Genomic DNA, 69,575 nt, shown 5'->3' on the forward strand with positions numbered 1-69,575 from the left:
CCCCAGCCCAGCTCTCTCAGCGTGGCTCCAGAGCAGAGCTGCTCCAGCCCTTGCAGCATCTCCATGGCCTCCTCTGGACTCATTCCAACGGCTCCATGTCCCTCTTGTGCTGTTGCCCCAGAGCTGGATGCAGAACTGCAGGGAGGGTTGCACGGGATCAGGGGGGAGAATCTTCTCCCTTGACCTGCTGGCCATGCTGCTTATGTTAGGTCCGCAGAGCTGGTAACTCCATCCTCTGCACATATTGCTGTTACAAGTCCTGTAATAATAAAGCAACTTCTCATTAGAGAGCCCAGGGACAGGCCCAACAGTAATTTCTGTGCCACTCCTCACAGAATCATAGAATCATAGAACAGTTAGGGTTGGAAAGGACCTTAAGATCACCTAGTTGAGCTGTTTCAAGCATTGATTAGAGCATGGAGTGCTCCTAAAACTCACCAGCATGGGGGCTACGCAGGCAATGTCTAACAGCCTTTGGACCTTGTCTACATATGAAGGCTAGTGAAGATGAACTAATAACATGCTAAAACACTGGATCTGCTCAGGCATGTAGGATGTGCTCAGTGTCAGGGAGCCGGGTATGTTCTGGAGGGTAGCAAACTGCTTCACCTCGCATCAGGCTCGGTCCTTTGCTGATTAGTAAACAGCATATCTGGTTTTGAGGGTGGCCTTGGACCACATGACATCCTCTCCAGGCAGTTTTGCTCGTATTATTGGTTTTGCTCCTGTAATTAGTATGAACAAGCATTCCAACTTACAAATATAGTCACTGGAGGAGGAGCTACGTTCCCCCACCCTCACATTCTTCCCCTTGGAGCAGAACCATATGTGCTGGTTTTGCCAATTGAACTGCATTTACACGATGGCACATAATATTCCTCCTGGACAGCGTGTCTGCAAATAGCAGGTAGATATTTATACTGAGGAAAAGTCAGTCCCAGCTTCGGCCAGTCCCAGACACAAACCTGGGTTTCATTTGCTTATCTTGTGGTGACACACTGGAAAGGCAACGTGGTGTGTACAAAGTTGAGGCTTGCAGGAACAAACATGAACACAGATTTCAATGGGCAAACAAAAGATGCTGTTGAGTTTCCTGTCCCCTCTCTGCTGGTCTGAACATCACCTGTTTTCAGAAAAAGAATATAAATAGAGACATGGAAACCAACGTTTTTATCCAGATGAAATAGCAAAGAGCAGTTTTCACCAGAAATTTGCTAGGTCTCCATTTTTGCTACATTTCTCCTATATTTGCAGAACGTATATATACAGACATATATCTATATCTATGTATCTGTATCTATGTATCTATGTTTACATTTACATTTACACACATAAATACATATTTATATTCATACTTATTATGCATATATACTATACGTATGTATTTTTCATTTTAAATATGTTTTCATAGAATGTGTTTTCCAAAGTGTATCTCAAAGAAGCATTTGCCAATGACCTACTTTCAAATGCCAACACTTCTGCACAGTAAGCAAGTAATACGCAGTGCGGGGAGGGAATGACTATACCGTAAGATGGTTTGCAAGCAAGTTAACTTCATTTGAGCAAATCTGGTGATCAAGGGGAGGTTTTGTTACTTTTGACTGCAATAGCTCTCTCCTATTATTATTTCCTGGGCTGCATCAAAAGAAGTGTGACCAGCAGGTCGAAGGAGGTGATCCTGCCCCTCTACTCTGCTTCTGTGAGACCTCACCTGGAGTATTGTGTGCAGTCCTCAACATAAAAAGGATATGGAACTGTTGGAACAAGTCCAGAGGAGGCCATGAGGATGATCAGGGGCTGGAGCACCTCCCGTATGAAGACAGGCTGAGGAAGTTGGGGCTGTTCAGCCTGGAGAAGGCTGCGTGGAGACCTCATAGCAGCCTTCCAGTATCTGAAGGGGGCCTATAGGGATGCTGGGGAGGCACTCTTCATTAGGGACTGTAGTGATAGGACAAGGGGTAACGGGTTAAAACTTAAACAGGGGAAGTTTAGATTGGATATAAGGAGGAAGTTCTTTCCTGTGAGGGTGGTGAGGCACTGGAATAGGTTGCCCAGGGAAGTTGTGAATGCTCCACCCCGGCAGTGTTCAAGACCAGGCTGGACAGAGCCTTCGGTAATACGGTTTAGTGTGAGGTGTCCCTGCCCATGGCAGGGGACTTGGAACTTGATGATCTTAAGGTCCTTTCCAACCTTAACTATTCTATGATTCTATGATTCTGTTAGTGAAGTGAAAAGGCTCTGCTGAGACCTATGAACAGTGGTGTGATCAATTAAAAGGTTCAAGTGCTGACAGGGTAAGGGGAATGGCTTTCACCTGCCAGAGGGGAGACTGAGCTGAGCTCTTAGGCAGAAGTTCTTCCCTGGGAGGGTGCTGAGGCGCTGGCACAGGGTGCCCAGAGAAGCTGTGGCTGCCCCATCCCTGGCAGTGTTCAAGGCCAGGTTGGACACCGGGGCTTGGAGCAACCTGCTCTAGTGGAAGGTGTCCCTGCCCGTGGGCAGGGGTTGGAACTGGATGAGCTTTAAGGTCCCTTCCAACCCAAACCAGTCTGGGATTCTGTGAAGCCGGGAGCCCACAGACACTTGTTGGGGCAGATAATACCCATCAAGTAGGAACACACCCGCATTAACCGGGCACCCCAGATCACCGCGGGCCCCAGCCCCTGGGGCACCGCCATTCTTCAGGAGGACAAGGCCGCGTCCCGCTGACAGGCCTACGCGAGTGCTGCGGCCTGGCACAGCCCGCTTCGCTGCAGCGAGCGATCCCTCCGGTACGGGGCTGCCGGCAGCCCCCGCTCTCCGCTTCCCCGGGGCAGGGACCGCTCCCCAGGGACTCCCGGCTCCGCACCGTCCCCCACCGTCCCGCTCCAGGCCGCAGGCCCACCCGGGGGCGGTGGGTAACAGCGCTGCCACGGCAACGCCTGGCCCAATAGCGACTGGGGGGCGGGACGATGGGTCCGCGCCGCGCAGTCCCATTGGCGGGCTGAGCGGAAAGGCGGGCTCACACAGGAGACCAATCAACGCTCAGGGCAGCCAGAGAAGGCGGTAGGAAGAGGCAGAGCCTGATGTCGCAAGCGGGCGGGGTGAGGGAGCTGCGGTCAATCAACAAGCCAGGACAGTGGGGGGGAGAGCGGAGCTTTAGCGCAGAAACCAATCAGAAGCTGCAGTAGTGCCGGAAGAGCCAATCGCCGTCTGAGCAGGAGTGTCGCCAGCCAATCGGAGGGCAGCCAGCGAACAAAAGGGGCATTCCAAGGCGCCGGCCCTCTCCCCGTAGCACAATTTCACATGACGCAACGGCTGGAGGAAGGAGGCTCGCGAGCCGCCGCCGCCGCCGCCATTTTGTGAGCGCTGAGACTGAGCCGGCGGCGGCCGACGGCAGCGGCAGCACACGCGGCATCGCCACAGCCCGCGGGAGCCGCAGCACGGAGGATGCGGTAGAGGAGCCCAGCGGCAGCGGCGGGGGGGGCGGCATCGCTCGGCGGCGGTCGGCGGCAAGGGGGGAAGCGCGGGGAGGGCGGCTTGTCGCTCGGTTGGGTATCGGGTCCTGGTGCGGGCCCCCGGTCGGAGTAAAGCAATGTCGGCCCCGGAGAGCAACGCTGGTAGCAGCGAGGCCCGGGAGGACGCGTGCCGCGATTACCAGTCGTCGCTGGAAGACCTGACGTTCAACAGCAAGCCGCACATCAACATGCTGACCATCCTGGCCGAGGAGAACGTGCCCTTCGCCAAGGACATCGTCTCCCTGATCGAGGCGCAAATCGCCAAGGTTTTTATATTCCACCGACTACTACTCCTACCTATACTGCTGGGGGGATCGGCCGGGGCAGCGGGCTAGGGCGGCCTCGGGGGCTAGGAGGAAAGGGCGTGTGGGGGAGATGAGAGTGAGGAGGGGTGCGGGAGGAGCCGGCAGTGGCGGGCGGATGGGAGAGGCAGGAGGAGAGAGGAGGGAACAGGGTGAGGCAGCGAGGCGAGAGGGCCTGAGGGGCGGGAAGCGGGGCGAGGCAGAGGGGAGGCCGAGGGCCGGATGGGGCGAGGAGGCCAGCGGCGGGGCGGGTATAGACGGGGAGAAGGCGAGGCAGGGGGATCAGGGGGACGTGAGGCAGTGGAGGGGGCGAGCAGAGAGGGCAGGGTTTGGGCTGAGGTGGAGGGATGGGGAGAGGAGCAAGAGGCCGGAGTGGCTGTGGGGAACCAGGCAGCGTGCCTCAGCTGGGGCCAGGGAGCACGGGGTGGAGGGGGGGGCTTCTCCTTTAATCGCTAAGTTTAAGGCTGCTGCTTCTTCTACCCTTCACCCCGTAGGGAGCAGGGAACTCGGGGGAGGGGACCAGCCCCACGCCACCCTGTTGGCAGTAGAAGGGAGGGTTTGGGACTCGCCCCACCGTCAACTGCAAGCTCGCGTTTGAAGCCCCGTGTAAATAGCAGGCACAACATGGCGGCCTGGCAGTGACTGGGCAGCGGCACCTCGCCCTTGGAGCTGGGTTTGCCCCCTACATGGAGCCAGCGTGCAGTTAGGCTGGTGTCTAAACCCTTGAATTTAGTGGTTTCGATACATCGCGATCGGTAGAGAGGGGCCGATGGGGACAGCTTGTGGAAGATCTTCCAATTTTTTACTTTTATTGGGGGGGGGGGGGGGTAGTTTAAAGAGGTTTAAGTTCATAGCACGCAAATTGTCCACTTCTAAAGGGCTAAATATAATGACTTATAAGCATCAGTTAAGGCGATTTTCCCAGTGAGATACTAATTTTGGTGGGGTGGGCACCCTTATAGAAAAGTTTGAGAGGTGATGATCCGCTCCGGATAGAGAAGTGTGTGGTGGTAAGGGGGGGGGGGGGGGGGGGGGAGGTTGTTTTGCTCTGCCTGATTATAGAGAAAATTCTGTGGGTTTGGGGGTAATCTGTTTGGATTTCAGGTGCTCTGTGCCCCAGTTAACGGCAGTGTTTGTGTGCGTGTTTATCTTGGTTAGAGAAGTGTATCGGTTCAGGATGGGGAAGAAGAAATTCTCCCCGACAGTAGAAACTGCAGCAGCCTGTAGGATCCTAACATGGCGTCTGAAAGGCACATGATATAAAAAGAAGGGAAAGAGGAGGCTCCCTCTGCGCCCAACCCAGGCAGTTGCTGACATCAGTCAGCCACAGCACATGGAGGGGGGTTTACAGCACCTTTTTAACAGCAGCTTTTTTGTAAGAAAAGGGTTCTTCTTTCAATTCCTCCTCCCCTACTCGTGCCAGTCACCCCTCCCCCGTGGTTTCCCTTGCACCCTCTGATCTCACGTGTTCAAAGGCTTTTTTCCCTTTGGCTTGAAATCGTGGTTTATAATGGTGAGAATTGTACTATCTAATGATGGGGAGGGAAGGATCTCTTTAAGAAGTTGCTCTTTTTATCAACGCAGGGTGGCTTTTTAGTGTTGCACAGACCTCTTCCAGTCTACTTTTAAATGCTGCCAGTGGCTGAGTTTTGCCATTCCTTGGGGAGGTGACCTAATAATCGAATAGATCTCACCATTATATCTCCTAAAGGGCAGTGGATGTGTATAAAATGATTTGTGATAAATAATCAATGCTGTCAATATTTTTTCCTTCTTCATTTCTGGGTGATTCAGAGCCTGCCCTGAAGTGTGATTTCTATTTTTTTTCCTCTTTTTTTTTCCAAGATGTCTGAACTCCTGTATCAATGGTTAGTTTTGCCTAGTTACTGTTTGTGACTGTGGTTTTATCGAAGGCGAGTTTTTAGTTGTTTCTGGGAAAGTGATCTCCTTTGCTAAGCCACTTTTAAAAAGTGTTGCCTTGGAGACAGTTTGTTTAGTGTAAAACTCCAGTGGTCTGCTTTGCAATGGAATAAATGGTTCTGAAATGTGTGACTGGTATGATACTATTTGTAAATAAAAAGTGTGAAATATGTATTTGTCTTTTTATTTACCACTGTATAGTGCAGAATTTGTTTTCCAAGACCCATTTTGTATACATGGTTCTTTTTTAAAAGCCAGTTTTTGCACAAGTTTGTGACTTGGGGTCCGATTTGGAGCTTGATATCTTTTAGGAAACTAATAAAAAAGAGCCACACATTTCCAACAATAGCTTTCCGACATTATTTGAAGGAAGAGTGGGAATTCTGTAATGAAGTCTTTAAAGCGGATGAGCTCAGTTAGTGGTGTTCTGTGTTCTGGTGGTGGTGTGGCGCCTTTCGGTTAGCGGGCATCTTTCTTGCTAGGGGGTGTTGTATAGACCACTTGAAAACAAAATCCTTTCCAGTCTGGGGTTCCCTTGAGTGGTTACTGGAGTATGGGCTAGATACCTAATAAACATTTCCAGGAGGGAAGACTTAAATAGTCTGACCATATTTAAGTCGTGGGTCTTAAAATGTGACACCTGAATAGCTTATCTTTGAAGCAGGGTGCGCTGCTAAGATTCTAATCCGTGCCATAGTTTGAAGTAGGCTTCCTTGCGAGGCGACAGTGCTTCCGTGTATGATTACTTCTAACAGTCTGATGCGTAATGAAAGTGACAGTTAAATGTTACATTGCTTTTGCTACTAAATGATTCCCCAGTGTCTCAAACCTTGGCTGCATATAGTGAGTTACTTCCATTCATTGGTGAGGTGGAATGAGTCTAACATACTGTGTTAGTAGCTCTTGGGCATAGGCACTTCTGGGACAGCTCTTTCTTTCTCTAACAGCTGACTTTAAAAGTCAGAAATAGTGCACTCTCATTTTTTTTCTAAAGGCAGACATTCAGAACTTAGTGTTTTTAATGTGTCACTGTGCAGACTGCTTGAAAGAAGAAACCTGTGTTCCACAAGCATTTTAATACTAAGTAGCTGTAGAGCCAGGGAGCTTTGATTTCTGGCACTAGAGAGATGCCTTTATTCTAACGCTTGCATATTAGCTTGTTTACAAATTGAATACATTGTAGTGTAAGATAGGCTTTTAGTGTGCTGCATTTAACTTAATTTGGTTAACTTTACTGCATTTTCCTGTCTTTTTATGGACAAAATACAGCACCTGCCTGTTTTTACTTTTTTCAGTATGCTCAAAGGCACTCCCCCCCCCGTCCCCAACTAACAAGGAATTCTGCCCTCTTCAATGTTAAGTTTCAGGTCATGGTAAATAAATACACATTTAAGGGTGAGGAAACATTTGTGGTTTACCCATCTAAAAGTATTGTTGACCTGGTGCCCTTCTGTGAACCACCTAAAAGGGGAATTAAATCTAAAATTGTAAAGCAAGAACACTTCCACACACCTGTCTGGACAAGGGGCTGCGATGTACGGTGTCCTTAATGAACCCAGTAGCCTGTCCTGTTTAAAATGAGCAGTGAGTGGAGTTACTCTGGTTTTATCCTGATCTCACCGCGTGGTGAATGGGACTTAAAAGTATTGCAAGTGGATGCTCTTCTAAGGGGGTCAAGGTCAACACAGCTTGTGGTGTTGTCTTTCGTGTCCTTTTCCACAAGTCTGTGTATTTGCTGACGTGTTCTGGAACTTTGTTGTGCCTTCTGCTTTGTGAAAGCCAGTGGTGGGCATTAAAATCGCCTCGATGGGGCTGGTAGTGCTTTGTGTACATTGGAAGTCGCTGTAGTGGTCCAGCATCACCACACCTTTGCACAAACTTACTACAAGTTTTGAAACTGGATATAAACCAGACAACCAAACCCAAATAACAAAACCCAAGCCTCCTGTTGTAGCAGCTGTGTCCTTGAAGACTCCCTTCTGTGCAACTCCCTGGTTGCGGTTCCTGAGCTTGTCTGTGCCTTTGCCCGGTTGACCAGATACTTGAGTTCTCTCTGGATTTTGAACCTTGTGACTGTGCGTTTTTGCATGCAGTCTGGAAATTGAACTGTCACTGCCTGCAAGTGCCTGCAGAGAATGGGACTCCCTCCATCTGTGTGGATTATGCTGAGATAACTGTGACCTGTTCTACGTGTGGTTTATTAAATGACTGATACTCAACAGCTACAGAAGTTCCCTGACTGGGGCTATTTGCCAGAAGTCTGATTTGAGTTCTGTGAAACCCAGAAAAAACTGAGCATTCGGGAGGTTTGAATTAGAAACTTTTTTTAGACGTTCCTTGAAGTGCTACTGACTGACTCCTAACTTAAAAACCTGCTTTCTCAAGTGGCTTTTCAGAGGTTCCATCAGTACATAGCAGCAATACTGTCTTGTGGGCTTCTTTTTTTCTTCTTTTTTTTTTTTTTTTTTTCTTTTTGCCTTTTCCCAAGCTTTGGTACACAGACAGAATAACCTGAGGTGTTCCTTTTTTTGTGTGATAGACCCACCGTGCTATACTTTGAACTGAGTTATCGATTTTCCAGATTAAGTTTTTGTATAAACAGAAAAATTCCCAAGGCAATTCCCTTGGTGTTTATAGTGGCAACCAAAAAGAGAGGTCTGTATTTCTGGGATTGGTAATCCCTCTATTTAAAAAGCTTAGCATATGTTTTTATTGTACTAAACTTCTCAGTTTCTTCTTATTACTCCAGGCTCCTGCATCAGAGAAGCTTCCTGTTATGTACCTTATGGATTCCATTGTCAAGAATGTCGGAAGAGAGTATCTTACTGCATTTACTAAAAACCTAGTTGCAACATTTATTTGTGTATTTGAAAAGGTATATACACTTTCAGAAAAGTTCTGTATTCTAAGAAAATACATGTTCCTGGTAAAATAAATACTTGCTTTCAGTTTTGGGTTTTCTTGGGTGCTGAACTATACAGATTGGTTGGTTTATGTCAATCTCAGTACTGTGTCTGTACTGTGAAATACCAAGCATGTGAGTTACATGTTAGTAGAGTCTTTCTTAATTTGGTTTATAACCATCTGTAATTTTCCTATATCCAGGCAAGATTTTACTAATAGGATTTTGTTTACCTGGATGGACTTTCTCTCATGTATAGACCAATTAATTATGAACTGTTGGTTTAGTTTTAAGATGGTAAATAGTCTTTATGCAAAGAATAGACTGAGAATCAGTTTCTGGTGGATTTCCTCAGAGCCTCTCTCTGCTGTAGTTAGGTTTGTCTGATTTACTTGATTTGTGATACGCAGAATGAGTGCTTAAAGTGCAAAGAATGAATAGCACTGATAACCAGTTCTTTCCTGGTGGTCTGTGATTTGAAGGAAAAAAAAGTGCTAGGGGAGAAGGATGTTAGAATGTATTGCTCTTTTACATGACAAATATGGTTTAATTTCATTTAACCTTGAGAGCTGTTGCCATATCTTTTATTTTTTGCTCTTGATCTTTAAACCCAGGAAGTAATTCTGTGTATTTCCCAGTAAGAAAGGCAAATCAAAGTCCAGATTTTGGAAGGCTGGACTTGAATGTGTTTAAGTTGGATCAGAAATGAAGAGTTAGCTTCTATGGTTTCCTGTGATTTAAGAGAGTTGCATCTCGTATGAATGAGATGTTTGTGTATTTACCTGTCATTACATATCAGGATCTGAAATCCCGCTATGCTTTGTATATGGTTTTCAGATGTAATACACATAAAGAAATAAGGAATAGATGGTAATAATGATCACAGAACACTTAAGCTCTCATATGAAGATAGGTAGATACTCTATTTTTTCAGTATTGCGAATGTATTTTTTTTACTGAGTTGCATTTAATGTTGCAGCTGAAGCTCTGGATAATAACTGATTTTCAGAGTTTTATAGGTTAACTGTTTGCTAAACTAACTAAAACTGTTTACTTTATGTGTATTAATGAATTGTGTAAAGTAATCACTTCTAATAGCTTAACTACTCGTGTTGAAAGATGCAAGTAGAATTCCAGCACTGACATTATTACAAGTTCTGTTTTATCAGTCAGTGGACACTCGATGAAGGCAGAAACTTCTGCTCAGTCATTTTTTCACCTTCTGCAGTGAACTCCAAGCCCTCTCATTGAAAATTTTACAGGGAACCCCCCCAGTAACTAAGTAGGAATTTCTTTTGTTGAAGTTCCTGCTCCTCCCTGAAAGAACCTCTGACCTTCCCAGACTGTTCTGTGTCTTGCTGTAACATATTAAAGACTAAACTGCAGCAAAACCCACCCACAAAGTCAGTACTTAATGGCTGAATTGGGACATTAACATTAGGACAGCTGCATATATTTGTTCTTAAATATTTTTCATTTATTGTTCATTGAACTTCTCAAGTTACGTGATGAATGGTATTTTGCTTTACTACAAATTTCCAACTTTTACCTGTCATGATGATCCAAACAAATTGTGAAGAGATAAAATGGACAGTGGTCCTACAGGTCCTCTTGATCTGTGGCTCACAGATGGGTCTAAGTTTGCAGCTGAACTGAAATACAGTTAACTTAAAATAGTCCTTTTGTGGCATTTGTTGGGAAAAAAGTCCTTCAGTGGCTGAACAGCTGAGCAAAACACCTTTCCTGTGCACAGTTTGTGGTTTCCTGATCTGTTTGTCATTGTTGTACTCCAGTTAGCACAAAGACTAGACCAATGTGTTGTCTCAGAGGCTGTTGCCTTTCAATATTTTTGTTACTGTATTTTTTCCACAGAAATTGGGCAAGTAAAATGAGAATTTTGGTAATGGAAAAGTTGAAAGAAAATTCTCAGAGAATGGTAATACACAATAAAACCTTCCAGTGGCCTTGAAACAACAATCCCACATTTGAGCTGCTGTTACTGATTCTGTTGGTATAGATATATGATCTGCACTGCTTTAATTCTGTGTTTAAACCAGCAAACTGTTGCTAGTACTAGGAAATGAATGAACTAAGTTCTACAGAAAAGTTTAAGAAATTGTTTTATATTAACTTAACAAGCCATAGAATTGTTTTATTGTTTTAGGTGGATGAGAATACTAGGAAAAGTTTATTTAAGTTACGCTCCACATGGGATGATATTTTTCCCTTGAAGAAACTGTATGCACTTGATGTCAGAGTCAACTCATTAGATCCAGCCTGGCCAATTAAGCCTCTGCCCCCAAATGTGAATACTTCTAGCATCCATGTGAATCCTAAGTTTTTAAATAAATCGGTAAGTGTTTCTGCCTCCTCTATGAACAGATGGTAAAACGTGTCATTTTCGTTGTTTGTATGCTGCTTTTTGACAGTTGATTGTGAATGAAGTAACCTTTGTTGCAAGGTAAGATGCATTCCTGAATTGAGAGTATTTGATGGGTTTGGTTTGTGTATTTCAAAACTATTCTTGATTTTGGAACATGGTGAATTTATAATGATAGGTTTGTCGCAGGAGGAAGTTACAGTGGAACAAAAAGTTTTATATAGTTCTAATTACATTTTGCATTAAAAATGCAATTTCTAACTGCTGTACAAACCTAAGTGCCAGTACTAGATCATGGTAGCACTTAAAGGAGATGGAGTTGTTTGATTCCACCAGGATTTTAAATGTAACTTTCATTTATTGTGTTTCTAGCCAGAGGAATCTGCTACGCCTACCTCTGCTATAACTTCTGGTGCCTCTACTCCTCCTGCTGTTCCCGAAATACAAAAGAATTTGACACAGGAGCAACTAATAAGGCAGCAATTGCTTGCAAAGCAAAAGCAGTTGTTAGAACTTCAACAAAAAAAATTAGAGCTGGAGCTGGAACAGACGAAAGCACAGTTGGTGAGTAGGAGAGTTGGTGAAACTTGTGTAGTTGGGTCTCACTTTATCCTGGACAGAGCTTAGGTGTGCCAGTAACTACAGTCTTGTTTTTTCCTTGGGTGAGTAGCTGTTTTAGGACTAGAGCAGTGCAAGTTGATCTGGGGTTCCTGAACAGTTACTTATTTCCTAAAATCCTTAAGAATTCCACTCAGAGGTTAAAAAAAGGTGAAGTTCTCGGTGTTTTGTGTTTTAACTTCTCTCCAAAATGATGCCTGCCTCTTCTTCCACCTCTTCTTGTGGCTCATATCAAGCAAGGCTTTTTCAAATATATTTCCTCTTGCAGAATGGGGAAGCCTGACTGTTGGAAACAAAGTCACCTTCCTCATTAGGTCAAGATGGTTTGATGCCACCATCTGAAGATGGTGGTTAAGCTCTATTGGTTTACATTCGTAACTAAAAGTCTTGCTGTGGTGGCAGTTGATGATACCAAAATAAAGCATCTTTGAGGCACAGAAACCTGAACATTATTATATCAGCTGCTTGGCAGCTTAGTTGCCTTGAGTGTGTGGAATATATAGAAAGCTAACACTGTAATGAGAACATGTGCCTAAAGTACAGATTTTACAGTATTGACTTTGTAGTACTGGTTTATATTATATTTGAATTTCATCTTTTGTAATGGCACTGTGTTAGTTTAACACTTGCAATTAACAGTGGGTCATTTTCAGTTAAATGGGTGACTCATAACTTCCAAGACATTTCCATTTATAGTTTTGGTTTTGAGGTAAGAACATGAACATCTCGAGGTAGTTTTGTCATGCAGATTAATGCAGGATGTTTTCCTGTTTCAGGCTGTATCTCTTAGTGTTCAGCAAGGATCATCATCAGTAGCTTCAGTTCCAGCACCTTCTAAGCAACACATGTCTTCCACACCTCCCATGACAGTTAAAGCACCTCATCAGACTGCTGTGCAATCTGAAAAAAGCAAGCCATCCCCAAGTCCTCCACTTCATGATGTCAAAATAGCAAACAGGGATCCTCGGCTTAATAGGATGAGTCAACATTCTTCTCATGGTAAAGACCAGTCTCATAGGAAAGAGTTTCCACCAAACACAACCAATCAGTCTGATACCAAGACAAGTAAAACACAGTCTGAAAAACAGAGCTCAACAAAGCAGGAGAAATCGAAAACAAGTGAAAAAACACAGAAGAAGGAACTTGAGCAGTCAGAAGCAAAATCTAAATCACCATCCCCTTTGAAAAATAAGCAACCCAGTACTAAAGATACTAAAAGCCAGGAATGTGAAAGCACGAAAGTATCTGATATTAGTAAGCGGGATCCAAGACTGAAAAGACATCTTCAAGATAAAGATGGCAAAGAGGAGGAGGTGAAGGAAAAGAGGAGAAATATAGAGAAGAAAGAAAAAGAGGAACATAAGACAAGTGAACACAGAGCAGCAGGCAGCAGAAATAAAGTCATCAATGGTGCTGTTCAGAAACAAGACACAAGTACAGAGGAGACAGAGAAACAGGGTGGGAAACAAGGGCGATCGAGTAATAGGAAACGGTCACGATCGCGCTCTCCTAAGGCACGGTCACCATCTACACATTCTCCAAAAAGACGGGAGAGGAGGTCACCAAAAAGAAGACTTAGGAGCTTGTCTCCTACTTCATCAACTCCAAAAATTGGAAAGATCCGTCAGATAGGTGTTAAGCAGTCTCATGTTGAAGAAAGCACACAAGCAGCAAGAGATGAAAGAAATTCGACTAAGAGGAATGCTAAACAAGAGGTGCGAGATCCGAGGAGAGTGAAAAAGGCCCAAGAAGACAGGCCCCAAGAAACAGCAGGCCAGCATTCTACTAAAGCTTCTCCTGATCCAAAGGAGAACGCAGAGAACTGGCAAGGGTCCAAATCAGGCAAGAGGTGGAAATCTGGTTGGGAAGAAAATAAAAAGTAAGTTACTATCTTTAAAACAACTTCTGCTGGAAGTCAGTGGAGATTCCACTGCTGACTTCAGTGTAGGCACCTTTAGGAGGCAATGTTCAGATGGTTAAAATTGATCATTGTAATGTATTTCTACTAGTGAAATATGGAAATGGTGTATACTTGGATTCTAAGGTGATAGTGTTGTTTTGCCATCATCAGTTCTAATAGGAATGTAACAGTCATGTCCTGAATAAAGAAGTAATCTATATTTTAAATCTATTCTTGCTTTCAGCACACAGCAGAATGAAGAGCACCAAGCACTTGGTAAATCTCCTCACCAAAGACACCGGGAAAATTGGCCTGCTGGCAAAGGAATTCTATCACCCCGAGCACCAAAGCAGCAGCACCGGTTAAGTGTGGATGCCAATTTACAGATTCCCAAGGAACTGACATCTGCAAGCAAGAGAGAATTACTTAAGAAGGTAATAACCATAAGTCTGTCTTCATAGAAGTGTCCTGGAGATATAGTTTGCTTTGCTTTTTGGAAGTCTAAACCTTTAACTTTATATTCTAGGCCAATGAACGGTTGACATCGGGTGAAATAACACAGGATGAGTTCCTCATGGTGGCTCATCAGATTCGACAGCTGTTCCAGTATCAGGAAGGAAAGCACAGATGTAATGTCTGGGATAGCCCTACAGAGGAAAAATGTGGTTTGAAAAAGAAACCTCTTCTGTCAGATGCAGAGTTAACGTACTATGAACATAAGGCTAAGCTAAAAAGAACTCAAGTTCAGCATTCCTTGTCAAGGCTTGATCTGTTGGATCCTGATGATATTCTGGATTATCATTTACCTGATGCATTGCTTTCTGGAATAGAGTGTGAGCAAGCAAAAGCCAAGCGTGGAGTACAGTTTGATAGGAAAGAGCCATTTGGGGAGAGAGCAAGGAGACACTCACCTGTAAGTGGCACTAACAGACCTTTTGCTGATAACCTCTCACCACTTGAGGGTCGACGAAGACTTGAGGAACAAAATGCTGCTAAGGGAGCAAGAGGTTCTAAGAACTTTGATCCTTACGATAGTTGGGGAGAATCAGAGGAATTCAGAGATGCTCTGAGACAGCAGGGGAAAAGCACATCCACAGAGTTCCAGAAAATAGATGGTGATGCAGTCTGCAGATTCGATAATCGTGAGGAAAGACAACTTCTTGGGCAAGCTGGTGCGTGCTTTGCCTTTATTTTCCATCACTTAAATGCTCGCATATTGCTGCTTACTTACCTGGTTTGCTCTGGGTTTTTTAGGTGTTCGAGAGGAGCCAAGATCACCATTCAGTGAACGTTTCAAAAGAGCTAGGTATGAAGATCCAGAGAAATCACCATTTCCAGAAAGTCCAGGATCGAGATTTGGAGGCATTGAAGCAAAGCAGAGGATAAGCGCACTGATGGAAGAGAGACCTCTGTTTGATGGCTCACCTAGACAGGCTGCTGCAAGGGTTGGAGTAGATGGACAAGGAAGCCCTTTTGGTGATGCTCCTGCTGCTGGGGCAAGTTCCAGAATTGATGGGCCACCTGGACAGGCTGCTCTGAGATTTGAGGGGCCTTTGGTGGGAGCGGGTGCATCTCAGTTTGATGGACCGCTAGCAGGAGCAGGGGGAGCTGGAGCCCTAAGATTTGATGGGCCACCAGGGCAGCTGGCAGGGGCCCTGAGGTTTGAAGGACCTCCAGGACAGGGTGCTGGAGGAGGTCCATTGAGATTTGAGGGCCCTCTTGGGCAGATAGGTGGGCCATTGCGTTTTGAGGGGCCTGCAGGTGGTCCTAGATTTGAAGGACCAGGAGTTGGCCTCAGGTTTGAGGGTCCCCGTGGTCAGCCTTCAGGTGGTCTCAGGTTTGAGGGACCTCATGGTCAACCTATGGGGCCTCGAGGTCAACCAGGGGGTGGTCTCAGGTTTGAGGGACCCCATGGTCAGCCCTTGGGGCCTCATGGTCAACCAGGGGGTGGCCTCAGGTTTGAGGGGCCACATTTACAGCCATTGGGGCCCCATGGTCAAGCTGGAGGTGGCCTCAGATTTGAGGGGCCCATGGGGCCCCATGGACCGTCAGGTGGTGGGCTCAGATTTGATGGGCCACATGGACCATCAGGTGGTGGGCTCAGATTGGAAGGACCAGGTGTAGGTCCTAGGTTGATTGATGGACCAATACACCAGGGAGCTGGACTTAGATTTGATGGTCCTTTGGGTCGGGCTGGCCCGAGGTTTGATGGTTGTCACGCAGCTGGATTTGATGGTCAGCCTGGACAGTTGTCCCTGTTACAAAGATTTGATGGAATCCATGGAACACCTGGTCCAAGATTTGAAAGGGCTCCTGGGCAACAGGCACAACCACGTTTTGATACAGCCATACCTCAAAGATTTGATGGACCTCACCAGCCAGCCTCTAGGTTTGATTTGCCACTTGGCCTTCAAGGTGCACGCTTTGAAAATGTAGCTAACCATCCTGCCTCAAGACTAGAACTGTCACCATATGGACAAGGTGGTCCATTTGTTGACCATCCTGGCCATGGCTACAATGGACCATCTCATGGGATGCAGTTCCAGAGACCTGATCTGTTTGATGGTTCACCTGGACCAAATTTTAATGGGCCAGCTGGGCCTGGAGCACAAAACTTCCCACTGCGAGCAGCTGGGCATTACTTCGAAGAAAAAGGGCTTCAAGGTCCTCAGTATGGAAACTTCAATAACATGCCAATGGGAAGTAGTCAGGTAAGAGCTGATGGTTTGCTTGTGGACTATTCCTGTGTAGAGAATTAGCAGGTTTTTCTTCCTCTAAAAATTGGAAGGTTCTCCTAAAGACCTGGCAGAATGAGAGCTAGTTTAAAGCTAAAAGAGTCATCCTGCTTCAGTAGGTTCTAGATAATTTAAGGAGGACATACAGTGCTATTTTTGAATAATCTATTTTTAAGAATTAAAGCAAATACTGGATCTTTACAACCACTTCATAGCTCAGAATATGACAGTGAAATTAGTATTTTTAAATGGAAAAATGAGGTAATTAGAAGCCTGTGATATATTATTATACTTGCAAAAAAGTGAATTCTGTATAAAGCATTAAAAAAATAACACTGGGATTATAGAATGGGTTGGGTTGGAAAGGACCTTAAATCTCATGCAGTTCCAAGCCCCTTCCACAGGCAGGGACACCTCCCACTAGAGCGGCTTGCACCAACCCCTGTACAACCTGGCTTTGAACACTGCCAGGGATGGGGCAGCCACAGCTTCTCTGGGCACCCTGTGCCAGCGTCTCAGCACCCTCACAGGGAAGAACTTCTGCCTAATGTCTCATTTCAGTCTCCCTTCTGTCAGTTTAAAGCCATTCTCCCTCATCCAGTCCCTGTCCAGCTTTCTTCTTCCAACACCCTTTAGGCATTGGAAGCTGTTACAATGTAAGTGAATATACACCATTTTCTAAGAGGTATAGGACTGGAATGCACAAAATTCTGTGGTCTCTTTGCAGTTGTTGGTACTGATGACAAGCAGGTTTAAAGAGATACCTATAACTGGGGTGAATTAAGAAAGAACAGACATTGTTCTGTTCAGCCTGGAGAAGAGAAGCTGCTTGGAGACCTCAGAGCAGCTTGCAGTACCTGAAGGGGGCCTACAAGGATGCTGGAGAGGGCCTGTTCATCAGGGACTGTAGACATAGGACAAGGGGTGATGGGTTTAAACCGAAACAGAAGTTCGGGTTATATATAAGGAAGAAGTTCTTTACTATGAGGGTGGTGAGGCGCTGACACAGGGCGCCCAGAGAAGCTGTGGCTGCCCCATCCCTGGCAGTGTTCAAGGCCAGGTTGGACAGGGCTTGGAGCAACCTGCTCTAGTGGAAGGTGTCCCTGCCCGTGGCAGGGGGTTGGAACTGGGATGAGCTTTAAGGTCCTTTCCAACCCAGATAATTCTATGATCCTGTGATTGTTGAACTATAGTCTTCTAAAATTCACTTGGCACCAGCATGCTTTAAAAGCTCAGTTGTCTTTGCTGAGGCTCCTGTTTGAAATGCTCTCTCCAAAAGGGGAAAATAACAAGTGAAAACAGTGTTGTTTCAGGAGAGGAGAGATTTTAAAGTATTTTTCTTTTGGGGATAATAATGGTTAAGTTACTGTGTGAAAGTAGGTGACCTGTCCTGCTAACCTCTAATGCGACTAGATTTTAAAGAACTTGTAAATCCAGAAAGCACCCAGTTGAGGGGAAAACACCTCATTTTTATTACAAGCATGTTATAAAACCTGTTTTTCTATCTGATCCCCACTGTAGCTGGTTTGCTGGAAGAATCCTGCTTTTGTATGTGTGTCATGTAGTGGATGCTGTTTCGGTTCTTAGAACTGATCCTGGCATTTGTTAATAGATCCTTACTGGTTTCTTTAATTTCTTTGTGATGAGTTCTCTTTTGGTGAACAGGAGCAATTTTAAAGGAAGAACTGTTTGGAAAATGGGATTGAAGGCTCATGGCTCTACAGGAAATGGTGTTTGGGGGATTTTGGTTTGGTTTGGGCTTTGTCTGGAGTTTCTTGTTTGGTTTGGGTGGGGTTTTCGGTTTGTTCTAATGTAAATGTTAGGCAAAGTGAGTAAGTGTTCCTGATACTTCTCTAGTGGGAAGTGAAAATGAGGCAAAGTTTATGTTGTTTGTGGACCTTTTCATAGCAAACTGACTTCTGGGAGGAATTTAATGTGTATGAAAATACTGAGAAATATTGAGATGTTAATGATAAAATTATAAAAAGGAAACTTAAATTTGTACACAAACTACTTCAGTGTTGCCTTTCACAGGTTTCTCTCATGTCTGCTCAAGGAGGGCCTTATGGCCAAGGTCAACAGTATTTGCCAAATCCTGGAGGTTTTGTTCAGAACCCTGCAGGTGGGTAACAAAACCACTGATCTTCCTTTTCTTTCTCTTGGATTATTGTGTTGATGGCCACAAAAGTGACCCTTTGGTAATGTCCCACTGTACAAGATCTGTGTGGATGGAGGGAAGCCTCCTCAGTGAGGTGTCTGTGGTTGTTGTTTCTGTAGCACCTTCATCTTTTCAGGGGTTTCCCCTCAAACAGTGAAGGCTTTCACTTGTTCTCATTCAGTGTGTGGGTTTGGTATGTAGCTGTGCTTAAAGAAAAAGAGAAAATGAATACATTTTGGTCTGCTTTTTTGGAAAGCCCCAATCTGTATGGGTGTATGAGTGGTTAGTAATGAAAAGCTTTTAAAAAGTCAGAAATAGTTCAAGTAGGGGATGAAGTAGATTGGTGTTGGTGAAATATTTAAGCATTAAATAAAGAAAATGCTGCATTTCAGTAACCACTGTCCAGTAGGAATCTGTGTATGGGCAGCCAGCTTAGGTAGCACTTCTGCTGTGGAGGAAGAAATTAGCCAAGTATTAGGCATAAAGCAAAGAGAGTTGCTAAATAATTTGAAATTAAAAAGAAAGAAACAAGGGGCTGAAGGAAAAGTGTGTTTTGAAACATGCAGCTGAAAGTGAATTTCTGATGGAACTTCTTGTCTCCTTGAACGTTGATGTTTTTCCCCAGGAGCCGTTCCACATTCGTACCCTGATAACCACCTTGGGCAGGTTGATGTCAATGAGCTGTTTGCTAAACTGCTGAAAACAGGGATCCTCAAACTGTCAAAAACTGACTCCACTTCAGCACGTATGTAGATCCATTATGTTCTAACTAATCAGCTTATCCACAACTGAAGTGTAAAGTGAAATACTAGAGCTGTTGTGAGCTCCTGCATGTTTTTTTAAACTGAACTTTGGTTTTGGGAAGGAATTTGGAGTGTGTGATAAGAGTAAATTCCTAGTATCTATTTTTCTGAATTGAAATTCTGAGTAGCTTATAGTTTCTCGTATGCTTTATTTATGTTAATGATGTTAGAAGATGATTGACTTGGCTGTTGCACATGTGTATTTTAGCATAGTCACATTATATTTTTTAATAGTGGAGTAAAAATAGCTGTCAGGAGCACGTCACTTCTTTCTGATGATGTACTGAAATTTTGGTAAACTATCTTTATGCTTTCTAGAAGTGAATGAAGGATCAGCCCAGCCTGCTGCTGAAGAGGAGGATGATGACCAGAATGAAGATCAAAATGTCCCAGACCTCACAAACTTCACTGTTGAAGAACTAAGACAGTGAGTATAGTAGAATGAGTTTACAGTGCAGTAACAATGAATGACATAGGCGTATCTAAGATAGTTAATCCAAGACAGCTGGGAGCTTTTGAAAGATTCTGTGTCACTTTGTGACTGAGAGGACCTGCAGGTTTTAATGTTGGCCTGAGAGAATTTGAGAGAGGAAAAAGAGGGAGAAGTTATTTACATGTATGCTTTGGCTGTGCAGTAAATTCATGTTTTTCCTCTTGTGGACATCTGAGCAACTAATGTTAAGAATTCTTTTCCACCTCTTTCTGTAGGCGCTACGATAGCGTTATAAATCGTCTGTACACTGGAATTCAGTGTTACTCGTGTGGAATGAGATTCACCACTTCACAGACAGATGTTTATGCGGATCATTTGGATTGGCATTATCGTCAGAACCGGACAGAAAAAGATGTTAGCAGAAAAATCACACACAGAAGATGGTACTACAGTTTAACAGTAAGTAGTGCAATGTGTGGCTTAATAAATTAGAAGCTGGATTCTGTGTTTTACTTATGTATGGGCTGTAGTATTGCAGTTGAAATCTGCATCATCACGCAAGTTGGCCTGTGGTAAACAACATCTCAGATATTTCAAGTAGTTCTCAAATGCCTGTTGAAATACAACAGGGAATTGTGTGATGAACAGTAACCAGTGTGAGACCAGTGGTGCTGTTTTCATTGCACTGAGAACGTAGCATTGAAGTGTTGAAGTGTGGCATTGTGAGAAAGCACCCACTGTGCTCGTGCTGCATGTGGGGAGCACTGCAGCTCTGATGAGAATTCATTGAATTATGGTAGTTGGGGATGTCTTTTGGTTGTTGCTCTTTTTTTATTCCCTTATTGTTTAGCCATTTCTGGCTATTTGTCAGAGTCTGACTGCGAATGAAACCTTCTTCCTTAGGACTGGATTGAATTTGAGGAAATAGCTGACCTCGAGGAGCGTGCAAAGAGCCAGTTCTTTGAAAAAGCTCATGAAGAGGTTGTGCTGAAGACACAAGAAGCTGCGAAAGAGAAGGAATTTCAGAGTGTTCCTGCAGGACCTGCTGGAGCAGTTGAGGTAAGTTTCAGCTTGCGTTTTATTAGCTCAGATAACAACATTCTTTCATACAGTGTATGTAGACTGAAGTCTTGTTCTTGGATCTCTGTGCAGCCACCCCACAGGTGGTGTATTTGTGTGTGTAATGGTTGTTTCCCAGGCGCAGATAGCAGTGTAAATCACCTGTACTTCAATAAAATCTATGCCCCTCAGCATTCCATTGAAATGGGCAGACTGTGTTAATTTGCTGAATGTTTCCGTAGAGAAACTAGAGCAAGTGAATTGGAAATGGTCCTTTGCCATTCAAATTGGGCTTACTGGGTTTTGATACTTTTACACAGAATTTCTGTTTTGGTGGAAAATAAGCATTAGGACAAACATCTCAACGTCACATGTAGAGCTGTATTTTGGTAGGTGAATTGGTGTAGTAATCAAGTACAAATGTTGATACAACTAGCTATCAGGCAATGAAGGCCTTTGTTCTGATTTTAAAAAGCACCTTTTGTGCTTTGTTCTCCAGTTTGATTATTTTGCCCAGAAGTATGACAAATGTTAATACTTCATCTAAATAGTCTGCTTTTTTTTAGCCTGAGGCTCCAGGTTAAGGAGAAGAGTGAAGATAATGCCATAAATAGTATTAAATCCTTGTGCTAGGTTGTCTTTATATGTCAGTAAACCAGCATTATATTGTTATGAAATGTTGTGCTTAGACTTCCTGGCTTCAAAGGGCAAAACTCCCCTTTCTCAAGTGAGATAGTAGTTGTCAGGTCCAGATGCTGATGTGCAAACTATACTCAAATAACTTCTAATTCATGTTTTCTAAAGTGTGGAAGACAGATCATGTTGTAGTCTGAATGTATTTAAAAGACCCTTATTTGCCTGTCACTAGGTTTCTGAAGTTCATGTGTTCAGTAAGGTGTTGGAATAATCTCATTTATTTCTGTTACTGCGTAATAACTTTTCAGAGCTGTGAAATTTGCCAAGAGCAGTTTGAACAGTACTGGGATGAGGAAGAGGAAGAGTGGCACCTGAAGAATGCTATTAGAGTAGATGAGAAGGTAATCTGATTGTACTTACATGTGATATTTATAGTAAAAACCCACAGAATTACAGCAAAGAAAGAGAAAGCCATGGGTTTTAGTACTTAATGTTCCATCCCTGTTAGTGCTCAAGGCCAGGTTGGACGGAGCCTTGGGTGACATGGTCTAGTGTGAGGCGTCCTTGCCCATGGCAAGGCCTTGGAACTAGATGATCTTAAGGTCCTTTCCAACCCAAACCATTCTCTGGTCTTGTGATTCTAAGGGCTGTGTTTCTCCTGGCGGTTCGTATGGTAGTTTTCCAGGCTTCCAAGTACATAAATATCTCAGCCCTTGGAAGTGCATGAAGTCCTGGTGGCATTAGTGTACCCTCATTGGCCTTCCCTTACACTGCTGTGCTGAAAGGGAAAATGAACGTCTTTCTATATAGGTGTAGATAACTGGTTCATTTATTTCTGTATGCAGCTGTATAAGATAATTCCCAGCACTTAACCAGGCTCCTGTATTATAATTTGCCCTAAATAAATACAGAATCATTTCCCAGTCATATTTGATGCCATACTTTGCCTGCTCATACCGTTGTGTGATGATGTGTAATTGTCATTGTTCTGTGTGTAACCAACCATCCTGCTGTCATTTAATGTAATTAAATAGATAACCATTTTCTTTCAGATTTACCATCCATCTTGCTACGAAGATTACCAAAACGTAAGTGAATCCTTCTTCATGGTTTCTGAAGAATTTGGCTTTCACTGTGTTTGCTGGAGCTCTGCCTTTGCAGGGAGCAGATGCGTTCAGAGCTACCCATTTCTCTTGTCCAAGGCTCACACGGCAAGTTTGTAATACAGAATTAGCCAGGATGCATTTCGTGTTGCAGTGTGCCATGACAGCTTGTGTTATACACGACTGAAGTGAAACGATGGTTTGAAACCACATCCTGGATTTGTTGAGTAACACATGTAGTCTGAGGAATTTGCAAAAATGGAATAGATGGGTGTTCCGGTGTGTTGTGTTTTGGGAGGTAGAGTTCCCTTGGGGAGGCAAGTAGTTTGTGGTAGTGTGTTAAGCATTTCACCACTGCTTGGATGACACTGTTTCAAAGGAATTGTGAAAAGTAATGCCATTCAAAAGGTAAATTTGTTTTCTTAGGATCTTGATAAAATAGAAGTTTGTGTTTTGAGTGCCTGACCATCAACGTGTTTGCGTTTTGAAAGAGTGAAAGGGATAAGGAGCTAAAAATTCTTCCTGTAATGTGTGTTAATGCTGCTTTGACTTTGGCTTTGCAGACATCATCCTTTGATTGCACACCATCTCCCAGCAAGACTCCTGTAGAAAACCCATTAAATATAATGTTGGACATTGTTAAGCAAGAAACAGAAGAGTCCTGTGAGTCACCTAAAGTGAAAGAAGAACCTGATGACACCCCTCCTGCCTGTGCAGAAGAGAGCAGCACACCTGTATCTACAGACATAAAGACAGAACCTGATGAGTCTGTTTAAACTAACTTGAGTTATGAACATTCTTTTTTTTTTACAGAAGAGCTGCTGTGTTCTCTCTGGAAGGCAAATACTTTTTATATGAAATAAAAATGTTCAACTGAGGCAGGGCCTCAAACTACTGCTTGGTTAATAAATACATTTTTGTATTTGAATTTAACTTGCCTGCACAGTTTCAGGTGTCATTGTGTGAAAGTTCTATAGATGCGTGAAAAATTAAATGGAATGAAATGGTCTATGTAAAAAATGTACAATTTTCACTTGTGGAAATGTAAATTATAAATAAAAGCTATTTTTGCTATATATGGGAGTGTAACGTTTATGCACACCATCAAACGGAGACAGTGTTTCTGTACTTTTTTCAGTTGAACTTACACAAGAATTTTTGGCTCAGTAAGATTCAGAAAGCAAATCATCTTCCTTCAGTTATGCCACAGGCGATAGGAATTTCTCACAGAGGTGGGGACACAGTGCAGGAACGTCTCACAGGCAACCCGAGGTTTCTTTTCTTTCTAAACTTATTTGAACAAACTTACATATTCAGATAGAAATTAAAAAAAAAATTAAAAAACCCTAAAAAAAAATAACCAAAACCACAGTTTTGGGTAGAAGGGGAGAATATAACAAAGCAACCAGAGTGCTTGATCGTGAACACAAGTGCCAACAACCACTTAAACCAGGATGCCTGGTAATAAAGACACTTTTAATGATTCTTTTTTCTTCCATTAGTCAACCACCTAAGAATTTAATACTGCTGAACACTTTTCTTTACGTTACGGGGTGGGGGTGGGGGGGGAATGAATGTAAGAATGCTCATTTGAAACATGGTTAACACTTTTCTTTTTGTTGCTTATGACTGGACTTAGATGGTAAACCAGATATCCTGAGATGTTAATATTTCTTAAATGTAATAAATATAATTAAGCATAGATTTGAGTGTAAGCCTCTTCCTTTCAAAACTGGGTTCGTGTGGGAGTGGAAATAATCATACAGCTGTGTGCATTTAGTGTTGTATTCCCGCTACCACGTGTGTATTTGTGTAGTGCTGGGAGCAAGACACAAGCAGTAAGTCACAGCAGTACCACAGTTTGAGGGTATTACTCTTGCAAGCGAGGGTGGTTGGGAGATCAGAACTCGCTCGTGGTTCTTGGCTGCGAAGGTGGGTTTGCTGTTGGCTGCGACTTCTTCCCATCTTCACAACTTCTTCCCATCTTCGAGCACTTTAAGATGTGAGTAATTCCTTGACTCATATTAAGGCTGTAGCTGTATTTGTGAGTGCCCTGTTAGATGCCAACCTTAAAATAGCTTTGGAGAAAAGCTAGAGGAGCAAGAATACTTCCATGAGATGGATCAGGTAAGTCAGTCCTGGTGGGCTGTGGGCTGTGCTATGGTGAGTTACTCCTCTTGTTACTTGCTCCAACACTTCATGTCCTGGAAGACTGAACTTGTAAGTCCCCCAGACTCAGAAGAGACTGAGCAGAGATGTGATGTCTTCCAATGTTTGAAGGCTGTTAGAAAAAGGGAACAAATTACTCGGTCTGCTAGGGATAGAAGAGGGACATCTAAGTTGGAGCAAGAGGATTTATGGCAACTTCACAATAAGGGTAATTAAGCTCTAAATGGATTTTACTTGGTCCATGTAATTAACACCGTGTACTGTAAATCCGATTGGGAAGGGTTCATCCTGCCTGGAAGCAGGCCTCTGGAAACACAGGGAAAAAAACCATCCCCTTGTACCCTGTTAATGTGTCAGTGCAGAGAGAGAAGGTTAAACACGTACAGGTCGTGACAGAGCATGATTATCCTGCATGGAGAGGTTAAATACCTCTCGGTGGTTCGGAGGTAAGAACAGATCCGTACCTTGCACTTCTCCCTGGGGAGTGCCATGACAACACTGGGGCTGCCAAAAAGATGTCGGCACCACCCGGCAGTGCAAGTCCTTCCCCTCATGCGCTGCCGCCGCCCGCACAGACGGACCCCCGCTGCCTCCCTCCCTCCCTGAATGCGAGCGGGCTCTCGTCTCCCCTCAGGCACCATGGCCGCGCCGCCCGCCATTTTCCTCCCGCGGGGAGCGCCCCCTGTGCCCATAGTCGTGCCCATAGCAACCCCTCAGCGGCGTCGGGAGCTGCGAGGAGGAGGGTACGGAGAGTGCGGCCGCTTCTGCTGTGAGGGGCCGCCATGTCCCGCGCCCGGTGAGACTCTTCCCCGCTTCCCTTCCATGAGGGCTGCGGGCAGCCATGAGGGGACCGCCTGCCCTGCTCTCCCTCGGCCGAAACCCACCCCATTGACCTGGGGCTCCGCCGGGACCACCCCAGAACACCGGGATTGCTCCATATTCGCCGGGCAGGCGAGGAAGGGCAGCGTAACGGCGGTGTGGCGGCAGCGTGGCAGCGGTCTTTGCCTGCAGCCAGCCCGCCTTGTCCCCTGGGGCTGCACAGGGTGGGTTTGTGTGCTCAGAAACACTGGAAAACATGAAGTTGCTTCCTTCCCCTGTTCTGCGCCATATTCTCCTTCACTTAATTTCTTTCGTTGAGTTTTGGGTAGCTGGGCATCTCAGAATGCTTCCTTAATTCTACAGAGTTTTCTCCTTTGAGTATCTGGTAACAGTTTTGACGGGAAGTTGCACTAAAATTACGGAACCGGTAATTTCGCTTTCAAAATGACCATGTTTCTCACAGAATTAATGTTAGCAGCTGTTTGCTGAACCTCAGTCCCAGGGGAGCTCCCCTTGGGCTGTGCCAAGAGCCACGCAGCAGCGCTTGGCATCCATCTCCACACGCTGTAGGTCTCCAGAGGGAGAAGGGAGACAAGCTTCACTCTGCTGGCAGGGCTCCTCCTTGGCTTTTGTTGTGGGTTTGGAAACACAGAGGATAACCTTGAACTTGTGCTGGAACATTGTGTTAAACATCAGGACTTTGGCAAGCGGTGGAACTGGCCATATCCTCCCCTGATGTGAGTCTGTGTCTGCACTGAAGCCTGTAGCCCTCCCTTGACATGAAGAGAAATTGCTCCCTTGTGGGGAACCTATGGTGGCGTTGCCTCTTTTAAAAACAACTCAAACCACAAAATATACTTTCATGTTATTCATAAACGTGAACTAGGTGACCTCCCGAGGTCGCTTCCAACCTGAATTATCCGGTGTTTCTATGCTGGTGCTGTTTGTCCAGACAGTGTTTTGCACGATGGAGTCCTGGCTCCTAACGGAAGCAGAGCCTGCCGAGCAGGCGGAGGTGGAAGTGCAGCGATACCCAGCCACCAGGTCGAGCAATGTGTTACTGTCAGCCTGGGGTGATGAAACAGGTTCAGCCGCCGCTTTCTCTCTGTGGCAACCCCAAATCTGCCTGAGCACTGCTGTCACTGAGCACTGCTGTCACTGAGCACTGCTGTCACACTACTGATTAAATGAAAATAGGCACTGGTAAATGGCAAATGCTGGGTTTAATTGTATTCTGTTCTACATATATCACGAACAGGCCAGGTTGGATGTGGCTTGGAGCAGCCTGCTCTAGTGGAAGGTGTCCCTGCCGGTGGCAGGGGACTGGAACTGGATGAGCTTTAAGGTCTCTTCCAACCCACACCATTCTATGACTCCATGTCCATGCAGTATCTCATTTATATTCTTTAATATTTTTATGTCAAATTGCATAAAAATTTTTACTGCCACCACTTCTTCTCCACAGGCAGAGAAACTGAAGCACAGATACTTCTTAAGACATACATTTTCATGCTTGCTTGAGAACAGCAGCCCACCTCTTCAAGACTTCTTCTAACAGCGAGAAATCCAATCAGTGCATTTTCATCCTGTAACGATGGCTACTGTAGAAGGTGAACACTAACTTTTAGGTTCTTCTCTCTCATGCTTGGCTATCTGAAGTTAGCCTCCTCAGCCGTCAGATCTACTTACATCCCATATTCCTCTTTACAAGTTTTGGCAAGATATCAAGTTATTGCAAGGGGTCTTGGATATGTAACTCCCATTGTTTCCAGTCACATAGTTAATTAGTGGAAAAGCCTGAAGGAGAGCACAGGTTGTTTAATCTCATGGCTTGGTGATGGATTGTTTGGAGTTCCTTTGACCCTGTTGCTTCTACATTTAGAATTTGAATCTGTGCCACTGAGGTCAGTGAAAATGTTACTGACTTTGGTAGGAGCTGCTGACAAGCAGTGATAGAGCAGTGCTGTAGTTTAGCAAGGGAGCAGCACAGGGTGACTAACACATTGTATAAAAGAGCTGCTTTTATACAGCAGCTTCAGTTTTGACCTCAGATTGTCCTGAACCTGACCCATGTAGCAGTTATGTGGTCTGAAGCCTCCCTTGTGGCATTCCATGCTGTGCCAAGTCCTTAGGCAGGCAGCAGCAGGAACGTGGCCATGCGGAACACATGGGAAATAAAAGCTGAAAGCTTATTTGCCCAAGTGAGAAGCCTGCCTGGTGTTGTACTTGAAAATGTGATTAATGGCAGAGTCTGTGATGCCCGCAGTTTGGGAAGAGAGCAAGTGTTGGGGTGGACCTGCTCCAGCGTTTGTGTCCATAGATGGAGTAGCTCCGCTTCCTGCTCTTGCTGTGCTTCTTGTCATGTTTTCTCTGGTTCTTACTCTTTTGGGCCCTTTTTGGGGCTGAAGGAGGCATGTCTGTCTCAGGGGTTTGAACATTGCTCTGTTTCTGACAAAAAGGAATGACTTTGTATTCCTGCTGACATGAATCTCAATCTCATGTTACTCTGAACACTGAAGCTGACACCCTGATGTTTCTTTGAGTCATCACTTATTTGCTACCTCTTAAATGCTGCTGAACTGACAAATGCCCTTTTATTATTCCTCAGTAGATGCCAAGAAGACAAACTACAGTAGTGTGCATGAGGCAGTGAAAGCTGGGGATGTGGAACAGCTTGCGTCAATGATAAGAAGTGGAGCTGGTATTAATGAGGTGGATTTAGTCCACGAATTCACACCGCTGCACTGTGCTGCGCACTCTGGAAGCCTGGAGGTAAAACATGACCTTAGTGTCCAGACACTGGAAGTTACTGTTTTCCTTCTTTGGGGGAGGCTGGACACAGAGCTGCTAGCTTTGATCAAGCTGAATCAATAACCTCTGCCTGTTTTTCTCATGAAAGAAGAGAAATACAACATTTTAGGTTTTCATTTACCCTTTCTGAAGCCCCAGGCAGTTTATGTAGTCAGCATTGCCAGATTTTACAAAGTCAGTGATTTTCTTACTGTGAGCAAAATGTGCCTAATGGCTTCAGTTCCAGGCTCATGACCTTCTTCTGCCCCTGTTGTGTTTTCCCCTTCTCTTGGGACACTGAGGAGGTCTTGTAGTGTGTGTAAAATGTTCGGAAGGTGATTGAAACAGCTGAGAACTGACATGAAAACATGTTCATTCTGTCTACCAACGTGCCTCATTCTCTATAAAAATACTCTTTAATACATTTTACTTTCATAAATGGAATGTTTGAATATTGATGGGGAAATCAGCAGGTGCTTGAATGAGTGATTTGAACATTCAGAAGGACTGAACTGCTATATTGAGCAGAACATTCACCCTCTTGTTGCAGCCTCCTTGTATATTCTTTATAGGAATCTAACCTTGATGCAACAGGAAGAACCATATAAACATTCATGTCCCAGAGTAATGAATGTAAAGTTCTTGCTAAACTCAAGGAATAAGTGCAGGGCTGTTTCTGGAATTTACAGAAACTGACAAGAAAATGCTGATCATCATGTTGTCATCCCCCAAAATATATTGCTTACCCACCCTTTTCTGCCTCTGTAAACTGTCATTTTTCATCTGATTCTCCTACTTTGCAGTCGGTGTATTAGATTTTATTGAATTATCTGTCACCTATTTGTTGCTAAGCTCCTTGGTGGAAACAGTGGAGGAATCAGCTGTAGGCTGACTTCAAAGAAGATAATAAATCATCATAATATGTAATAAAAAGCTTATTGGTCCTCTAGGTGGTTTTGGATAGTCCATTTGGATAGCTTTCAGTTGCAAACAATAGTGTCTGCTGGAAAAAAGTGAACAAAACAAAACTAGGCTGTGGAAGGGTGAGAAGAAAGTGGGATTATGTACACAGAATGAGCCTAATAAGTTAAGTGAGGCTTTAAATTTGGCTCATGGTGTTTTTCTTGCCAGTAATTTTAGCTGGAATGCATGTGAGCATTGTTTATTTCCCAGCACTTTTACCATGGGAATACTCTCACAGATTATATTTTAAATCTGGAAGAATAAAATTAAGAAGTAAAATCGATGCTAGGGTCTCAACTAGTAGATTGTTTGCACATTTTGTGCTCTTGGGTGAAAGCCAAGTGTAACTTGCCTCTAACTTCCTAATGCACAAGTATCTGGCTAAAGCATACTCTGGGGTGTTATGTTTCTATAATTAAGTAGTGTGATACTGTTTTGAAATGTAACATCAACTGATAATTATAGTTGAAATGTGTTTCAGATGCATGATAAGAATAGTTAAGTAGAAACTTTTGGTTTGAATTGAGCAGTGCCTTCACTGGTTGCTCTGGCATGGAGCTGATACAACACGTGTGACTGTGGGAGGCTGGACAGCAGCTCACCTTGCGGCTATCCGGGGTCAGGATGCTTGCATGCAGGTATGTGTAAATATTCACTCTCAAGTAAGTAGGGCAGAGCTGCCACTTGGACAAATTCATTATGAAGATCAACTGAGAGAGCTCTAATAGAGCCATAAATATCCTGGGCTGCATCAAAAGGAGCATGACCAGCAGGCTGAGAGAGGTGATCCTGCCCCTCTACTCTGCTCACATGAGATCCCACTTGAAGCACTGTGTGCAGTTCTGGTGTCCTCAACATAATAAGGACATGGAGCTGTTGGAGCAAGTCCAGAGGAAGCCATAAGGATGATCAGGGGCTGGAGCACCTCCTGTATGAAGACAGGTTGAGAAAGTTGGGGCTGTTCAGCCTGGAGAAGAGAAGCTGCGTGGAGACCTCAGAGCACCTTCCAGGATCTGAGTGGGGCTACAGGGATGCTGGGGAGGGAGTCTTCATCAGGAACTGTAGCAATAGGACAAGGAATAACAGGTTCAAACTGAAATGGGAAGTTCAGGTGGGATATAAGGAGGAAGTTCTTTACTGTAAGGGTGGTGAGGCACTGGAATGGGTTGCCCAAGGAAATTGTGAACGCTCCATCCCTGGTGGTGTTCAAGGCCAGGTTGGACAAAGCCTTGGGTGACATGGTCTAGTGTGAGGTGTCCCTGCCCACGGCAGGGTTTTGGAACTTGATGATCTTAAGGTCCTTTCCAACCTAAACAATTCTGTGATTCTATGATCTTTCTGTCTTTACACCTGGAATCAACTCACCCTTGTTAAAACCAGTGCACTCATTTGTGCTGCCATTGCAAACAGATTTATTCTGTGCAGTGTTGGGGCCTTGAGGTCAGTCCAGAGTTATCCTGCTGATCATCTCAAGTCATCCTGCAAGGCAGTGTATGCTTTGGGACCTGAACTTCTGCTCTGCATTTCTTTCAGGCTTTGTTAGTGAATGGAACAAATGCAGAAGCTCAGGATGACCGTGGGTGCACACCCTCACACTTGGCTGCAGCCCATGGGCACTCATACACCTTGCAGACCTTGCTGCGACATGGAGTGGTGAGAGATCTTTACCTGCAGTTCCCTACCACACAGCCAAAGTTTGGTATCTCCTTCCAAACAAAACTCTCCCTAGCTTAAACTGAGATTTAGGACTGTAGATTATTTATTGTCTGTAAATTTATTTTTATGGTAAATTGCCACTTTTATTGCAAAGCACATTAGGGGAATTATCATAGAATCAGAGTGGTTTGGGTTGGAAGGGACCTTAAAGCTCATCCAGTTCCAACCCCCTGCCACAAACAGGGACACATTCCATTAGAGCAGGTTGCTCGAAGCCCCCGTGTCCAACCTGGCCTTGAACACTGCCAGGGATGCGGCAGCCACAGCTTCTCTGGGCACCCTGTGCCAGTGCCTCAGCACCCTCACAGGGAAGAACTTCCTCCATCTAATCTAAATCTCCTCTCTGTCAGTTTAAAGTTGTTCCCCCTTGTCCTATCCCTCCATATCTGAAAATCTAGCAAGAATCAATAATGTGATTAAACTACATTTCACTGAGAATGTCATTAAATGAAGATCAGTGCTGTGGTGGTTATTTTGCAGTTATACAGATCTATAGTAAGGGAGACATCCAGATCTATATTTAAGGAATAAGGACCAATGCAGTGATAGAAGCATGTCTAAAAATGCACCTTTTATATGTGTCTTATTTAAATAAACCCAAGAACCTGTGAAAAGTGCTTCTCTTGGAATGGGAACTGCATTCATGGCCTTTAACTTTGCAAAACACTATGTGATTGGCTTTACATAATTTAACGCAATGAACAGCTCATTCCTATTTATAGAATGTGTCTTGTGACTAAGATTCATAAATTAACAAATGAACCTGTTGCTGCTTTTGTTTTAGAATGTGAATGTTTCAGACAGGAAGGACTGGAAGCCTGTTCATTATGCTGCCTTCCATGGCCGCTTGGGCTGTTTGCAGCTTCTCCTTAGATGGGGAGCATGTATCGATGATGTGGATAACAATGGAAACCTTCCAGGTATAGCAGGAGAATTCATATGGGGTCTAACCTTTGGTTGACAGTTGTGTTATGTGATAATTATGGCAAATCTTATGCATTGCACACCAGCAGCATTTGCTATTTGATTCCATGCCATTACTCAATTTTTGTAAGAATGGAGGGATTCATAAGATCCCAAGTATTTATCTGTCGATGACTATCCTATTCACCTCCTGCTGTGGCTGGCAAGGATCAGAGCTCTTGGTGCTGTAACAGGGAGGAGGCTGTGTGGTGGGCAGATTCCTGCACCTGTGATGGAACACGTGTGCCGGTGGAGGTCACAGGAGGAGAAGGGTAGGTGGAGCAGGAGGCAGTTTCAGCTGCTATATGCTCCTTCTTGAATGCGTGCTAGGCTTTAATGGCTGTGCAGAGTGATCACGTGCTGGTATGTTCATACGTAGGTTTTTGTTTCCCACTCTTTCTTAACTGATTTGGTAAAACCCTTGTTCTCATTTACCTGTGTTTCATCTTGATTTCTGGAATTGCTGTAATCTCTAGCCTTTTCATACTCATGAGTGTAGTTGCTTTAGCACAAGAAATGGGCACTGTTTATTCCTTGCTCTTCAGAGTTTCTTCAGTGTTCCTCTGCCTGCCATGTCACTGCCTCATTATCCTCTGTAAGTTGAATGCTATTCTTCATATCCTGGGTTCTTATTCCATCCTTTCCCTTTTAGCAATTTCCTTCTTATGGTTTATCCCATTATTTGTTCCAAATAGCATATTTTGTTTTCTCAGCAACTTGTATAGATTTATCATTTTAAATCCCTTCTTAAAAGCTTTTCTCCTCTCTTAAGCACCACGTACCTGGTAAACCTCTATGTTCTGTTTGGCAAACCTGGGGCTTGTTAAAGAATGTGAGGCTCTTGCATCCCAGTGGGACATCTGGTGTATGAGCTATGAGGGGTCATGATGTCAGGCACCCTGGTGGCAGCATGGAAGGCAGCTTTGTTTGCATTTGGGAACACTTCCCTGATAACAGACTTTCATGGAGAGACAGCAAATGCCAGCACAGTTCTACTTCAATGCTCTCTATATACCAGTTAGTAGAAAATTGGGTTTGTTGTTATTTGTACACCTATAGAGTCTTGATCCTCCAGCCTTTGTTCAGTTTCATTTGATCCTGTTACAGAATCATAGAATCATAGAATCGTTAGGGTTGGAAAGGACCTTAAGATCATCAAGTTCCAACCCCCCTGCCATGGGCAGGGACACCTTACGCTAAATCATATCACTCAAGGCCTCGTCCAGGGTGGTCTTGAACACTGCCAGGGATGGAGCATTCACAACCTCCCTGGGCAACCTATTCCAGTGCCTCACCTTATCATCCAGAGGAAAGAAGATGCTTTGGAACATTGCTACTAAAAGATCAGTTGGAGTGGTGTGCTGTATAGACCAGCTTTCCCTCAGCTTGTGAAACAGCAAAGTGGATTTAAATCATCTTTACATACCTCAGCTTCAACTAGACAGTGCTATCATCTTTCCTAAGAGAATACTAAAAGAAATGTACTGAGTTTGCAATGCCATATCCTAAAACTTAAAAACTGCCTGTACTTTCTGCACGTCTGTGTTATAGCTGAGCATTTAGTTACCTAAGCATGCTGATTTTTGGGAAGAGTGTGGCTCATTCAGCTACAGAATTAATTCAACATTTTGGTTTCCCTCTGTATTTGGTTTGGGTCACATCCATGCTGCTTTTCCTGCTCACTAGTTAAACCAGTTCTAAATACAATATTAATTTAATCATAGCACAACATCTGAGTTTTTCTCAGATGCTGTTTTTCACTCATGACTTTGAGAAGAACCAATAGCGTTAGTCTGATTGCATAAAAGGTGAGATAGAACACAGAGAAGGTGAGATCACAACACCCAAGTACCCACTGCCTATTCATGATACATGGGACAAGGTTTTTGAAAGCTCTCAGCGCTAGGATGCATATTTTGTGCTAACATCACAGTACCCTTTGGCTTTAGTCTTGACTGCGAGTGCTCAGCATGCCTGAGGGATGGTATGGCACAGTTCTGTTGGGCACATGTCTGGGGTGGAAGGGACCTTAAAGCTCATCCAGTTTCAACCCCTTGCCATGGGCAGGGACACCTTCCACTAGAGCAGGTTGCTCCAAGCCCTGTCCAGCGTGGCCTTGAGCACTGCCAGGGATGGGGCAGCCACAGCTTCCCTGAGCACCCTGTGCCAGTCCCTCAGCACCCTCACAGGGAAGAATTTCTTCCTAATGTTTAATCCAAATCTCCTCTCTGTCAGGTGAAAGCCATTCCCCCTTGTCCTATCACTACAGGCCCTTGTCAGACCATTTTTTGATGGACAGTGTTCTTTTGTTAAAAGAAAATCTAGTAATATTAAATACTGAACCCCAGCATAGCCTAAAGGGCAGGGGAGGAAACGCTTAGCCCCACCCTGGGAAGCAGTGGTGAAGTGAAGCAGTTTCTGCAATGCAGCAGCAGTTGAAGGAAACAAACGTGCAAAAGAAGTGCTGTGAATAAGAGCCTCTGTCATGGGATGTACCTTCAAATATCCAGTGACGTGTATGTTGCAGTCCTCACTGTAACGGCGGGGTAACTGAAGGGGTGATGCAGCTTGTTTGAGGTGGCACAGTAGAGGTGGGACTAAAATGGCCTTAACTCCTCATAAAGGACACCTCTTGCTGGTCCTCTGTAAGGAGTATCCCTACACAGTCAAGGCAGAGAGCTGCTGGAGAGTGGGGTGGGAAGGGGAGACCCCAGCAGTGGTCTCTTGGCAGTGTTGTGCTCTCTCCTGGATCAGCTCTGCCATGAATTTTCTTTGCAGATCCTTGACAACTTTCTTTTACCTCCTTTGCATTGGGCTGAACTCTGTCCTGGATAGGAGCTGAACACCCCCTGTTAACTGAGGCTGCTCCTACTTGTGTGGTGTTGGATGGCTCAAATGCTGGCAGATGAGCTGGATCTAACCAAGAGCTCTGCTTTCTTGCTGGTCAGCAGTGCTTTGCGCTAGCATATTTCATTTCACCTTGTTCTACAGCTCATCTAGCAGCAGTGGAAGGGCACTTGCATTGCTTCAAGTTCTTGGTCAGTAAAATGGCCACTGTGATGCACACACTAAAAGCCAGGAATGACCAAGGAGAGACTCCAAGGGACTTGGCTGAACGGTTCTATAAAGATAATATCCTGCAGTATATTGATGGTGTGGAAAAAGAGAGGCAGCATCCAGAGACACAGGCAGGTGAGTATGGATCAAGGTACTGTTAAAACAGGCATTGAAATTGTTAATCATTGTTCTTTTCAATGCTTCCTACACTTCCTGATGGCTAAAGACTGGAATATTCAGTGGGATTTTATAAATCCCTTAGGTTTACCAACGATCAGAATGAAACTTGTCACACTGTGTGGCACTATGAATACCGAGTTAGCCACGTTCTTCTTAAACTCCAGGAGAGATTTGTAAAAAATAAGTAGAAAAATAAAATTGTCTATAAATTTCAATAGTTTCTAAGCAAGGAGAAGGAAAAATGTTGATATATTTGGTTAGGGTATGGAATTCAAAATGGGCAGGTTACTTACTCAGGTCACCACCAGTAATACAACATCAACTCTAAACCAAAGGTGTCCTTGTTATTTCAGGTTTATCGTATGAATCTCTTAACTGTATAAGATGCCTGTAGCCATAACCAAGACGTGTTTAGTCAGGTCTCTGATGAACAGTGCTAGTTATGCAGCTGCATTTTAAGTGCTTAAGGGTGCATTAACCTTTCGAACTCCAGCTATGAAGTGCCCATGCATATGATATGAGAGAGACAAAGCCTGAGAGACAAATAGGAACATGTTTAGTGGGATTACTGGCATCTGTTTGGAAACATGTGCATTTCATTTTCAGTTTTAGCTTTCCCAGCTCATGGTGCTGCTTCCAAAGGGGACTTGTTAACACTTAGAGGATTAGTGGGAAGTGGAGTGATCAATATTAATGAGCGGGATGATGAGGGATCCACTCTTATGCACAAAGGTCAGTAACTATGATTTGTGTTTCAGCTTGTTACTGTTTGTTGTTGCACACGGGGAAGGTTTTCAAGCAGCTCCTCCTCAGATAAACTCCATGAAAATAGCATCTCATTTCCTGAGGGCTTGAAAGGGCAACCCCCAAAACAGATTTTGTGATGCATGTGTGTGTAGGTGTCACTTTAAAAACAACATGCCCAAGCTGAAGTCAAGAGAGAAGAGTTTATGTTAAAGAGAAAACAACATCTAAGATGAAAACGAAATAGTTTCTTTTTAATCAGGAGAGATGAGACTTCTAGAAACATTGGCCAGCTGGGTATGAGAATGGTCTGTGGTCTGGCCTGGGCCTTTATTTACTGAACATATCAGTACTGTGGAAACCACAGCAAAGTCATTTGGTAGGAGCTGGGAAGGAAGGTGAACTTCTGGTATCTCCCACCTTGATAGGTAGTGGAGTGCTAGCATTGCAGAAGGATGGTCCTCTTGTGTCTGTGGGATTCATGATAATGTCTGAAAGAAGACATAGAATCATAGAATGGTTTGGAAAGGACCTAAAGATCATCCAGTTCCAGCCCCTGCCATGGGCAGGGACACCTCACACTAAACTATGTCTCCCAAGGCTCTGTCCAACCTTCCCTTGAACACTGCCGGGGATAGAGCATTTACCACTTCCTTGGGCAACCCATTCCAATGCCTCACCATATCTATTCCTTATATCTAACCTGAACTTCCCCATTTTCAGTTTAAACCCATCACTCCTTGTCCTATCACTACAGTCCCTGATGGAAGAGTCCCTCTCCAGCATCCCTGTAGGCCACCTTTAGATACTGGAAACTGCTTTGAGGTCTCCATGCAGCTTCTTTTCTCCAGGGAGAATAGGAGAAATAGAAGAGGAAAGAAAGAGGGAGGTATTTCTGTAACATGCTTTTAACACTATTTCTTTTTGTCTAGGTCTAAATGGTAGAATTTTGGAAAACAGAATTGAAGTTCTCATTAAAATAAATGGATATGTAGTGATTTAAAAAATGTTTTCTATCTTCTTTCCCATCCTCTTTTCTTGGAGGAATGCTAACCCACTGTTTCATCCCCAGTCTTTACATACAGTGTTGGTGTTATGGGGAAGTACTGTGGTTGATACTGTAATTTCATTTCCTTTCTCAGGAAGTAAACAAACATAGCAAGGGGCTGTTATGAAGAAATGGATTTATTCTTCCTTGAAAAGAATAAGCTTGAGAAAGCAGCTTCTAGGTTCGAGCTAGACATGCCAAATGCTTTCTTCTGTATGTGAGGCACCATTCCTGGCACCATGCGGTGTGAGCAGCGGTCATACCAGGTCATATGAACAGGCCAAGCTGTTGTGTTACGCTGAAGCTGAGAAGTTTTGCCTTCAGTGTCTGGCCCAAGAAACGATGTCCCTATAGCTGCAGCACAAAGCCTTGGCCTCTCTCCTCCTAAGACAGCATCACACACTGGGGTAACCAGTCTGTCCATCCCAGATAGATGGGAGCCTGAAGCTGGAGGGAGGTGACAGTGCTTTGCTGCAGATTTATGACACACACCGGCCTTACTGCAAGAGAGTGTGAGGCAGCAGTTACTTCTGTGTCTCATTCTCAGTGCATGAGATTGGGCAAGTTTAATTTAACTTGTGTCCAGGAAGAGCTGCCAGTAAATATCTAGAACTAGAAAGAGTCACAGAACCACATTGCATGGACTTCTGCAATGGTTCTGTGTGACTTGAGCATCTTGACATAGAGGCTTCTCTTGCAATACAGCCTCTGGCATGTCAGATAATGACAAGAGGAGAACATTTTAGATTTGAAATGCTTCAGTGGAATATACCTGACTTGTGTGCACCTTCCTTCCCTTAGCTGCTGGACAGGGGCAGATCCAGTGCCTACAGTGGTTGATTGAAATGGGAGCTGACTGTGACATTACAAATGATGCTGGAGAGACTCCAAAGGATGTAGCCAAGAGGTAGCAGTCCATACCCTGTAGCTCTGCCATTTATTTCCTTATTATTTATATATCAATATTATGCCAGCTTTCTTGGGATTAATCCTGATTTTCAGTGATGGAGCAAGAACAGATCAGGCCCATGTATTCCAGTTCTGAGTGATAAGCAAAGCTGTACTGTAGCTATAAAAGGATTTAATTTTCACTTCAGTTACATATTTTAGCAAGGTCAGACATGAAAGATGGAAACTAGCTGACCTGCAAAAGGTTGTGAGCCAGTATGCTCACAGTTTGCTCTACAAAGTAAATGAGAAGCAGCTCAGGCCACCTAAGTTTTGCATGAATAAAAAGAATGCATTTTCTGATGGGATTCAATTACAAAACCCTGCAAACAAAAAGATACCTCTGATGTTGGAGTTATTGTCATAAGATTCCATGGAGGCAGAGCTCATGCCATCAGAATACTATAAAAGCAGATGAGCTGCTCATAGCTTGTGCTTCCTTTAATCCTGACCCCCTCTCTGATAAATGGGAACACGAGGAGTTTCAGAGAGTTTCTCTCACATGCATTTTGCAGTCGGTGGGGATATTTCAGTGCAGGTTCGCTGTTCTCCTTGCAGATTTGCCCAACTGGCAGCTGTGGAACTTCTGGTACAGAGAACTGGAGACAGTAACTCAAGTGATGAAGAACTAGATGCAAACAACATAAAGTTCTTTGAAAGCCATGGTATGGAAGGGAGCACAGATAGCAAAGCAGATGTAACACCGGGTAAAGCAGAGAAGAGGGATGCGCGCAGTAAGTACTTTTTCCATCACTCCTTGCTTGAAACAGTTGGTCTTGAGACATTATAGCCCTAGTTGCACAGTTTCTGTCAACTGCTGTGTCTTTTCTCTTCTAAGGAGAGACAGTTGACAGGATATCTGTACCACAACAAACTGGAAGATCAGAAAGCACAGCAGAAGCAATCAGAACACAATTTTCACTCTGTTTCAATCCATATTGGTGGAACCATGTTGGATTCTGCTTGGTTTTGAGACCTGTTTGCTGTGTGGGTGTCAGGTGTAGCTCAGTGTTTGCTGAGCACTGTGATTATGAGACTGTTTTCCAGAGGATAGGATTCCAGCATGACTTTTCTCCATGTATTTTACCTACCTGGAGAACTCTGTCTTACAGTGAGAGCCTATCACAAGATTCAAGAACTTCAGCAACTGCTAGAAATTGCCTACAGCAACTACAGGCAGCTGGGAGGAATAACTGAAGAGGAAAAGAAGACGAAGAAAGAAGAAAGGGAAGCTGAGAAGTAAGGCTAATCTGCCCTGCTAAGGTTTAACTCTGTGAGGTCCATTTTAAAGCTTTCTTTAAAGCTAACTTACACGCAGATTACTTTGCCCACTCTGCCTTTTCCACTTCCAAAAGGCCAAAAAGAAATGCACTTCAGCAGTTTGACCATTTCTAAGCTACTACCACCAGGATCAGTCCCACAGCACAACAGAAGTGTTTGATGGGCCCACACCTTTTGTGCAAAACCATCTGTTCTGCCTTCAGGCTCTCCTGCAGCATATGTGCAGTAGGTCTGGTAAGTCCTGGCTGTTTTGTTTGCGCTGAGGATGCCAAATACATGGATGTACTTTAACACAAGGCATTAGTCATAGCATGGCTTGGATGGAAGTGCATACCCAGCACAAATTATTCAATGACCTGCTACATTTTCGTGTCAGGGGCAGTATATTTCTGCACTCAAGAAAGCATTAGCTCATATCCAGAACACAGAAAACAGAAATCTCAGCAAACCTGCTCTTGCACATGAAGCACTTTTCATAATGTCTAATTCTCAGGGTCTCCCATTAAATGAAAGCATCCTGTCAGACTGGTGATTTGATGGGCAGACTAAGTTTCAAAGAAAAGCCCTTCTGTCTAGCAAAGATTTAGTGCTTGAACAATAACGCAGCATCCAAAAGACAGCCCTGTGTCCACCTCTGCCTGTCAAAAATGACTTGATGTGTCTGCAATGTAGATAGCTGCATCTGAGTTAGTTACCTTGAGCTCCTCTTTAGACTTCTTGGAGAGATGTAGGCACTTCCAGGCATAATTTGACATGTACTTCAGGATGAGATCTTTCATCTTCCTTGAGGCTTGTCTCTCCTGGCTTTAAGGAGGTTGATGTTGATGCTGCATTGGAAGGTCAGAACAATCTGTCTGCAGTGACAGAAAAGGTCACTGTTGACTAATGGCAGTAGTTAGAGTTCATTTTGGAAAGAGCAGCTACCCAGAAGATGTCAGTGCCTGTTAGAGGGCTCTGATAAGACTCTTTAAGGGATTTTGCTTTCTGTGGCATGTGTGGCTAAACTAGGAAAATTGTGGGGCTCTCTGAAGGGTCTCTGACCTGTGGAGGCTAAAAACATCCCTAGCTCCACACTGGCCTTTTGAAATGGGAATAGCACCTTTCAGTGTACCCACCTCCCCTTCTCAGGGCACCCACATGTGGATAAATCCCAAGAGGCGTGTGTCATGTGGCAGAAAACCTCATTACTTCAAAATAACTAGTGACAACACCATTTTGCTGGATGGAAAGCAGGAGTTGCCACTTGGGAAGGCCACTGTAGTATATTTAAATGCTCCATTCCTGGCAGTGGTCAAGGCCAGGTTGGACAGACCCTTGGGCAAAATGTGAGGTGTCCCTGCCCATAGCAGGGGGTTGGAACTGCATAATCTTAAGGTCCTTTCCAACCCAAACCAGTCTGTGTTTCTATGAATGCACAGGGCAGATGTCTCCCTTTCCTTTTACCAAGCTCCTATGGTCGTAGCTGTGCTAGTTCATCCCAATACAGAGGAGAGCAGCTCAACTCCAGATGACTCAGTTGCTGAGGTCAGTATCTTATGTAGTAAAAATATGCATGAATTATGTCTCAGCAAACCAGTTCCAGGAATCACAGTTAATTTAGGAGCTGTGGTGGGTGTGACTGATGAGATCTTGTGCAACTGTTTAGCAGGCAGTGCTTTAGTTTCCCTTTAGTCAGTGTCACAGAATCACAGATTGGTTGAGTTGGAAGAGAACTTTCATCCAGTTCCAACCTCCTGCCATGGGCAGGGACAGGTTGCTCCAAGCCCTGTCCAACCTGGCCTTGAACACTGCCAGGGATGGGGCAGCCGCAGCTTCTCTGGGCACCCTGTGCCAGTGTCTCAGCACCCTCACAGGGAAGAATTTATTCTCAATACCTAATCTCAGTCTCCCCTCTGTCAGGTTAAAGCCATTTCCCTTATCCTGTCCCTACAGGCCCTTGTCCAAAGCCCCTCTCCAGTTTTCTTGTAGCCCTTTTAGGCATGGGAACTGCTCTAAGGTCTCCCTGGAGCCTTCTCTTCTCCAGGCTGAACCAGCCCAGCTCTCCTAGACTGTCCAGAGCAGAGCTGCTCCAGCTCTCGCAGCATCTTTGTGGCCACTTCTGGACTCACTCCAGCAGCTCCACGTCCCTCTTGTGATGTTGCCCCAGAGCAGAACACAGGACTCCGTGCAGGCTGTCATTTGAGTATTCCTCATCTGTGGCTAAGCCAACCACTAGGAAGGCTGTAGAGGCACCAGGACAAAAAAGCTGCCCCTGCCCCTTCCAGAATCCCAGTTCAGTTCCTTTTTGCTGTTTCACACTAATCTTTGTGCTCCTTGTGCACTTCTCCGTCGCCCACAGCTGGAGAGGGACCAGGGTTACAGCCTGCCCACGGTCCTGCTGACAGGCTCGGTTTGCGGGAAGACATCTCCATCTCGTGGTCACACTGCGCTGAGCACGGCTGACAGCGAGGGAGGAACCAGCTCTTCAGAGCTGTTACTAAGGGTTTGAGCCAGGAGCGTACCCCAGCACAGCTGCTGTGAGGAGTTCTGCTCTCTGCTGTGACTAACCTCTTCCTCAGCAAAGGCACAGGACCCTGTGGAGTGGCCAGGGCAGGTCGGGATGCGCTTCGCACCCTACTCCTTGCGTTTGCTTTCGGCAGGGCTCTGAGGGAGCTGGAGGCTCAGCTGGAATATGAACGAGTGAGGCGGGAGAAGCTGGAGAGTCAGCTGGATGAGTGCCGTGCCAAGATAAACCAACTGAGAGCGAGCCTGGAGAAACAGGAGAAACAATACAGCTCTCCTGCTGCCCCCATGGTGAGTGTGACATGAACACCCCCAGTGTGTGGGACAGAGGGTACTGCTGCTCGTTGCTAGGCACTGTGATGGGAAATCACGGAATGGTTTGTGTTGGAAGTGACCTTGAAGCTCATCCAGTTTCAACCCCTGCCATGGGCAGGGACACCTTCCACTAGAGCAGGTTGCTCCAAGCCCCTGTGTCCAACCTGGCCTTGAACACTGCCAGGGATGGGGCAGCCACAGCTTCTCTGGGCACCCTGTGCCAGCCCCTCAGCACCCTCACAGGGAAGAGCTTCTGCCTAAGAGCTCATTTCAATCTCCCCTTTGTCAGGTTAAAGCCATTCCCCTTGTCCTGTCCCTACAGGCCCTTGTTTAAAGCCCCTCTCCAGGTTTCCTGGAGCCCCTTTAGGCACTGGAGCTGCTCTAAGGTCTCCCCTTCAGGAGCCTTCTCTTCTCCAGGCTGACCCAGCCCAGCTCTCCTAGACTGTCCAGAGCTGAGATCCTTCAGCCCTCACAGCATCTTCGCAGCTTCCTCTGGACTTGCTCCAGAGTGAGTATTCCAAATACTGGAATAAATGTGCCAGCAGCTTTTAGCTTGGGGGACAGGAATGGACAGTATCCTTTTTCGTGTCCTGACAGTGCTATTAAGGGTACCAGTTTCTTTTTGTACCCTGGCAAAGAAACAACAATATTCTTTATCATCTTCCTGTTAAGTAGAGGAGGTGGACTGATCCCCGAGTACTTCCACGATGCGTATGCAGTGACTGATAGTCCATCCTGGCTGGTATCTGAGGCTGGATCATGCTTCAGGAGGGGGGTGTCGCCATCTAAAGGGTTACCCAGGTACTTCCAGCCCAAACCATTCTATGACTCTATGATTGCTGTTTAATGGCTGCAGTGATGGCCTTTGTTTTAGGAACCTGAGACCACCTCCAAGCCTTGCAAAGAAAAAACGAAAGTAAAGAAGAAACCAGCCTGCAGCCCTGGGGGAGTGTTTGTGAGACTACGCTGAGGGGTGAAGCTCCAAGGAGGGGCAGCCTGAGGAGGGAGAATGGCAATGTTCCAGACAACACAAAGTGTTTGCATAGCCCAGCTCCACAGAGGTGTCGTGGTTCTCTGCATTTAATCATGGAATCACAGAATGGTTCGGGTTGGAAGGGACCTTGAAGCTCATCCAGTTCCTACCGCTGCCACTAGAGCAGGTTGCTCCAAGCCCCTGTGTCCAGCCTGGCCTTGAACACTGCCAGGGATGGGCAGCCACAGCTTCTCTGGGCACCCTGTGCCAGCGCCTCAGCACCCTCATTAGTAAAGAATTTCATCCTATAGCTCAATCTCCCCTCTGTCAGTTTAAAGCAAAGCTTTGTCCTGCCCCTACAGGCCCTTGTAAAAAGTCCCTCTCCAGATTTCTGCCCTAAGATCTCCCTGGAGCCTTCTCTGAACTGCTTTTTTAGTTCTCTGAGATAGAAAATATTCTTTAATCACAGCAGCATCATTTTTTTTTATTAAAGGAAGCATCAAGACTCCTCTTCCTGCCCAGGTAACAGTTCAGGAACAACACTGCAAATTGTGAGGGGACATTTCAAGAGTTACCTGCAGCAATGTCACAGCCCTCCCAGGTCTGAGATGGGTATCCCTATTGCCTCGTCTATCCTGTACTGCTGCATTAGGAGCGGAATAACCCAGCACCTTAACTCCTGAAATAATCAGAGAGGACCTTCAGTGTGGAACCACAATGGTCTCTGTGAGAAGTACTTGGCTGCAGACACAGACCAGGCCCCTTGGTTTCCATCTTCAAGTCATTCCTAAATAAGCCAGGCAGTGGCCCCTTTGTGAGGTGCCAGCTGAGCTGCAGCAGTGACTCGAGTCTAGCTCAGGGTTGAAGAGTTCACATCACAGTAGCAGCAATCCTGACCTCTCCTCCACGCCTAAAACCAGCTCATGACTTCACGTACAAAGATTTTCCTCTGCGCTATTGTGAAATTCTTGTCCCTTTGGAACCTTGCATATTTTGAGGGTTTTGATTTCCGTAAGAAATCCACACGCTTGAAAATTGTTTTAGTGCTTGAATCCTGCGCTGTTCCCTCCTCAGTTACCAAAGGAAGCTTAATCTCTGAGAATTTCAAAGGTGCTGAAAAGAAATCAGTGCTTTTGTGCACACAGGCTGAGGGACAGGTACACTGACAGCACGGGCCTTGCTTCTGAGCTAGGGGAGAAACGCTCTAGAGCCCACTTCAGTGTAGTGATGAGGGCGGTGAGAAGCTGCAGTACATGAGCCATTTCCTATGTGTCTGTTGGGGCTAAACTCTCTTGTAGGAACAGTGCAACAGATCAACCCGAGTCATTGTGCGTCCAAAGGGAAACAGCTGGTGCACGGCCTGGAGCAAAGCGTGATGAGGAACAGCTGAGGGAGGTTTAGTCTGGAGAAGGCTCGGGGAGGGGACAGGACGGACACCTTATCACTCTCTACAACTGCCTGACAGGAGGATGGAGCCAGGAGTGGGCTGGGCTCTTCTCTCGAGTAACAAGTAACAGGACAAGAGGAAACAGCCTCAAGCTGCACCAGGGGAGGTTTAGACTGGAGATTAGGAGCAACTTCTTCCCAGAAGGGGTTGTCAGGCATTGGAACAGGCTGCCCAGGGCAGTGCTGGAGTCACCATCTCTTGAGGTATTTCAGAGACATGTAGATGTGGTGCTTGGGGACATAATTTAGTGCTGGACTTATGATCTTAAAGCCCTTTTCCAACCTAAACAATTCTGTGATCCAGAGAACCTCAGAAATGGTCATAGCTTATGAGAAGATGGATTTGTACATTTGCCTACTTGTCAAACACAAAGACGACAAAAGCAGCTTCAACTCCCGCTGTATGAGCACTGTGCCTGTTGTAAAAGCCCCATTTTCACAGCCTGCTTACCTGTATTCAGGTGTCTCAGCCAGCAAATATAAGAAACTCATTTTATTTTCTTAACTGAAGATGATAAATAATTTAATGCACAGCAGAGAATCCTTGGTAGGGTACCAGCGAGTTAAACTGCAGACCAATACTGCAATAAAAATGAATTGCCACTAATCACTACACACTGAGTAACCCATAAAGGACTTACTCTTAAAAATGCAATCCAGGAATGCTGGTTTTTAAATCCTATTTTATTAGCAGACCCAAACCAAGCCCATGCATTTGCACTCCAGATGCAAAATCTCTGGGATTTCTATCCCATAGAATTCCTTTCCAACCCAACTTGCACGCTTCAGTTTTGGAAGGCAGCCACCAGCTATGCCCCAGCTCTGCAGTGAGAGGTGTGAAGTCCTTGTAGGAGGCAGAGGAATCATCACCAGGAGGCAGGAGAGGCAGTACGTCCCACGGAATCACAGGACAGTCCGGAGGAGATGGGAGGAGGAGGACACCACTGGGATGCTGAGTATTTCCGTGTTACAAGCCAGATCCTATGCCCAGAACATACACCAGGGTTTACTGGAAATACTCTGTACTACCTGAAGGGAGGAGTTAAGAGCACTTAATCTGCCCCGGGGCTGCTGTGAGCAGAGGGGTTTCCCCCTGGAAAGACACAGAGAAGTTCTCCCATTCTGTTGACCTCTGGGGCTACGGAAATTGCAAGAGACGCTAAAGAAACCCCGAATCTAAGTAGGCATTTTAGTTCTACATGAGATTTGAAATATATGTAAACCAGCTCTCAAGAAAAAAACAGGGATTCTCTAGTAAAGGCCGCTGCAGTGTGGGTTTGTATATACATATATATACATATATTAAAAACCCCAAAAGGCCAGGCTTCAATCTGTCAGAAGAGAGGAACAGATTGAAGGCAAAAATCCAATTTATATTTGGATCAGAGATGATCTGTGGAATCTGGCATTAGTGTTCCCACATTGGGAATACCAACACGGGAAAGGTATTCTCAGTTCAAGGGCAGATCAAATGTTTAATATTTCCATTCTAAAAGGAGGTGAGAATGAGAATGTTCCACTGAGAATGTTCCAAAAAGAAAACAAAATTAATCCTAAAACGCATCAGGAAACACTTTCTGCTTTAGCATAAATCATCCTTGGAAATAAATACAGTATTCCATGAAGGACAATGTAGTATTCCTGTTTGGCTACTTCCCTCCCAATTACTTTGATCTTTAGCATTACATATTCAGCAAATAGTGCACAGTAAGGGTATCAAAACAAAAAGGTACCAAGGTTATCTACAGCGCAAACACCACTGTCCAACTGATGCTGCCTGTGTAGCCTTTTCTCCATCTCTGTGATGCAGTCATTCCACATGGATCTATTTCCAGAACCTGTAAAATCCCAGTGCTATCGCTAAGCAAGTGAATACTGAAGCTGTTAAAAAAATAAAGGAAGAAAATAATTAGCTGGATACTTGATTCAGTCACTCGGTTTAAACTTAAACAGGCGAAGTTCAGGTTAGATGTAAGGAAGAAGCTCTTTCCTGTGAGGGTGCTGAGGCACTGGCACAGGGTGCCTAGAGAAGCTGTGGCTGCCCTATTCCTGGCACTGTTCAAGACCAGGCTGGATAGGGCTTGAAGGAACCTGCTCTAGTGGAAGCTGTCTCTGCCTGTGGCAGGGGTCTGTAATCAAATGAGCTTAAGATCCTTTCCAACCCAAACCATTCTATGATACCCAGGCTGCATGTCTGAAGCCTGAGGAGTTGTTTCACATTTGTTAAGCTGCTGTTTCAGTTAGCATTAGAAGAAAGCTAATTATGTTTCCATTTGAACTTGTTCTCACTTCTAAATATAAAGCCTTATCCCCTTTTAATCCAGCTCCAACACAATACAAATGTCACTGGTTATGTGTATGTTGACAGAAGTTTGTTCTGCTGGCAGGGGAAAGCACTCTGGGTCTGGAGGCAGAGCTGTCACTCCCAGTTCAGCCCTGAATGACAGCTCACTTCCAGCGTAACTTGCATCACCTCAGAAGTTTTGTAGCCTTGCAGCAAGCTGAGGTACTGTCAGACTACACAAGGTATTCAGGCTGTTATTTGTTAATCATGTTCATATTCCTCCTAATCCCAGTTCTGGGCACAATCCCAGTCCAAAGCAGCAGCAGCCTGCATGCCCCAACCCCTTCTGTGCTCTGTGTCCCATCTCTTCCAGTTGGAAGGATCTCCCCAGCTCAATCCCAGCTGTCTACTGCTATACAACTGACTCCTTCAGTTCAAGCAAATACTCTTGAGCAAGATTTTATACATCCAAACTACTGGTACCCCCCCCACCCATCACATACCTGCCAAATAACGTATTGTGTCAAGTTTATTCGACTCCATGAGTGTTTTTAAGGAAGCTATTTCAGTGTCAATCTTATTACTGATTTCTGAGATAACACTGTTGGTACTGGCATCCTGAAACACGAAAAGAGAGCATGTGTTTAACAACAACCTCTAGCCCGTTCAGCTTCGTAAAGCCAAACAAGAGCACCATGCTACAGGCAACAAGACAGACATAAACTTCCAGCCTATAACTGGAATAAAATATGTAACTGATAAGAGACCTTAGAAAACACAGAACAATGTTTAGTACAATCCAGGAAGAATATTGAAGGGAGAGAGAGCAAAAACACCCCAACGTGGGTCGTACACTTTTATCTCTGCTATGCCAGTGCCTCCTGAAGGAGGCATTCCACAGCACATACAGAACATTCTTGCACAAAAAGGTTTAAGCACTCACAAGCCATATCCAGAAATTAAAGCAGATGCTGAAGAAGGGACATGTCCACCCTCAGGCTCTCAGACTTCAGCCTGAGAGGCCTGGAAGTGTTCAAGGGCAGGATGGATGGGTCTTGGAGCAACCTGCTCTAGTGGAAGGTGTTCCGGCCCATGGCAGGAGGCTGGAGTTGGATGAGCTTTAAGGTCCCTTCCAACACAAACCAGTCTGGGATTCTGTGATGAAACAAACCTAGCTCAACACTTACTTTTTTGTGAAACTCTGTCGTCACTTCCATCAGCTTCCTTTCCTGATCTGTGAACTGTGGGATAACAGAGAAATTACAATTGTACTAACAGAAAACAGGACACAGCAGTGGTCAGGGTATGCTCACAGACCAGCTTACCATATCTGTCACTCTGCTCCTCTCCAGGTTGATGTCCAGCTTGCTGTCAGTTCGGATCTTGCCCGTTTCATTCTTGAAAGCAAATAAAGATTATGAAGCTCCCTATTTATTCTCCCTAAAAGGAGTGTGGAGGTACTTGCAGTTTACTTACCAACAGCTGCTGTTTGACTTGGTCTAATTCGATTTTCATTTTCTAAGTGCAGAGGAGAAAAAAGAACACAAATGATTTGACAGGCCCAGAACCCTGCTGACCAAGCCCATCACTCGTGGGAGCGCTGCCACCACGTGCATGCTATTACTCTGCCACAATTTGTCTCCCAATGGGACAATTTGTTCTTGACTAAACATCCTAACTGCTGTATTCAGTTCCTACAGCCATATATAATCTGCTGGGAATTGTGATCAAAATAAAGGGATTCTTTTGTAATGATGACGATCTTGTTATTCTGTGATTAAAGATGGCAGGAAAATACCAAAATGCCATCAAGCAGAATCAAAATATATTTCAATCACCAGTTTAATTAAACCCTGCAGAGAAATGACCAACTGCTCGCCTTGCATTGCGTGGTTACTGGGGACAAGACTGTATCAGAACCACTCTGAAATAAAATTACAGGAGATGACTCTAAGAAAACTGAGCAAGTCTGATCACATGAAATATGTTTTATGTGATCACAGAAGCTGTAATCTACAACAGTTCAACACAGAGGTGCTGCATCAGCTCTGCTCTGGAGCCAGGCTGAGAGAGCTGGGCTGGGTCAGCCTGGACAAGAGAAGGCTCCTTAAGGGGAGACCTTAGAGCAGCTCCAGTGCCTAAAGGGGCTACAGGAAACCTGGAGAGGGGCTTTGGACAAGGGCCTGTAGGGACAGGACAAGGGGAATGGCTTTAACCTGCCAGAGGGGAGACTGAGATGAGCTCTTAGGCAGAAGCTCTTCCCTGTGAGGGTGCTGAGGCGCTGGCACAGGGTGCCCAAAGCTGTGGCTGCCCCATCCCTGGCAGTGTTCAAGGCCAGGTTGGACACAGGGGCTTGGAGCAAGCTGCTCTAGTGGAAGGCGTCCCTGCCCGTGGCAGGGGGTTGGAACTGGATGAGCTTTAAGGTCCCTTCCAACCCAAACCATTCTGTGATTCTATGACAGAAGTATCCAAAATTACTTTTACATTCATATTTTTTTCCACAAACATGTTCAACAGGTACAACCCAACATTACAATTTAACTGCTAAAAGTATTCTTTAGTACCTCATTCTCAGCTCTCAAGTTTGCAAATTCACTTTTCTCCAGGATTACCATGTCTTTTCGAATGGAGTCCAGATGTGCCATTATCTGCTTCAAAGTTATTTCCTTAGAAACAATAAAACATGTCATTAAGTTCCACACTTTCTACCAAGTAAAGACTTTGAGGTTTGAAATGATGAAACTAGCTGCTCTAAAGCACAAAACTGGGGAGACCACCAAGAAAGTGACAGAAACACAGAACTTCATTGTTGCAATTTGTTAAAAAGACCTTAGAGGATTTGTGCTTTTTTCTGTTGCTTTATTACACTGACTCTGAACTTAAGCAAAAACATCAGAGGGGGTAATGGGTTCAAACTTAAACAGGGGAAGTTTAGACTGGATATAAGGAAGAAGTTCTTTACTGTTAGGGTGCTGAGGCACTGGAAGGGGTGGCCCAGGGAAGCTGTGAATGCCCCATCCTGGTGGTGTTCAAGGCCAGGTTGGACAGGGCTTGGAGCAACCTGCTCTAGTGGAAGGTGTCCCTGCCCATGGCAGGAGGTTGGAACTGGATGATCTTAAGGTCCTTTCCAATCCAAACCAGTCTGCAATCCTATGATTAGTCCAAGTACCATGCTGTCCACCCAGCCTTAAAGCCTGACAGCCAACAGTTAAACATTGCTGAAAGGCACTGAAAAAACTCTTACTAATGTTTGGACCAACAAGTTCAGACTCAACTGCTCTTTATCAACTACAGTAAAAACCCCATGAAAATAAAGAAACTTTGTAATTGAGACTCCTGAAAGCAACATTCCTTTAGCTACTGTAAGGAAGTTACCTGCTATTTAGCATGGAAAATAACACATTACTGTGGGATTCTGCTGTTAAAGCTGAGCACCAGAATAATGAACAGTTCTCACTCAGACCTGAAGCAAACAGCGTTTCTCAGATCCTACACTTAACTAAGTTCATTACCATGTTTTTGCCCAGAGAATCTGTGGCTGCCCCATCCCTGACATCCCTGTTTAAGGCCAGGTTGGACGGGGCTTGGAGTAGCCTGGTCTAGTGGAAGATGTCCCTGCATGTGGCAGGGGTTGGAACTGATGAGCTTTAAAGCCCCTTCCAACGCAAACCATTCTGTGGATTGTATGAAAGTATGCCCTGATCCAGCTTCCACTGATGTCTGACTTAACACAAGGAAGTTTTTACATTTCCTGGGAAATCTTCAGCTGCATGTACACAGAGGAGCTCATTTGTTTCATCCCATCTTAAGACATTCAGTCTCAACACTGACTGCACTACAAAAATCAAGTGTTTCTGCGTAACACAATTCCATGCAAGTTATATTGAGGATCCTGACTTCCTCTACACATAACAGGGTGTCCTAAAAGTTTCCATTTTGATGAGGAAAACCAAAAAAGACACACAAGTTCTTGTTGTCTTCTCAGGCTTACAGAAAAATGAGGACAGATAACTTGTATTAAAAATGAATTATCAAGATAAAACTCTTGGATGTATGGCTCAGCAGTTTAAATTAAACAGCAATGCTTAACTGCATTAAGCCCCCGAAGAAGAATGGCACAGCCTTCCTCAGTCATTATTAAAACCATCACCATGCATCAGAGCTTGACTCAAGATGTGCAGCCCTCAAGAAAAACTGAAGTTCATTTCATTTTGGCAATTTGTTCAACTGAAACTTGTCACCACCTCTGTTATCAGCAGAAAAACCAGCTGTGCTACAGAACTGACTCACTGCCTCCAGGTATGTCCACGAACCCCAGTATCTAAGGGAAGGAGAAACTTCAATGCCATGCCGTTCAGTAAAGCCACTGCCAATTTTCTGCTATTTTAGGTAATCCTGTTCTCTCTCCTGTTCTCTTCGGGAACCCCTTCTTGAGCCTTTCTTCTGCCCTAACCCGTTGGAAAGCCTAATGAAGAGTCTGGCTTCACCTCTGAGCTTTGCAGCAGCAAAAGAAGCAAACTCTGCATTACACTGCTGATTCGTGGCTGCATTTGGAAAACACTCCTGTGAGATGAAAGGGTTTAAAGACTTTTGGACCAGATGATCCTTGTGGTCCCTTCCAACCTGGTATTCTATGAGGTATTACTATTCTTACCACCACCCTGAAACTTGGGAAAACCTACCTCAGTGAAGTCTTTATAGTACTACAGAGATGCTCACTTGCCTTTCAAATATCCACCCATGAGACCTTACACAACACTGTGCCTGTATAATGGTGCATGTACACCATCGAGTATCTTTTACCTGCTGAGTCTGGGTAACCATATCCTTATAGACTGTGTCCAAGCTGACATTCGACAGGTTTACTAACGCCCTCAAGATGGTCTCTGCTTGTTCCTTCCCAAAGCCTGGAAGACAGTTGGAAGGCGACAAGTTAAGGTAGTATTAGAAAGCTGGATGGAAACAAGAGCAAGCCATACATAATGAATGGGGACACTCAAGTGCTATACCCAACTGCAGTGGTAAAGGAGAAGTCACACAATCACTGAGAAATGACAGGGAGGAGCCAGTCACTGTGACTTTTAACTACAAAAACCACAGACAATGCTGCCAACATCTAAAAGCACGTTAACATTTTACATACTGAAGTTCCCTCTGCATGCAGCTGTATAATGCTGAACTGTTCATGTACTATAAAAGTAATTCAGCAAAAATTAACTTTATAATGAACTTCCATTGTCTTCCTACAGGAGCTGCTCCCACCCTGATCATCCTCGTGGCCTCCTCTGGACTTATTCCAACAGTTCCATGTCCTTCTTATGCTGAGGACACCAGAACTGCACACAGTGCTCCAAGTGGGGTCTCACGAGAGCAGAGTAAAGGGGCAGGCTAACCTCTTTCCACCTGCAAAAAAAGCTTCATTTTTGCTAGAAAACAGTTAAGTGTTATTGTTACTTTACATTTGATAAGGGTATCATGTTCCAGCTGGAAAACACTATCTAAACTTGCCTATAGATACAGATAAGGTAAATCTAATGTAATAGTTATTTGTATGGTTACAGAAGCATCAGGGTCAGATGGCTCCTTCACCATCCTCCTCAATGGGCTGCCAAACCACCTTGTAACAGCAAGTTTGTTACTTTGGGAAAACACAGAGCACTCAAAAGTTACAGTACTGAACCTAAAAGTCTTCCTTTGAATGATCTGTCTGGTAACACTTACCATGGGCTTCCAGATCCTGCACTAAAGCGTGAGTATCAAAAGTCACCTTCCTCTGCTCCGGGGGAGTGATTTCAACATTTCTGACATCGTATGAGTTCCTAACCGGCGTGGCAGCAAAAACTGGGAGAGACAACATGTATTTTAAATTTAGCCAGATTGTGTTATCATGCCGTATCTCATTTTAATGCCGTGCATCATGGCAAAGATGCACAGATGTTGCAACAAAAAGCTGGGTTTTGATTGCTGGGTTATGTAAAAAACCACCAATCCCTTTTTCCATAGGATATCTACACCAGCTAGGACTCATGTATCTATCTTCACAGAATCACAGACTGGTTTGGGTTAGAAAGGACCTTAAAGCTCATCCGGTCCCAACCCCCTGCCATGGGCAGGGATACCTTCCACTAGAGCAGGTTGCTCCAAGCCCCTGTGTCCAACCTGGCCTTGAACACTGCCAGGGATGGGGCAGCCACAGCTTCTCTGGGCACCCTGTGCCAGCGCCTCAGCACCCTCATAGGGAAGATCCTCTTCTTAATCTCTCATCTAAATCTACTCTCTGCCAGTTTAAATAGTACAAAGTAGCTCAGTCCCCATGAGCTACTCAACCCGCTGCTCTTGCCCATGTAACTCACCCCTGCCTGGGCCTTACTACAGTGCCCTTCCTCACACATCACCTCAGGGACCGGCCCCAAGATCGCTCTCCCGCAGCGAGCACAGCCCGACACCCACCCTGCGCGGCCTCCACTACAACCCCCCAGAGACCGAGCGGCTCTGCCCGCTCCTGCAGCTCTCACTCCGTGCCCCGGGGCTGTCTCTCACCTCTCCGCGCACCCGGAGGCCGCAGGGCCCGGCCGAGGAGCGCGGCCCCAGACCAAGCTCCCCTCATGGCGGCGCCAACACCCACCGTCCTCCACTGCGCAAGCGCCGTGGAGATGCCTTTCCGGTCAGGCCTCCCGCGGGGCATGATGGGTACTGTAGTCCTTCAGCCGCAAGGGGAAGGCGCCGCGCCGCCATGCGGAGCGGAGGTGCTGCTTCTCAGGGAGGGGTTTATGAGGCCCTGTTGCGGGTGTCCGCGAGCCCTGGGACATAAACTCTTAAACCAGAATGGCGGGTTAAAGAAAGAACGGGGGGTTAAAGCCGGCATGGCTTTGTTGCAGTTTTGGGTGCATGGGGGATCGCTCCGCCTGTCATGGACCCCGAGAAGGGACAGCACCTCCATTGGTAATATATATATATACACACCACGTGTGTATTATAGCTCACATACCTCTGTTATATACATATGCATTGTAAGTCTCCAAAAGTTCTTGTTACTCGTTGCATGTGGTAGTTTGGGCAGATAAAGCTATGGTGCAGGTGCTGTGAATTCTGGTCTTGGGGGGGGATGTGGGGTGTGTGGTGCTTGTTTGGGGAGGAATACCCCCCCTCATTTTATCCTTCCATGGAAATCTGTTGGTTAAGGACATTGCAATGTGTGTTTAGTCTTTCCCATTAACTACCTGTTCTTGTTTGGTCTGATTCACGACCGGAGAGGTTCATCCAGCTGTTTTCTTTCAAAGGCATTTACCTCTTTCTCTGGCCGCAGCAGCAGCAGGAAGATCCCCATTGACTTAATCATAGAATCAACTTGGTTGACAAAGACCTTTAAACTCATCCAGTCCAACCGTTCCCCAGCACTGCCAAGGCCACCACTAACCCATGGCACTGGAAGCCTCATCTCCACAGTGTGTGAACACTTGCAGGAACAGTGACTCCAGCCCTGCCCTGGGCAGCCTGTTCCAATGCCTGAGCACCCTCTAGGGCAGGAATTGTTCCTCAGCTCCATCTAAACCTGCCCTGGTGCAGCTTGAGGCCATTTCTTCTTGTCCATCTCCTGAAAGATCAAACTATTACTCTGGACTCTCGTGCTCTTGAATTCTGAAGCTTTCAAATTGCAGCCTGTTCATAGTTTGCTCCTTATCAGATCAACACACAGATTTCACAGCCAAGGAATACTTCTGCAAAATTGAATTCTTACTTTTCTGCTCCTACAACTTACAACTGAGACAAGGAGGCAGGAAAGCACAAAATATAATCAGTTCTAAGTAATGATGGCTTTGTAATGGAAAATAACTGTGGTGCTTGAAGGTAGTTGACATAGTTTTAGGTCCTTAGGACCTTAGTACAGAAAGTGTAAGAAAAGTAGAACAGAAAAACAGGACCTGGGGATGGGGAGTATCTGGGACTAGCAGATGTCCAGGGTGGGAGCAGTTTAACTCACTGATAAATAGAAGGCCAGGATGGTTGCTATGTCTGTAATGTTGTTTAAGCTGGTGCTTCAAAGACTGCCAGAAGTGATGAAGATTGTTGGGAGAAGTAAACGACCCTCAGAGACCACGACCACATTTGTGTATGCATGTGGGGAACTTTCTGGAAAATGATGTCATTCATATGTAGCCTCATGAATATGTATGTCTGCCCAGTGTCCATATAAGGATGGCCTGTGTAGCAATATGGGGATACACCTTAGGAGGAGCTATCCCTCCTGTCTCCTGCCCTGCAATGAAGAATACCTGCTTGTCAGCTTGAAACTCTTGCTGGTGAGTTTGTTACTGGAGTTTTCTGCGAATCACAATAAAACACTTCAGTCTCTCTCAGGCACTGTACAAGCCCAGGGATGCTGGAGTTGCATCTCAGAGTGCAGCCCAGAAGAAGGATTGCTGGTGGTACTCTTTGTGAAACGTATTAACTGAAACAGTAAACTCTGAGAGCCGTGATGCAGGTTATCTGTGAGTAAGTAAGGTGCATGTTTCAGCAGTTGCCAGCAGCTGTGGGTTGTCTGAACTCAACCCTCTGTGTTCTTCCCAGAGGTCTGGGTTTCTCACAGCTGGTGTGAGGGAGTGTTTAAGCTGAGCACATAAAAATTCAGGCTTTCAGAGCAGAAAAATCTCCTTGGTAATAAAAACCGTTTGATTTTCAGTTACTTGGTCAGCTTCAGCCATCACTGAGCCACTCTGCTCCAAGCCCCTGTGTCCAACCTGACCTTGAACACTGCCAGGGATGGGGCAGCCACAGCTTCTCTGGGCACCCTGTGCCAGTGCCTTGGCACCCTCACAGGGAAGAGCTTCTGACTAAGAGCTCATCTCAGTCTCCCCTCTGTCAGCTTAAAGCCATTCCCCTTGTCCTGTCCCTACCGGCCCTTGTCCAAAGCCCCTCTCCAGGTTTCCTGTAGCCCCTTTAGGCACTGGAGCTGTTCTGAGGTCTCCCCTTAAGGAGTCTTCTCTTGTCCAGGCTGAACCAGCCCAGCTCTCTCAGCCTGGTTCCAGAGCAGAGCTGCTCCAGCCCTTGCAGCGTCTCCATGGCCTCCTCTGGACTCTCTCTAACAGCTCCATGTCCCTCTTGTGCTGTTGCCCCAGAGCTGGATCAGGACTGCAGGGGGCAATCTCAACAGGGCAGGGTGGAGGGGGAGAATCCCCTCCCTTGACCTGCTGCTCACACTCTTTTTGATGCAGCCCAGATACAGTTTGGTTTCTGTATGTTCACATACACTTACGTATGGTGTGCTCAGGCACATACTGTTGAGCTTCTTGTCAACCAATACCACCAAGTCCATCTCCTCAGGGCTGCTCTCCATCCAGTCTTTGCCAGCTGTAGTTGCACTGGAATTGCCCTGATCCAGGTACAGGCCCTTGCACTTGTCCTTGTTGAACGTCCTGGGTTTTCACTGGCCCACCTATCATTTCCTCTGTCAGGACATGACTTATTCAGAGGACTTTCTAGGATGAGAAGGAAGATGTGTACGGAATATGTGGGGAAGAAGCAGCGCTACCAGTGGCAGCTGTGTGACCCAGGGTAATAAGGAAGGCAAGCAGCTGAGGAGCTCCCTGAAAGGATGCTCACAGGGGAACATACCCCTGGTACCTGTGCTGAGGGTTAACTTCACATGGTAACAGATGCAGGATTCAGCAGAAACACTCAAACTTATTTAAAGCGCTGAGTTTCCAAGTCAACAACTGCGTTGCCAAGAGAAAGACATGAGGAAAAAAACACAATGGCAACAAACCCCTGTCACTAAGGGGAAGACCCCTGGATCTGCACCCTCTCACAGGACATGAACTGTTCAGCACTAGCAGTGTCACATGCAGGCTCAGGATGGAATTTGCTCCTTGAGGGGCACAAAGTCTTTTCCAGCCAAGGCTTCCCTCACAAGACTGAAGGGTTGAGTGCCCCAGGGTGCTGATTTTCCGCTTCAGACAGACACTGGGCTGCCAAACCGGGTGTCTGGTACCAGCAACTGAACGTGGCTCATTTCTAATACAGAAAGCAGCTCTGGAGGTGCTGCCGCTGTCCCATTTTGCCGTAGGAGGGCAGCAGCCTACAGCCAGACAGGCACCGTCGATGGGGCTGTGTGTTCTGATCGACTCAGCCTTCTGCTGTTGTGTTTATTGTCATTAATACAAGTATGGTATAGAGATGGCAGCAGTTCCTGTGCTCTCAGACAGCCATCCTGCAGCTTCTGCATGCACACAAAGAGCGCATAGAATCATAGAATAGTTAGGGTTGGAAAGGACCTTAAGATCATCCAGTTCCAATCCCCTGCCATGGGCAGGGACACCTCACACTTAAACCATGCCACCTAAGGCTCTGTCCAACCTCACCTTGAACATTGCCAGGGATGGAGCATTCACAACTTCCCTGGGCAACCCATTACCTGGGCATCCCATCTCACTTTTCAGTTCGTGAGGGCCTGCGGCAGGGCTGCCCTGCTGCCATGCTCTGCAACGATGCTGCTGGGTAGAAGCACCCCTCTCAAACAGATGCAACTTGAACACGGGAGGTTCAGGTTCGATATAATGAGGAAGTTCTTTACTATAAGGGTGGTGAGGCACTGGAATGGGTTGCCCAGGGAGGTTGTGAATACTCCATCCGTGGCAGTGTTCAAGGCCAGGTTGGAGAGAGCCTTGGGTGACATGGTTTAGTGTGAGCTGTCCCTGCCCATGGCAGGGGGTTGGAACTGGACAATCTTAAGGTCATTTCTAACCCAGACCATTCTGTGACCCTGTGGAAATAAGGAGGGTGAGCAGATGGGGACCCCAGCAGAAAAATGTTTAAACCAATGATGTGGTTGGAAAGAGGGAAACGAATGAGGCTGGATAACTCATTTTTTAAGCTTCCCCCTGTTTTCCACACATTATGTATTTTTCACTATCTGGCATCCTTCATGGGGGCTCTCTGTTGTCTCCCTTTGAGGGACGTGGATCAACTTCAGGATACAGACCAAAGTTTTGGTATTGTCTAAGGCTGTGCCGTGTAGTCATTGGCATGTGGGGCTGAAAAGGGCCACGTGTCTCAGGTTCATTCTTTCTGCAGACAATGAGCACACAGACCTCCTTTCCATACCCCCAGTTTTCTCTGAGGTCTTTGAGCCTAAGGTCAAAGCCACTGAGTCACTGGCAAGTTCCTTTCTGAAATCTGGGTGAATCAAAGACTTCCAAAGCTTGCTGTCCCTGCACTGCATTTAGAAACCTGAACTGCTGCAGGATGTTCAAGGATGTTGAGTACTGAATGCCCTTTCTCTCTGCTCTCTCATTTCTCAGTCTCTCACCCTTAGAAGAGGCCTGGGTTTGGCAACCTTCATACTGGTTGTGTTAGAGGGCACAGGTCCTTGAACCATGGTACATGATTCCCCTGCAGACCTCTTCTGGGGTCTGTGACCAGTGTCAGAGTGCAAACAGCTTCAGCGAAGCAAAGTACTATTTAATCTCAACAAACGGAACAGAGTGTAAGAGAATAAAATGATAAAACCAGTCAGGTGTTCATGTGCTGTAAGTTGTGCCTCCCTGTCAAAGCCAGGGCGGATGGGCAGGGGCCTCATGTAGACTTTGTTTCTATGGGTGCTCAAGCAGAATCCATGCCTCGTGAGTCCCTTCTCTGCTGTGAGCCTCTTGTCAAGTCTCTGGTGGTCAGACACTGGTCACACAGCGTTTGCTGGAGTCTGGAAATATCCATTTCTCTGCTAAAAGATAGTTCCAGTACCTTTTCATGGTGCCCACTCTGCTTCTTTTTGGTCATTTAGGTAGTTTTGTAGCAGTGCTAAAGTGAAGCAGCATGGAAAGGGATAGTCAGGGTGCCAGGGAACTTTGGTAGCAGTGGCAGGTGATGCCTGTATCCTTGAGTCCTTCAGGAACTCCTCAGTCCTGAAACTGGGAGAAGGGAGCATCATGCCACCACTACGTGTTGCAGCACGACTGAGCCTTGGAGGAAAGAGGCCAGATGGGGACCTCTGGAGAAGGTTTTTTCATACATGCTAAAATCTCTGCTGGGACTTAACCTGTGAAACTTGCCATGCCTCAAAGAGGCCAGATATCTTCAGTGCGGCACAAATCATCTTCTCCCCGCTCATCTTCTCCCTGGTGTTGGCACCATCCATCGTCCCTGTCACAGTGTACACCTGCATACCCCCTCCCAGCCCTGTTTTCCTACACCTCATGGAGTAAGAGGGGAGTATTGCTGTGTATTGTGCCATGGGAAGCAGGGCTGGCTCTGAACGCCTCCTTCACCATGCTACTAAGACAAAGCCCAAGTGCAAGATAGAGCTTGGGAAGCAAAGGTGAGTGAGTTCCAACAGCCTGGAGTGGGACAGAATACGCTAGTGTGTGGTAAACACTTGCTATTTACCATAGTATTGTCCCCTAATCATTTCAGTGCTGGTTGGGATTGTGTGTATGTAGGAACATGAGACCTGGGTCTCTCTTCCCATCACTACTCAGCTCAAAGTGTCGTCCTCTGGCTCTCTTGTGTTTCAGAGGCTGCACCACTCAATAGCCTGTTGTGCATCAGCATTTTCCTAGCAAACATCTGTCAGAACTGCACCCTCATTTGCTAAATGTACCTCACAGGCAGTGTGGTGTCCTGCAGCTCTCCAGGGTTGCTTAAGCTCTTTATGGGAAACCCACAGGAAAGGGCTGGTGCATTCCACTCCATTTTGAACTGATTGGAGCTTAGGAGCTTAACTGTGCTTCAGAAATGTATTGAGGCAAAGAGCAGGGAGCGAGTGAATAATTCCAGTGCAGATCATCAACAACAGCAAAATAGATTCTGTATTCCGCATTGAAAGGAGTTCACTGAGCCGTGCTTTCTGGAAAGCTGTATTCCTTGTGGAGCACCTCTCACAGGCTGCTTCCCAGCTAGATAAGCACATTTACAGCAAATTATATTACTTTGAAATAAACATGCAGGGTGCAGGCACAGGAGCCTGTGGTAGGACAGGTTGGTGCTCTGCATGATTCATTTAGCTACATCAGGCTCAGATAAATCTTACTAAATCTAATTGAGATGGAGCATGGGCAGTGGGCAGGCAGACTTTGGAGCTGTGGTTGGTATTAATGATGCTCTGTTGACTTTTGCCCTTGTCAGGGGCTCAGATAACATTGAGACCCCAGTGGGGAGGGAAGAAATAGGATAGTGGAATAAAATATGTGATCACAGATGTGTTCGATTAAGTCTCACCTAAGTCAGCGAGGTTGCTGTTGTCAATGGAGCCATGCTGGCTTGTAGCAGCAGACACTATTGCTTGCTCTTTGTAATCCTGTAGTACTGAGAAGCCCAAATCCTGTGTCAGCATCTTCGCATTGGGAAATCTCAATATATAGATTCTGCTTGTGGCTGAAGGCAATAAAATCCTGGTATTGACATTAGTTAGGGAAAGAAGACTTCAGTGAGGGGTTGTCTGATGCTCCTCTTGTCTATCTTTCTGAGTTATCTCCTCTCTGCCTTTCATAGTGCTGCTGTCTACCACCTCTGCAGTTGGGTCCACCCCTCAGTCATGAGCCCATCTGTATGTTCCATCTCTTCCTAGATGTCCTGATGTTTCTTGGGCTCACCAAGCTACAGATAACTCATTAGTCTAGATCACGTCAGAAATCCAGATGGGTTCTGCTCTTTTGTACTCCGATGGTATCAGGGCACAATGTACACCAATGCTCACAAAAGCCTTCTATTCCTGTGGATCCCATATGCCAGGCCATTGAATCCACACTGTCCAGTAAATCTGGTTATCCCTTTCCTCTGCCTGGCCAGAGGCAGGGACCATCTGCTCTTGGTTGGAGAATTCACAGAGCCCTGTGGTCTCAGACCATGGCCATGGTGGGGGAAGGAGGGGAGGATCTCTTTGAACCTCTGGAGCCATTGGAACAGTCACTCCACAGTTAGTGGCCCAGAGTCCAGACAATGCATCAGCACCAGAGTGTTGGCATAAAACACTGGTGATTACGTTCCACCTTCTGCCACAGGGACTGGGTGGATTCCCACCATCTTTAGCTCTTTCAGATATTGGATGCCTTCCTCAGTGGTGGTTCACTTGTCCAGGCAACATTCCAGATCATCCTGAGGGAGTAACTGGCTTTCATAGTCAACAGGAACCATTTCTGAAGGCTGTGGGTTCCAGTTCCCTTTCCAATCACTTTGTCAATCCCAGTGCCCTACTCAGGGATACCAGCTGCCTGGCTTGCCTGCACAAGTTACTCCTGTGGAGGTTCCAGCTGGACACAAGAGGAGAATTTCTCCCAGTGAGAACAACCAGACGTTGGAATAATCTCCCCAGCAAAGTGGTGGATTCCCCAATGCTGGATGCTTTTAAGTTTCAGCTGGACAGGGTGCTGGAACATTTAGTCTGCATCATGCTTTGCTTAGAAAGGTTACAGCAGGTGATCCTTGAGGTCCCTTCCAAGCTGGGATTCTGCAGTTTCTCCTCTTTTCCCTGAGCTTTTGTCTCTGAACAGATGTCATATTGTCTGGAATATCCCTTTGGTCAGCTGGCATCAGCTGTCCCGGCTGTGTGCCTTCCTGTGCTCTTGCCCACCTCAAGTCTACTTGCTGGTGGGGTGGGCCAAGTAGGAACACCTTGATGCTGTACAGGGTCTGTTCAGCAATAGCCAAGACACTGGTGTGTTATCTGCACTGTTTCAGCCACAACTCTGAAGCATAGCTCCATCCAGGCTGTGAGAAAGAAAGCTCACTCCATCTCAGCCAGACACAATATACCTGTCTAGCAAAGATCCTGAAGGACCCAGATGTACTGGAGAAGCCAGCACAAACTCATAAACAGGTTCATAAAAGTCACTAAGATCTGATTTATGAGTTATTATGGAACTGCCCTACAGCTCCCAAGGAGACAGTTTTTCATGGCTGCTGAAGTGGCTCTGGAATTCTGATGGAGGCCAAAATACTTTGCCTGGTTTACACAGCACACTTTCAGTGTTTGGAGACCACATAGACATTGATGCATTTTCACCTAGTCACAAACAGCACCCAGTTAACTGCAGCACTCTGTATCCTGGGAACAGCTTGCAGACCATTGTTTTCACAGATCTTCTTGCTTGAATAGATTATGCCAGGACTAAGAGCTTCTCTCAGAACAGTTGAGTGTTTATGAGCCTGGAAATAGAGCAAATGTATTTCTTTGCAGGCTAATGTAAACCCAGCTGGGATCTTAAAACATTTAGCAGATGAGCTTCAGAAAGGTACACTGCTTGCTTCAAGACATGGAGATGTCTCCATTTCGAGCTCCCTCAACACGCAGAAGGTAAAGACATCCTGGATTGGCGAGGCTGTGTCAAGGGACACGTGTCACTGTAGCAGATGCTCATTTCCAGAGGCTCATTTCATCCATCTGCCCTGCAACCCAGCGTGCTGTTAACTGCATTTGCCTGTAAGGACATTTGTCTTCTCAGTAATGGTTGGATATGCTACAGCCAAGTGCAAAATTCCACAGACCTTCAGAAGCAACTGCAGCGATTTGTTTGTGCTGTTGGATAATGAAGTGAAATGAGGTCGTTTTTCTCCCCTGTTCCAGGTACAGCAGTTTACACTGGGGTGCTGTCATCTTACACAAACGTTAATTGAACATGAAGTGTTTAAACCACCAAAATAAGAGAGCCCACGCCTCACCTTCAGGCCCCAGGAGCCAGTCTTAGGCAGTAGATAACTGAATTATGGAGTTGCTGAATTTATGATGTGAACACACACATTTAGGTAAATTCAGTTCCCTTTAGTGTGGCTATAAATTAGGAGAGGATTTACTGCAAAACAATTAGACTCATCTGGTGGCAACCGCTGAAGTGCTTTATGCCGGTTGAATTCATTTGAAACCAAATCTCTGCTGATGTAATTCAAGGTTCGATCACTTTCCCCAACAGGAAATTTGCCCCCCTCCTTTTCACAGTGAGTGAATAAAAAGTCTTTTATTCCTGGCTAAGAGAACAAAAACTGTGAGCAAAAGCTTTCTGCATTGGTGACCTTCAGGCTGGTTTGCTGCAGTGATTGTTAGTGGGGATGGATAAGCAAATACTAGAGTTGGGGTTTATTCTACTAAGGGTGCAGATGTTCATCACTCTGATGTTATCCTGATTCATAGAATCATAAAATCATGGAATGATTTGGGTTGGAAGGGACCTTAAAGCTCATCCAGTCCCAACCCCCTGCCATGGGCAGGGACACCTTCCACTAGAGCAGGTTGCTCCAAGCCCCTGTGTCCAACCTGGCCTTGAACACTGCCAGGGATGGGGCAGCCACAGCTTCTCTGGGCACCCTGTGCCAGCGCCTCAGCACCCTCACAGGGAAGAGCTTCTGCCTAAGAGCTCATCTCAGTCTCCCCTCTGTCAGGTTAAAGCCATTCCCCTTCTCCTGTCCCTACAGGCCCTTGTCCAAAGCCCCTCTCCAGGTTTCCTGTAGCCCCTTTAGGCACTGGAGCTGCTCTAAGGTCTCCCCTTAAGGAGCCTTTTCTTGTCCAGGCTGAGCCAGCCCAGCTCTCTAAGCCTGTCTTCAGAGCAGAGCTGCTCCAGCCCTCACAGCATCTCCATGGCCTCCTCTGGACTTGTTTGAGACAGAGGTTTTAAGGAAAATATCGAGTGATCTAGCGTTTACTACTGAGTCATAACACATGCACAACATGAGCACAGTAACCTTAAATCTGGTATTATGATACTTGTGTACACTTGGTTTTGCAGTTTTAATAGTCTATGTGTAATATATATTTATGCATGTGTGAGTCTATATACACACAATATATGTATTTAAGCTTTGCTATTGAAAAGCAGCCAACCTCTGTTTCAATAGCAGTTGGAAACAAATTACACAGAACACTGAAATAAGTCTGAAGAAAGGATTGTTTTGATCGGAGATATTATTTCTGTTCTGATTCCCCTTTTCTTTTTCTCCTTTGCTTTAATCAAAACTATTAACCTGAAATCATACCTCAGAGCTAGGACAAGCCCATGGGGAGTTTCTGAAATATCCAGGAGTGCAAAGAAGCAGCTTTGCTTTATTTTGCTGTGATTGTAGATGTTCTGTACCATGTCTAGCCTTTATGCACAGGAAAATTACTTACACAACTCTAATTGATGAACACCAGTTAACTGGCATAGGTAGACTAGCATTACTGTGCCATCCCCTCTATGCATCAGATGGACCACCCCGTGCAACAGACCCTACCTGGAAGCTGTGCTGCTTTGGGAGTGTAATGAAATGATCTGAGTTTCCACATTTTAAAGTAACTCTGCATCTCAGTGCTGATGTGTGGACATGGCTGGCAGCAACTATCCTGGTTGTAATAGGATTATATTAAGGAGTAACAGAATTAAGTTAAGGACTGGAAAATGAAACGACTAACAAATATCCTGATGATGAGACTCGAGCAACCTGACAAGTAGAGCTCATTACCCTGACCCTGAATCACTTAGGAAATATTATGGGAAAGGTTTTACACCTAATGCCTCTTCTCCATGTCAGTGTTTTAATGATTCCTGTCTTCTTTGCAGACTCATGTAATTTAGCATGAAGAAAACAATTCCAAAGAAGAAAAACTTGTGCAAGTTTAGTCTTATAAATGACCCCTCTGGAGAGAAGGTGGGCAGCTCCTGTCATTGGCTCTGAGCAAAATGATCATGACTGGAAAGAGAGATTGGATCAAAGCATAGTCTGAATGTTCCCATGAGTCACTCACATTTACAAAGGTGAGAGGAAGAGGTCCTGCACTTCCAAGGCTGCATCTAATCATCAGCAGCAAGGAGGCAGCTTTAGGAAACAGCAGTGCAAAAGGATGGAATGGACTTCTAGTGCTGTTCTAGAGCCAAACATTTCTCCAGCCGCTCCCGTGTTAAACATAGATAATAGGTTTGAATAGCAGATGGAACACAAGTGAAATTGGTGAAGAACTTCCATTTCTCCTTGAATCTGTTAGAAAATCCAGGCGAGTACCATGGCAAGGCAGTGGAGTGAGAGAAAAATCAATTTTCATTTAACTCTGGTAGGAGTTAACTAGAGTGTGAAAATGTGGTGGTCAATTTGTACTATAGAAGGAGACCGTTCTTGTTTTCCTGAGGGGCAGAACAGTGGAAACAACTGATTTTTGTATTCATGGCCTGACTGAAAATCACTAAAGTTAATTTATGTGGGCTTGATCCAAAGCAGGAAAACCCAACAGTAAAACCAAACAGATTTCATGTCCATTGGAACTGTTCATTTTCTTTTTTAACATTTGAAAAACTGCATTTAGGGAAAGGTGGGTCATAGGGTCTCCCCAAAGCCTTCTTTTCTCCAGGCTGAACAGTCCTTAGGTCATCCTTGTGGCCATTCTCTGGACCCTCTGCAGCCTGTCCACATCTTTTTTGTATAGAGAAGACCAAATCTGAACAGAGTTTTCCAGTTGTGGCCTGACAGACGCTGAGTAGAGTGGGAGATCTGCACACAGTAAACCATACCTTTTCATGTAGAGTATTCTGCTCAGAAGACTTGAACACAGGACCAGCATGTCTGGCTCCAAGGTGCCCACGTAGGGTATCTGCAGGGGGGCTATAAGGATGCTGGGCAGGGACTCTTCATTAGGGACTGTAGTGATAGGACAAGAGGTGATGGGTTCAAACCTAAACAGGGGAAGTTCAGGTTAGATATAATGAAGAAGTTCTTTACTGTGAAGGTAGTGAGGCACTGGAATGGGTTGCCCAGGGAGGTTATGAATGCTGCATCCCTGGCGGTGTTCAAGGCCAGGTTGGAGAGAGCCTTGGGTGACATGGTTTAGTGTGAGGTGTCCCTGCCCATGGCAGGGGGTTGGAACTGGATGATCTTAAGGTCCTTTCCAACCCTAACTATTCTATGATTCTATGCATCAGAAAAGATAGCAAGGCTGTCCTCACATCCCAGCACAACAGCGCAGCTTCTGCAGCAGGATTGTCTTCCCTGTGTCCCACCACTTACTCCTAGTTTAGCTCCTTTGGACCTATTGGATGCTGTAATTTACAGGGGTTTTCAGCCTTCAGTAAATGAACTGAGTACACATCTGGTCTGTAAGTAGGATTACAAAAGTGACATTTATACAATTTCCGTTGCATGTCAGAATAAAGCCGAAGATTGGGTCTGCAGGTTCTCTCTGCCTCCTTTAAGCCTGTGAAGACAATGTGACAACACACACAGTGCTTTCTGCTTATTTCATATAGGTGCAGCTTGTAGCCATAGTAATAGTAGCTTGTAGATATGTGGAGTAAACACAGCTCAAGCCTTGATTGCACTAAGGGCTTTCAAGGAGCACCTCTAAGAGCAGCTGATCTCATTAGCTCACCCAGCAGTTTTCAGCAGGAGCAGCTCAGCAGCCTTTGTAACCATTGTTGTGGGGAAGAATAGAAAATAATGGGTTATTTTTCGATGTAAAAGCTAGTTTTTTTCACATTACGAAGCTGTAAGTGCGACATGATTTAAGTCAGCCTCAAGAATGCAGATTAAATGCAAATAAAGAAGAAAAGGATCTATTCTGTGCCAACCCTTCTTATATATATTGCTAATACAGTTTGTGTTGAGAATTTCAATGCAAGAGCACCTATGGTTCATCTAGCAGCAGTAACTTTTAACTGTGGCTGTAACTGTCTCCTTGCAATTATGTATGTTGTTCATAAACTGGAAGCATCTATGCTAAAGGCAATTAAATTGATGTGATGATATATACACACAAAAGGTTCAACTTCCAGTTGCTGCATAATTGAAGTATTCATTATACGTATACAGTCAGAGATAGACATTTATTGATGAATAACCATCGTATTACTATTCAACTTATTCATTGGCTCTGGGAAAAGCCTATAGATGTGGAACAAATTTTCTTGATGTTGTAAAGATTGATTTGAAATTGGGGTGGAGGAGGAGGGAGTGTGATAAAGAAAATCCAGCAGCAATACTAAAACACAGAAGACATACTCTTGAATGTGTAACCGTGGTTGAAAACATACAGCACATTTCCAGTGTTGCTGGATGTGATTCTCTTCCTTTTGGGGATGCCTCATGGCTACAGGAGATATACGTCACCCCAGTAGAAGAGAAGTCTGGGAAAAAGGATGAAAAAGAGTGAGACAGGTCATCATAATATGCATGAATTTATTGTGGATTAGTCTGTATGATGTGTATCATTTGAGGTTCTCTCTGTCTCATTCAAATCACAAAGTTATTCAGGTTGGAAGAGTCTTTGGGAAGTCTGTAGTTCAACCTCCTGCCCAGAGCATGGCCACCCAAATGTCAGACCAGGTTTCTCAGGGTTTTTTCTATCTGGGACTTTGTATTGGGTTTGCATGGCAAGGTTTTGGTACTGGGGGGGTTACAGGGTGGCTTCTGTGAGAAGCTGCTAGAACCTTCCCCCAGGTCCAATGGATCCAATGCCAGCTGGATCCAAGATGAACCTACCACTGGCCAAGGCCAAGCCTATCAGCGATGGTGGTAGTGCCTCTGGGAGAGCACATGTAAGAAGGGGAAAAAACTGTCTGATGTCTTCTCAGCAATAAAAGGTTAAAGAAAGGAGAAGGGGCAGGGAGCAGTTGTTATTACGTTTGTCTCCTAGAGCAACCACTGCACATAGAATCACAGAAGCACAGAATGGTTTGGGTTGGAAAGGACTTTAAAGCGCATCCAGTTCCAACCCCTTGCCATGGGCAGGGGCACCTTCTAGTAGAGCAGGTTGCTCGAGGTCGTGTCCAACCCAAACCATTCCATGATTCTGTGAGACCTTCATGTTTTTTTGTTTCCTTAAAAAAAATAAAATAACTGTATTTTTTTTTTCTCCATGTGGCTGTTTCTGATTGTCCTGGGTTCAGCAGTAGCAGTCATGTTTTTCCTTTGTGGTAGCTGGTGCAGTGCTGTGTTTTGACTTCCAGCCTGAGAACAGTGTTGGTGAAGCCGATGTTTTCGGTTGTTGCTAAGTGATGTTTACCCTGACCAAGGACTTTGTGAGGCTCATGCTCTGCCAGGGAGGAGGGGAAGCTGTGAGGAAGCAGAGATGGGGCGCCTGACCCGGGCTAGCCGGGGAGGTATTCCATACCATAGCACGTCATGCCCGGGGTGGGGGATAACTGGGAGTTACCCGGAAGGACACGGGCTTCCGGGTGGAACTCGTTTTCTTGGCTGATGGTATCGTGTTCTCTTCCCTTGTTATTTTCCCTTATCATTGTTGTAGTTGATAGTAGTGGTGGTGATTTGTGTACATTGGTTGCTGGACTGTTCTTGTCTCAACCCGTAGGAGTTGCACTCTCTCGATCCTCCTCCCCGTTCCTCCGGGAGCGGGGAAGCGGAGAGCCCTGGTGGGGAGGGGACACGGACCTCGATTGTTGTCAGCTCGGCACCACTCACTGGGAGTGAGTGAACAAGTTACCTGACTGGGTTTAAACCACGACACTGATCTATAGAAAAAGACTTGATCTCTCTGGAGAGATTTAGTTAAAAATGTATCCCCCTTAGTGTACCTTTGTTACTTCTTTCTTCTTTTTTTGGCTATGTCTCTTATGAGCTAATAGTCACAATAAAGTGACACCCCTGAGACTGAGGCATACATATTCTATGATTCTTTTCAGGCCATCTCTATGTTAGCTTAGGATCCCAGTTGACCTGAGACTCTGAAACATACTGAAAATTGAAGGGTTTAATAGTGGAGAAAAAGAACAGAAAGTTTACCTAAATAAGCAAAACATCCCATCCTAGTCCTGTGGGTATGAAAGGATACAAGAAGGTTTTTATTGATACCCTCAGACCACACGCTCTATATCATGTGTGAAAACAAGTGATTTCTAAATGGTCATTGCTGCCATTTTTCTTTGTTGACAGCCAGAATGACCAAGAGAAGCTTCTATATTTATATGTTGGCCAGGAGTTATTGGGAAGGCACACTGAGACATCTGTGCATATAAATGGCTTTCACTGTAAGAGTTATTGCAAGGATGATCCTCCAGTAGTGATAAACAGATTAGCTTATCTCATATAGTATAGAAGCAAGACACTGAGTAAGAACAATCAGATTGAGTAGGACAGGAGATTGAAATATTAGTCATATTTCTTCTCCCATAATGAACAAAGTCTAGTCAGCATTGCAGAGGCTTGTTTTCCATTTCTTCTTGACCACTTTGTTAGAAGTTAGGAGCTATTAGATAAGCTGTAGGATAATATATTTTCTTAAATTAGGTTTGTCCCCAGTAGTCGTATGGGAATATGGAAAAATAGGCACATGCACAGCAGAAACTAGATACAGGTTTAGCAATAGCATCAAGTAAGTACAGCCAAAGAAAATCCCTGCAGTTATTATACTCCCAAATGACAAATATCAGAGATCTCATCTTGGGCAATCAGTTTTCTCTTTCTAGAAGATTGCTTTTATCCCTAAACCATAAATTTTCCATACAAGTTTGTAGGATGCAGCCAATAGTTATATACTCCATTGTACAGTGTAGTCTGTTCTCTGAATATTGTATTGCAGTAGCTGTTAGTATACTTACATTCATGCGTTGTTGCAATCCGTAGCACCAGTCCCAGTGCAAGTGGCCGTAAGATTTACAGTCTGATGAGCACATCTTAATCTAAAATACCCTTGTGATTTAGTATGGAGACATTTTAAGCCCTTACGTATTAATGTCTACAGTAATGCTGTTATTAACACGAAAACACCCTTGCGATTCAGTATGGAGACATTTTAAACCCTTACGTATTAATGTCTACACTAATGCTGTTATTAACACTAATGGTGCTATTTCTCAATTAAGAAAATATATGCTCTCTCTTTATGCACTTATGTTCAAGGTCTTACATTTATTTCTGGTATGCTGAAGTTTTGTGCATGTGATATATATCTTCATAATCATAATGGGAAAAGAACTAGTCTTGTTAAAGAAGAGATATTGATGACCTTTCTTAGCATAGCTGAAGGGTTAATGACG

At 45.2% G+C, this 69,575-nt stretch overlaps 3 protein-coding genes across 18 annotated transcripts; 2 read left to right on the top strand and 1 right to left on the bottom strand.

Moving 5' to 3' along the window:
- The first annotated feature begins 3,522 nt into the window (after positions 1 to 3,522).
- Positions 3,523 to 23,519, top strand: PCF11 (PCF11 cleavage and polyadenylation factor subunit). 5 transcript variants are annotated; one of them, XM_061457938.1, is made up of 17 exons: positions 3,647 to 3,760; positions 7,674 to 8,146; positions 8,466 to 8,591; positions 10,783 to 10,971; positions 11,371 to 11,562; positions 12,393 to 13,495; positions 13,761 to 13,950; positions 14,043 to 14,688; positions 14,771 to 16,227; positions 18,286 to 18,373; positions 19,035 to 19,154; positions 19,531 to 19,639; positions 19,921 to 20,104; positions 20,549 to 20,704; positions 21,649 to 21,741; positions 22,393 to 22,428; positions 23,007 to 23,519. In XM_061457938.1, exons 3-17 carry the CDS (start codon positions 8,493 to 8,495, stop codon positions 23,217 to 23,219), a joined length of 4,875 nt encoding a protein of 1,624 aa, XP_061313922.1. In that variant the 5' UTR covers positions 3,647 to 3,760; positions 7,674 to 8,146; positions 8,466 to 8,492; the 3' UTR covers positions 23,220 to 23,519. The 5 variants fall into 5 exon arrangements, with proteins under 5 accessions (XP_061313919.1, XP_061313920.1, XP_061313921.1 ...); XM_061457939.1 differs by having other exon boundaries at positions 7,674 to 8,022; XM_061457935.1 differs by lacking the exon at positions 7,674 to 8,146 and having other exon boundaries at positions 3,523 to 3,760.
- A 3,153-nt stretch (positions 23,520 to 26,672) lies between these two features.
- ANKRD42 (ankyrin repeat domain 42) lies at positions 26,673 to 42,954 on the top strand. 7 transcript variants are annotated; one of them, XM_061457987.1, is made up of 11 exons: positions 26,677 to 28,203; positions 29,715 to 29,822; positions 30,718 to 30,837; positions 31,685 to 31,820; positions 34,855 to 35,055; positions 35,707 to 35,832; positions 37,694 to 37,799; positions 38,399 to 38,574; positions 38,953 to 39,079; positions 41,761 to 41,914; positions 42,813 to 42,954. In XM_061457987.1, the coding sequence occupies exons 1-11, from the start codon at positions 28,018 to 28,020 to the stop codon at positions 42,906 to 42,908; spliced, it is 1,536 nt and encodes a 511-aa protein (XP_061313971.1). In that variant the 5' UTR covers positions 26,677 to 28,017; the 3' UTR covers positions 42,909 to 42,954. The 7 variants fall into 7 exon arrangements, 6 of the variants coding, with proteins under 6 accessions (XP_061313974.1, XP_061313976.1, XP_061313977.1 ...); XM_061457989.1 differs by having other exon boundaries at positions 28,076 to 28,203; positions 29,666 to 29,822; XM_061457988.1 differs by lacking the exon at positions 35,707 to 35,832.
- CCDC90B (coiled-coil domain containing 90B) lies at positions 39,097 to 53,268 on the bottom strand. Of its 6 annotated transcripts, none has more exons than XR_009744212.1 (10): positions 53,182 to 53,268; positions 52,363 to 52,482; positions 51,445 to 51,548; positions 49,206 to 49,307; positions 48,118 to 48,159; positions 47,967 to 48,038; positions 47,829 to 47,882; positions 47,145 to 47,259; positions 46,091 to 46,238; positions 44,836 to 45,338 (listed from the first exon to the last, which is right to left on the bottom strand). XR_009744212.1 is itself a non-coding variant. In XM_061457997.1 (10 exons), exons 1-10 carry the CDS (start codon positions 53,246 to 53,248, stop codon positions 45,325 to 45,327), a joined length of 795 nt encoding a protein of 264 aa, XP_061313981.1. In that variant the 5' UTR covers positions 53,249 to 53,268; the 3' UTR covers positions 44,836 to 45,324. The 6 variants fall into 6 exon arrangements, 5 of the variants coding, with proteins under 5 accessions (XP_061313982.1, XP_061313984.1, XP_061313981.1 ...); XM_061457997.1 differs by having other exon boundaries at positions 46,091 to 46,195; XM_061457998.1 differs by lacking the exons at positions 44,836 to 45,338; positions 46,091 to 46,238 and adding an exon at positions 39,097 to 39,948.
- Positions 53,269 to 69,575: the final 16,307 nt, after the last annotated feature.

This window comes from Pezoporus flaviventris, unplaced genomic scaffold, assembly GCF_033815535.1.
Source record: "Pezoporus flaviventris isolate CSIRO_AGI_PZ_B2104156 unplaced genomic scaffold, CSIRO_AGI_Pfla_v1 ptg000025l, whole genome shotgun sequence".
Lineage (NCBI taxonomy): Eukaryota > Metazoa > Chordata > Aves > Psittaciformes > Psittacidae > Pezoporus > Pezoporus flaviventris.

Coding starts and splice junctions, on each gene's coding strand:
- PCF11 (XM_061457935.1), top strand. CDS start 3,572: ATGTCGGCCCCGGAGAGCAACGCTGGTAGCAGCGAGGCCCGGGAGGAC. Junction 8,592..10,782: donor TTATTTGTGTATTTGAAAAG/GTATATACACTT, acceptor TTATTGTTTTAG/GTGGATGAGAATACTAGGAA. Junction 20,105..20,548: donor GATGGTACTACAGTTTAACA/GTAAGTAGTGCA, acceptor CTTCTTCCTTAG/GACTGGATTGAATTTGAGGA.
- ANKRD42 (XM_061457987.1), top strand. CDS start 28,018: ATGCCCTTTTATTATTCCTCAGTAGATGCCAAGAAGACAAACTACAGT. Junction 35,056..35,706: donor GCATCCAGAGACACAGGCAG/GTGAGTATGGAT, acceptor TTTCATTTTCAG/TTTTAGCTTTCCCAGCTCAT. Junction 41,915..42,812: donor GCTCTCCTGCTGCCCCCATG/GTGAGTGTGACA, acceptor CCTTTGTTTTAG/GAACCTGAGACCACCTCCAA.
- CCDC90B (XM_061457996.1), bottom strand. CDS start 53,248: ATGAGGGGAGCTTGGTCTGGGGCCGCGCTCCTCGGCCGGGCCCTGCGG. Junction 49,308..51,444: donor TGGTTACCCAGACTCAGCAG/GTAAAAGATACT, acceptor ATTGTTTCTAAG/GAAATAACTTTGAAGCAGAT. Junction 48,039..48,117: donor AAGTCAAACAGCAGCTGTTG/GTAAGTAAACTG, acceptor TTTGCTTTCAAG/AATGAAACGGGCAAGATCCG.